The 60948-nt window shown below is 33.1% G+C and overlaps 3 protein-coding genes and 1 long non-coding RNA gene across 8 annotated transcripts; 2 read left to right on the top strand and 2 right to left on the bottom strand.

Annotated features, from left to right (window-relative positions):
• Positions 1-618: 618 nt before the first annotated feature.
• On the bottom strand, positions 619-6196 carry LOC125497578 (uncharacterized). Its single transcript, XR_007274546.2, has 3 exons — positions 6022-6196; positions 4493-4579; positions 619-694 (listed from the first exon to the last, which is right to left on the bottom strand). It is a non-coding gene; the product is annotated as an uncharacterized LOC125497578 (long non-coding RNA).
• Positions 4624-10749, top strand: LOC104892838 (serine/threonine-protein kinase SAPK3). Of its 2 annotated transcripts, XM_010678847.3 has the most exons (9): positions 4629-4972; positions 7501-7575; positions 7664-7765; positions 7918-7971; positions 8111-8203; positions 8299-8391; positions 9145-9249; positions 9759-9857; positions 10277-10749. In XM_010678847.3, exons 1-9 carry the CDS (start codon positions 4718-4720, stop codon positions 10559-10561), a joined length of 1161 nt encoding a protein of 386 aa, XP_010677149.2. In that variant the 5' UTR covers positions 4629-4717; the 3' UTR covers positions 10562-10749. The 2 variants fall into 2 exon arrangements, with proteins under 2 accessions (XP_048500842.1, XP_010677149.2); XM_048644885.2 differs by lacking the exon at positions 9759-9857 and having other exon boundaries at positions 4624-4972.
• A 166-nt stretch (positions 10750-10915) lies between these two features.
• Positions 10916-14959, bottom strand: LOC104892837 (PLASMODESMATA CALLOSE-BINDING PROTEIN 5). 2 transcript variants are annotated; one of them, XM_048644887.2, is made up of 3 exons: positions 14586-14959; positions 12803-13063; positions 10916-11048 (listed from the first exon to the last, which is right to left on the bottom strand). In XM_048644887.2, exons 1-3 carry the CDS (start codon positions 14647-14649, stop codon positions 11011-11013), a joined length of 363 nt encoding a protein of 120 aa, XP_048500844.1. In that variant the 5' UTR covers positions 14650-14959; the 3' UTR covers positions 10916-11010. The 2 variants fall into 2 exon arrangements, with proteins under 2 accessions (XP_048500844.1, XP_057250979.1); XM_057394996.1 differs by having other exon boundaries at positions 12917-13063.
• A 26578-nt stretch (positions 14960-41537) lies between these two features.
• On the top strand, positions 41538-49137 carry LOC104892834 (DNA repair endonuclease UVH1). Of its 3 annotated transcripts, none has more exons than XM_019249514.3 (9): positions 41538-42612; positions 42938-43158; positions 43391-43449; positions 43609-43773; positions 45064-45873; positions 46829-46939; positions 47055-47315; positions 47398-47471; positions 47551-47689. In XM_019249514.3, the coding sequence occupies exons 1-8, from the start codon at positions 41741-41743 to the stop codon at positions 47443-47445; spliced, it is 2547 nt and encodes an 848-aa protein (XP_019105059.2). In that variant the 5' UTR covers positions 41538-41740; the 3' UTR covers positions 47446-47471; positions 47551-47689. The 3 variants fall into 3 exon arrangements, 2 of the variants coding, with proteins under 2 accessions (XP_019105059.2, XP_010677146.2); XM_010678844.4 differs by lacking the exon at positions 47398-47471 and adding an exon at positions 48493-49137 and having other exon boundaries at positions 41539-42612; positions 47551-47774; XR_007274547.2 differs by having other exon boundaries at positions 47055-47471.
• The last annotated feature ends 11811 nt before the right edge of the window (positions 49138-60948 follow it).

Here is a 60948-nt window from a genome sequence, read left to right as displayed (position 1 = left end):
ACTGCCCCTTTAGTTATATTACAAATAAAATTCTTCTTAAATAAGTTCTTAGCACTTGAATCAAATTTTAACATCAAAAGTCTAGTAACGATAGTCACAATTTGGTACATAAACTAATTATAAATCTTAGATACTGTATCCATTAATTCCTAAGATTAACTATAGCTTAACTACTGCCATATTATAAATAATTTAATTAGAAACCTCATACCAAACAATTAGATACATATTCATTAGTTATAATGTTCAAAAATCATGTTTTGTGACAAACTAAACATGAATCTAGTGGGAAACTTCACATGCATTTGATTAGTCATCAAAAACAGCATTTATACAAATATATATTCATCATAAAACCACATGCACACAACAATTTCGTAGCCATAATCACACATAACCAATTTACAGAATTTTCTTAACCAAAATTTAGTGTTTTAGTGTAATGCTTGTGTACCTTGCTTGCTTGCTAGGTTTTTCACTTCTAAACCTCCTTGAAATCTTGATTCTCTACTGAACTTATTAGTACCTATATCCAAAATGACATATCATCAATAATCTTACAAGAATACTCTCAAAATTCGACCCAAAGAATCAATCTTTCAACCATACATTACTTACCTCACCTACCTTCTTCTTTCCTTGACTTTGATTAATCTCCTTGGACCTTTGGCTTGAAAACTTTTCTTCCCAAAACCTATTATCAATAGCTAGATATCAACTTGCATGTAATTTTTGAAGAGTTTTTATGTAGCAATTTAGGAGAGGAAGACGAAGAACCAAAGCTGGTTCCTAAACAGCATAACAGGCGGGTAAGAGGGAGAGGAAAGAAACTTCTGGGTTTCTCTGGTTCTCACTCTAAATGGAACGAAATCTTTACCCTAAGTTCCGCAATGTATTTAAGACACTCCCATGTAATTTTTTTACACTTTGGCGGAATTTACAAGGTCTAAAACTCTGGTTCCCATAAAGGTGTGTTCAGCATTTTCTGAACAGTCCCCATTTAATGTTTTACCTTGATTGACCCACTTAAGGCTAAGGTATTCACTTGAAAATTTAAACTTAGACTCCCAATAAGTCCATATTCATACCCAATTCCTTTCCTCCTCTTGGATCCATCTCTTTTATTTTATTTAAAAATCATTTCTTACTAACCCGTTATTCGTGAATTCTATAAATAATTTTTTAGCAAAGTATTCTTGTAATTAATAATATGAAACAAATCTTAACCCTATTACTTGCTATTGTGTGTTTTTTTTTTTTAACCTTAAGAATGTTTATTAATTCTAATATTCCACTTATTCAGGAAGGCTATTTCAGTTTCAATTTATAAAATGACGAATAATATGTCTAAAAGGACCCTATGACTAATATAATGAAGTTTTGAATTAAAGGTTAACAAAACTTTAACGTTTTGAATTTATAAAATACGAAATGGTTATAGTAAGACGTTGTCTACAAATAATCAATTACGACTTAGATGCTAAGTTGTTAAGTGGAAAGGGCGCCTACGACTTTTTATCAACCACCAAAGACGATAATATATATAAAACTCCTAAATACCTCCTAAAATAGAAAAGTGATGGAAAAGGATCAGTAAACCCAAAATTCAGAATAAAATATTAATAAGTCTTTTATCAATTCCTGAATTTATTATTAGATTAAAAAGGAAGAGATATTACAAGTGTTCCCCTAAGATCAAGGTTGTTAAGCAGGATTCCAGGTAACGTCTACTGCTAACACCCGCCTTCGCTTTCCAACTACGTTTTGTGATGCTTTTGTTTTTATATAATGTTTGTGCTATGTTTTATATGGTGTGTGGGATATAAAATGTGTGACTATGTAACGTCTACTGCTAACACCCGCACTCCCCTTCCAACTACGTTTTATGGTGCTTTTATATAATGTTTATGCTATGTTTTATATGGTGTGCGGGATACAAAATATTTATTAAATGATTTGATGACGTTGTGCAATGACTTTACTATGATTTATGAAAATCAATCAAAAGAAACGAAACATGATAAATGAAAGTGAAAGATGGTGAATGGCAGTACTATGTTCTCTAGGCCGTGCAAGTGTCATTCTGTTATCTAGCGGCAACGCCACCTTCTGATGGGGTACAACGTCCTCGGTGGCACCCGCATTATGGCATTATATGCCACCTTCTGATGGGGGACAATGTCCTCGGTGGCTTTGCCAGGCATTACATGCCACCTTCTGATGGGGGATGAATTTCCTCGGTGGATATGCCTTCTCTGTACTCGCCAAAGTAACCAAAGGAAGTTTTCTGATAATGAAATGTGATAATGGAGATAATATGAACGGAAATGACTTTTAAATCCCTGATTCGAAGTGTATGTTTACGAAATGATTTTTACTATATTCTCTTCTCCCTTTTTGCAAATAAAATGAATTGAAATGAATTTATGATGTCACTAGTGGAAAAATGAAGAAGGGCTGCGCTGAAAATGGCCTGTAGGGCTGCGCTTTTTGACAGCAGCCCTTTCAATAGCAGCCCTTCACTTTTCAAGTAGGGCTGCGCTAGTAAAGCGCAGCCCTTCACAACGAAGGGCTGCGCTTTTTACTAAAAAGCGCAGCCCTTCAAGCTTAGAAGGGATGCGCTTTTTAGGTAAAAGCGCAGCCCTTCTACAAGTGAAGGGCTGCGCTTTTACCTAAAAAGCGCAGCCCTTCTGACCAAAAAAAAAAAAAAATTGTTTTTTTTTTTGTTTTTTTTTTACTCCTAAATATATCTACCCATATTATTGATATTGTTTAAACAATACAGATTATAGTATGTCATATAAGCAAATACTGATTTGCATAATCCACAAAAAAAAACATTGAAATGGTAGCAAGCATAGATTTGCATAATCCAAAAAAAAAACATCAGAATTATAAACATCGAAATAAAACAGAAAAATACACCAAAGAAATGAATAAAACTAAAAAACAGAAATTAATATATAAAAAAAACTACATCAGAATTACACAAAAAAAAAAACCTAAATCTACATCAAAATTACGAAAAAAAAAACAGAAATTAATATATAATTAATTTCACAATATTAAAGAAAAAAATACACGAACGAATTGTAGATCTATGTTTGGTAGACGAACAAATATATAATTAATTTCACAATTACAAAAAAAAAAATACTTAAAGAAACGAACGAATTTGTACACAAGACGAACTCGCGACGGTGGTTGAGGGAGACGAACGACGGTGGTTGAGCGAACGACGAACTCGCGCTGAAATGGGCCTTATACGTCAAAGGGCGAGCACGGTGGTTGAGGGTTTGCACAGATATCGACGAACGAATTCGACGAACGGTGGTTGAATGAGTTCGACTTTGTGAGGGTTTGCACAGATATCGACGAACGAATTCGACGAACGGTGGTTGAATGAGTTCGACTTTGTGAGTGAAGGGAACTGAAGTTCATCTTTGTGTGAGAGAGAAAATGAATGAGAGGCGGCAGCGTGTGAATGAGGAGAGAGAATATGAGTGAAGGGTGAAGTTCATCTTTGTGAGAGAGAGAAAATGAATGAGAGGCAGCAGCGTGTGAATGAGGAGAGAGAGAATGAGGGAGGGAGAGAGAGAATGAGCGTGTGAATGAAACCCTAGCCCAACTCGCGCTTCTCTTTTGAAATAAAAAAAAAAGCCCATAAAGGGCTGCGCTTGTCTAAAAAACGCAGCCCTTCTTATAGAAGGGCTGCGTTTTTTAGACAAGCGCAGCCCTTCTTACTTTAAGAAGGGCTGCGCTTTTTTGAAAAGCGCAGCCCTACTAAGTGAAGGGCTGCGCTTTTCTTCAAAAGCGCAGCCCTTCTGTTATGTAGGGCTGCGTTTTTTAAGAAAAGCGCAGCCCTTCACTAGTAGGGCTGCGCTTAAAGAAAAAGCGCAGCCTTTCTTTCTTTTTCCCCTAGTGTGTTAGAGTAGTGCTGCGACGGTGGGGGAGGGGGGGGGGGGTAAGGGTTGGGCTGGGGTGGGGGCTGGGGTGGGGGAAGGGGTGGGTTAGGGTTTAGATTTTAGGGATTAGGGTTTAATTTAGAGTTAGTAATTGATGATGGCAAAATCGTAAATAAAGCAAACGACAACTTAACGTCCGTTAGAAAAAAGGGTATATGGTGCACAGTTTTGAAAACTCAGGGGTATATGGTGAATATCTGAAACATTGAGGGTATATGGTGAATTTCGCGATTTGTCGGGGGTATTTGGTGAAAAAACCGAAAAATATATATTCATGTGAGATCTTGTTAGATTCGTCTCAAAATCTACTTTCATAATATCAATTTTTTATATTTTTTATTAATACAAAATTGAAAATATTAGTCAAAATTACGTCTTAGAGATCATATAAAAAAGAAACAAACATTATATTATGAAATCATCCCCTATTGTTAAACAAATTCAAAATAAGATGATGAAAATGCCTCCATGTATTTACTGATTATAATAATTATGTGCAAAATTTAATTTGAGATACTAATACTTACACGTGGCACTCAATTAGGCAAGCTGTCAATGTCAAGCCGACACTTACAGCCCAAAATTCCACTGCATACTTGTCCTCCAAAATCCGCCTTAAACAAATAAAAAAAAGAAGGAATTGGAAATATACTTTTGTGAAGAATGACCATTGACCAAATGTTTTGAAACAATTATAACGAATAATAAGTAACAGTCTTTAACAATAAACGCATAATAAGCTAAGTTTTCATATGCAATTGCACTTACAAACTCAAACCTTTTCCTCTGTTTCATTTGTTATTTTAATCTCTTTCCTTCTTTCTTTTCACAAACAAAGAAGGGAAAACAAATTATTGAAAAATCTTGATAAAACTTTCATTGTAAAAATGGAAAGATATGAAGCAATAAAAGATATAGGTTCTGGGAATTTTGGTGTAGCAAAGTTGGTGATTGATAAGAAGACTAAGGAGCTTTTTGCTGTCAAATACATTGAAAGAGGAAAGAAGGTAATACTAACACCAGATGTTTATTTTCATTCTTTTTTTTGCTTTGCTTTAATTTTGTTATAGTTTTGCTTTTTAATCTGCTAGGTGTGAATAAGAATCTATAAGTTTTGTTTAAGAGAAGAAAATATAATTATTAGATGTTACGACACTTATTAGCTACCATCTTATATTATAATGGTTGAAATTCACTACTTTCAACATGATCATATTCATCATGCTGATCAGTTAATTAACTCATCGGAATGTTTTTACTGTAGATTTTTTTGTTCTAAAAAATTTGTTACTGATCAATTGATCATTTTGTTTTCTTTCTGGTGTTCTTAGTAATATTAGCAATTAACTCAAATTTGAATTACAAAAAGCCAATGCAAAGGCTAAGTTTTGTAATAATGCATAGTATTATTATTGTACAACCAAGACTATTATTTTGCTTATTGAGAAACTCCTACTTGGCTTAAAATTTAAATACTCAATTGGAGGGACGATTTAGGCCAATTTGTCGTTTTTTTTATCCATTAGATGGATGATTGAAAGATCTTGACTGGCAAATATTGATGTTTCACTAGAATGAATGTCAAATTTGTAAATGACTTGACAAAAGGTTAGGGTTCAATCATTATTTCTCTCTTTAGGCATGGCTAGGGATGAAAAAGTCCATATCGGAGACGGCAAAAAGAATCCTATGTCGGATTATTTTATGGTTATCTAACATATATTTCATCTGTTTCACAATACCTGTAAAAGTTCCGAATCCTATGTTGGATTGTTTTATGGTTATCTAACATATACTTCTTCTATTTCATAGTACTTGTAAAAGTTTGACATTCACGCTTGCAGTTGCCAATATACAACTTAGGCATAAATATCTCTAATTATCAATCAGTTAAAATTAGAAAAGATATACTTGAAAATACATGATGGGACTAATTTAACATTACTAATTTGTTAATAGATGAATAGCTCAAAAGTCAAATAGTTGCAAGTATTAAGAAACTGATGAAGTATAGAGGTATGATGGAGATTCCAAAAACAGGGCATATGTTGCTTACCGAATTTGCTCAAGGGGGATGTTAGATGGTTCACTCTTAATAATAATTTCACACATTTGCCTGGTATGGTTTGTATATCACCAAGTGTTCTAAAATATGTCCCCTCTTTTATAAGCAATCGTCACTATTAGAGATATTGATTAACTCGGAATAGTCAATTTTTTGGAAGTGTATCTCAAAAGGAATTTCATATACATGACTAATAATTAGTTAAACAGGTAAAAAAAAATGAGATGGTGATGGCCAGAAAGGGAGAAGAAAACATAACAGCAAAACTCCTAAAAACAAATAAGGATTTTTTACATGCTAACACATTACCAGTCCTATGCAACTGCTTTAGAGCATGTGCAATGGTTGGTGTCTCTCCAACTAGCTCTCCACACTCTCTCTCCTATTCTCTCTCTTCAAGCTACTCTCAAGAGCCATGTCTAAAAACACCCAACAACAATAAAACCCTTTAAAGAGCTCTCCATTCAACTTTTCATTATTTTGTGGTCCCCATGTCAATAAATGAACCTCATTTCATATTATGATCAAAGTTATATAAATTAAGTTATTCATGTAAATTAAATATAATTACAAATTAATCTTTTTCATAATTTAAGCAAAGTAGAATTTTTAAAAAACAATATAATTATGAGTGCTAATATTTAATTTTCATAAATTTGGCATGGAATGAAGAATTAACCTACAACATGAAAAACTAATTTTTAAATATCCGATATTAGGCTCATTTTATAGATAAAGGAAAATTATACTTGTTGGCATAATAATTATTACCATCTTTTTTTTAATTTTTATAGAAAAGATCATTAAATGGTTGCATGAAGAAAAAAGAATTGAAGTAATTACAATAAAAAGTGGGTCCCACACATTGGAGAGCCATCTCTCCATCAACCCAAATGGTATCTCCCCCAAGAGCCCTTTGGCAAAGTGTCTCCATGGAGAGACACCCAAGACACACCTAAGAGCCCCATTGTTGGGTAAGAGGTGGCTCTCCATTTTCTCTCTCCTTGGAGAGCTAGTTGGAGAGCTAGTTGGAGAGCCCCATTGTACATACTCTTATAAAGATACTAGTAAAGTGGGACTACATAAAGTTAATCAATGAAGTATTAGGGGACCTAGGGGTTATGGTTGACAGGGCCGTCTCGTACAATTTAGGGGCCTTGTGCTCAATTAAACTATGAGGCCCTAAAGGGTGAAAATTGTGCTCCTACCAATTTTTTTTAAGGTAACATACTTTACGGCATATTGGAAATTTTCATATAATTTTTCCTACCAATTTTTATCACTCTTGATGATGCCATCTCCTCTGGTCATGATTCCAGTTGACGATTCATGTTAGCTGACCCCAAATCACCTTGGGAATAAGGCTTAGTTGTTGTTGTTGTATCTATGTTACATGTATCTGCCGAGGCCAAAAAATTAGGACGCCGTATACACTTAATACTAGCATGCATTTAATCATTGTGGTTTCAGATTGATGAGAATGTGCAGAGGGAGATCATCAATCATAGATCATTAAGGCATCCAAACATCATCAGGTTCAAAGAGGTGAACTTCATACCTTTAATTGTGTCATGACTCTTACATGATTATATATTCTAATCGTTTTGCGTATCGATGGGAAAATTATTCATAGGTCTTTGTAACATCAACACATTTGGCCATTGTCATGGAGTATGCTGCTGGTGGCGAGCTCTTTAACAGAATATGCAATGCTGGTCGATTTAGTGAAGATGAGGTTGTTATCACCATTTACTAGTGAATTTCAATTATCTTGATTTCCTCCTTTATCTGCGGCAAATATAGACATGTTACTACACATTCTAATTTACATATACTAAAGACAAGTATTTATGAATCTCCCTTGTTGTACCCTTGTGTAAATAACAGGCCAGATTTTTCTTCCAGCAGCTCATTTCCGGAGTCAGTTACTGTCATTCCATGGTAAGCCAATTTCGATATCTTCCAGAACGCAGTTTATCTCTTAACAGGGTCGTTTATTTTTGGAGTTATGTTTTCCCTGGGATGATGGCTGATGCGGTGATGCCATATACATACCTGAGTTCTGTTTGTACCACTGCAGGAAATTTGTCACAGGGATCTTAAGCTGGAAAACACACTACTCGACGGTAGTCCAACACCTCGTCTTAAGATATGTGACTTTGGTTACTCCAAAGTATGTATTACAGGTTAATTTCCCAGTTAATCTTGAGGGTTAAGTCCCCTCTTTCTGGAGTCTAACTGCTAAAACTACCCTTCATTGCATCTCAGTCCGGGATACTGCATTCACAGCCTAAGTCAACAGTAGGTACGCCAGCATATATTGCACCCGAGGTTCTGTCACGAAAGGAATATGATGGAAAGGTACAACTTGCACATTTTTGACGACATCATTAGTTATATAATACTCCATTGATACCAACATTTTCGACTATTGTTTAATTCGGGATACTTTGTATATTTGGAATGTCTTCGTACAACAGTCTTGTATGACTTATAATCTCTTAAACCAATATAAAAAAAAAGGAAGGTTGAGCCGTAGCGATAACCAAAGTGGGAAAGAAAAGAGGGAGAAAAGCATACTTTCTTACAATAAAAAAATGTTTAAAGTGGTACTCTCTCCGTTTCGTTTAAATTTACTCACTTCATTTTGGGGAGAATCAAGGAAGAAGTACAAAAGTATGAGAGAGCAACTGAAAATGTGGAGAGAGAAACTAAAAAGTGAGAGAGAGATCTAAAAGAGTAGGTTAAAATATTATAAAGTGAATGACATGAGTGAAAAAAGTTACCAAAAATAAAAAAAGCAATAGCGTGTAGATTAAAAAAAAATGGAGTAAAAAGGAAAGTGTGTAGATTAAAAAGAAACGGATGGAGTATAAGTCATACGAAAATTATATGAGAAGAGACTCTAACTTAGCACATATTTGTCATTTCCAAGATAATCACCGTCTAACCATGATTCTTGCAAAGTTTACTTTTCCGAGCTAAACAATAATAGAGATTGTTTAAAGAAAAGTGTCAAAGTTGGGACTGTTGGTATTAATTGTAAAATCAAGTTGTCTTCGATAATTATAAAATTTGTTATCCACAATTTAATTGCTCTAATTAATGATGTAGATTGCTGATGTTTGGTCCTGCGGAGTGACATTGTATGTGATGCTGGTAGGAGGATATCCTTTTGAAGATCCTGAAGATCCTAAAAATTTCCGTAAGACAATTGCGGTGAGTTATTAATGTAATTAAAATCTCCCTACTTAGGCTATGTTTAGTTCACCTGAAATTTTCTGATCTGAACTTATCTGATCTGATCTGAACTTATTTTTTCTGATCTGATCTGATCTGATCTGATCTGATCTGAACTGATCTGATAACAAGATCTTATCTTTTAGATTTCTCTTAATATATAAGAAAAAATATAGTCATGTGGGGTCTTGTTTGATTCGTCTCAATGAGTACTTTATTAAAATTCAATTATTATAATTTTTACCAATGTGTAATGAAAGATATAGTGATTTTTAAATATAAGCATGATCTGAACTGATCTGATCTGAACTTATTTTTTCTGATCTGATCTGATCTGATCTGATTAGATCTGAAATAAGCAAAAATAAGGTGAACTGAACATAGTGTCATTGCTCCAGAAGGATTTTTCTTCTCTTTTTCTTTTTGAGAAGACAAGTAGTGGAGTCCAATGTAAACTGAATATGGCTAATTCTCTTAATCATGTACAGAGAATATTAAGCGTCCAGTTCTCAATCCCAGATTATGTACGCGTATCAGCCGATTGCAAACAGCTCCTTTCACGTATCTTTGTCGCAAACCCCTCCAAGGTAACGCCTTTTACGACAATCCGTAACTAGTACGGCCCTTTCGTTCCAAAATATAGTTCCTGTTTCTTTGAGCAGTCTCCAATACGTATCTTTGACCATTAATATCTTTAGTTATGTATTAATAAATATTATAATAAAAATTGATATCATAAAACTATATATTGAGACGAATTCAACAAGATCCACATAAGTATGTTATATATATATATATATCAATGAGAATATTTGGTCAAAAGTTTTAAAGTTGAACTATGAAAAATGAAATGAAATTTTTATAAGATGGCCTCATTCCGACAATAGACCAAAAGCACACAGAATGTTTGTTTGTGAAAAAGGTCCAATCTAGCATTTGAATATAAAACTTTCTACTTGAAAGCTAAATACACATATTTGTTGGGTGATTTTGGTATTCAATGAAGAGGATCACAATCCCAGAGATCAAAAAGCATCCATGGTTTCTGAAGAATTTCCCCAAGGATCTAATTGAAGGGGAGAAGACAAACTATGAAGGTAAAGATGGTGATCAACAAACGGTTCAAAGCGAGGAGGAGATAATGCAAATCATTGAAGAAGCTCGAACACCAGGGGCAGGGGAGGCAGCCAAAGCAGAACAAAGTGCCGGATCCGAATTGCTAGAAGATGATGAATTAGAGGCTGAACTGTTAGATCCTGATCTTAGTGGTGACTTTGCCTACACTGTTTAATCATCTTTACACCACCCTTTTTATTCTTGTTGTGAGATTTGTTGTAGGGTACAAACTCTTACATTACTTGTTTTTGATCAATATTTGTACAAAGTTTTATCAGTGCAAGTACTAGAACAGAAAGATACTTCAGCTAAAGGGTGCATCCTTAAACTTATTAACAACCTATTCAAACTTATCGATACTCATTCTATAATCTATACAAGTTATCAGAACTTACCATAACTTATCTTAATTTTTAATGTGAATAAAATGCACCCTTCTGTGATCCTTGAAACATAAATGGTTGCTATTGAGTGATACTACTAATAAGTGGAACCTAGAGTAACTTTTATCTGTTGGGGGACGACGGTGTAACTGCCAACTGTGCAACTTGGCACAATCGCATTACTGCGGCCAAACTTTGTATAAAATTCATCCATAATGAACTTCTAAACGATTGTTCATCACTAGTATGGCGTACATGTGAAATTGCAAGCTCCATGACCTGTAACATAAATTCCAACAGAGAGGAAATTAGTAACAAATTGTCACTATAAAATTCATCGGTAATTTGATCTAAACTTTCGCATTTTGTGTCAATCTACCATCTCAGTAATTCTCTACTTAATTTCTATCATCAAACTTTATATGTCTATGCCAATCTTATAGAAGTGAAGTGAATTTCAGACGAGACAACCATAATTTCATGAAAAAATTGATTTAAACAATCCCAACTATTAGCGTCCTGACAAAAACAGTCTCAACTATCGTTTTTTATTGTTCAGTCCCAACTTTAACCCCACCTTTACACTTGGTCCAAGTGGACTGGTGACTTGCTAAATCGGTAAAAAACGAATTAACCCTTATTTTTATTTTTATTTTACCAGTTTTTTTACCCCTCTTTCAGTCTTTCTCTTTCCTCCCTACTTCCTCCCTTCCCTTACCACCCCCACCACCATACAACCACCACCCTCAGCCCTCCGCCCCGCACATCCTTCTCTCAGTCCCCACCCCACAGTCCTAGAACGCCCCTACTATGTCCGCCCACCCTCTAACTCTCAACCCAATCCCCTGCACCCTCCCTATTTCTCTCTCGCCTTCATCTTTAAGGGTTTTCGAGAGGTGGCTTCAAAGGTGGCGAAGGTGTTTCGGGGGTGGGGGAGGTGTTCCGTGGGTGGGGGAGATGTTTTGGGGGTGATTTCGAGGGTGGGGGAGGTGTTTCGAGGGGAGGGGGAGGTATTTCGAAGTGACTTCGGGGGTGGTGGCAGCGGGACAAGGGAGTGGGTTTTAGGGTGGAGGAGGGGTGGCTGGAGCAGGGGAGGGGTTTGGGGACAGAACGGGTGGCTAGGGGTAAGGGAGCTGAAGGAATGAGAGATTTCGGGAAAGGGGTGGCTGGAGTAGGGGAGTGGTGGCAGGGGAGGGTTTCGGGTGCAGGGAGTTTTACAGGCGGGATGAGGGTTGGCTGGTCAGGGGATGATGGCGGGGGAGGATTGGTTGGGGAAAAGGGTGGGTAGCGGGGGCAGGAGGAGGGTTGGCGGGTGAGGGGTGAGGGGAGGTGGGGATGGGGTAGTGGGGTGGAAGGTGAGAGAGGTGGGTGGCAATTGAGAAGAGGAGGGAGCAGTGGAGGAAGGATGGAGGGAGGAAGAAGATAGCAAATAAAATAGGCAAATTACCTGCTACATCAGGTTTTTTTACCTGCTGGGACTAATGTTGTAAAACACCCTTCAAAGTTGGGACTGAATAATAAAAAACGATAGTTGGGACTGTTTTTGTCAGGACGCCCATAATTGGGACTGATTAAATCAATTTTTCCTAATTTCATAACAAGTTGTTGTAATATAAGATTTTGCCTAATCATTAAAGCATACACAATAGTTGATCCAAAAATTTAGATCATCAATTACTTTAATATTGTCTCTCTCTTCCACCTCACTTATGATCTATCATTAGTTTTTATGGGTTTTTTTACCCCCAATGGATAATCTACAATTTTGGCCTTTTTAACCATTGGACAACTCACCATGCATGGGGCCTACCATTTATTCTCTTGAATGAGCTTTGGCTATGATCCAACAATGATCAGGTCATTACAATGATCTGATCATCCTTCTCTCTCTCCTAATTCTTTATTATAGTTTTCTCCCTCTCTCCTCATAATCTAGCTTGTAGATCATCCAATGGACTTATTCTTAGTAACAAATTTTTGGTACGTCTATTAATTATATGGACTAATGAAAATTTAAATCATTAGCTACTTACTAGGATCTATATTAGATAAAGTAGCAACTTCACCATAATCACAAAGTCCACCAGACACTCTAGTCTTCTGAAAATAGTCATTGAAAGCATAGGAGGCCATGGCCTTGAGATCACCTTGCACATAACAAGGTCCATCTTGATTTATTGGGCCACAATTCGCTCCATTTTTACAGATCCAATCCAGTGATATTTTGATCCGGTCATTTGAAGCATCAGGCTTGGTAACACACCATGGTGGGCACTTCTTGGTTTGTTGTCCATCTAAGTACAAGGATGCAAATGTAAAATCTTCTAGTATAAATTAAAGGATAGTGCTTTTTTTTTTTTTTTTTTACATCAATTAAAGGAAAATATTAAACGTGGGCAGTTGGAAAGATTGTCATAAAATCCCAACTCAACATCATTTATGTAAATATGTCTCATGATATGATGACAATAATTAGTAAAATACCAATCCAAATTTCAGAATATTGTCCAAGATTCAAATCTTCATTCCAACAATATGTTGGGCATTCACTTCTGAACTGTTTCGCTTTATACCTAGCCTATGAACTGACATGTCCCGTAAGCTAATAGGCTAGCAGAAATTGTTCTTTGAACTATTTTTTTTTAACAATAATTACTCCTATCTGTTCAACAAAACCCAAAATATAAGACTTGCTCACCCAGATAGTTATGTCCCAAATCTTTTACAAAATAAAAAATATACTTGTAATTAAATAAGGTTTTGACGTTTGAGTCAAGTGACTTCATATACGATTACTAGTCTTACATGCATGTAACGTGAGTGAAAATATTATAAAAAATTAAATTAATTGTGTAAGAAGAATTGCTTTTACATTTAGTTTTCAATAAACTTTTGTTCTATTTAGATGTGGTATTTGTTTCCCTTTTTCTATTTTTGTTTTCCTTTTCTATTTTTTTCTTTTTTCTATTTTTTTTTTGTCTCCATACATTGCTATGTATAATAGAATAGAAGATTAAAATGAATTTCAATAAAGGTATATGACAACTTCATTTAATAGATTTATATTAGAAGGAATTAAAAAAGATATCACATAATAGTGTGTTTTATTAAATTAATACTAATTAATCTAAATTTATTTCTCTTATGAGAAAACTCATACTTTCTCCCTTTAATTTAGTTGTGATACTTTTAAAATTATAGACTTCTAGGCAAATTTTAGAGACGAGAGATATAAACAAAGAAAATAAAAGGGTCTTATATAATATGAAAGAAATAGAAAGAAGTTATTAAATTGAAACTTCCTAAAATAGAAAGTATCACAATTAAATTGAAATGGAAGAAGTATATAAAAACCTATGTTTAGCATATATCGAAAACTTAACTTATTTCAACTTCTCTCAGAAACAAATAAGTTAGATCAATGGAGTACCGAGTACTATCACAAAGCACATGATAAGAATTTCCTGATGAGAACATTGTTGGAGTCTTTTAGAAGAACATCAACAAGGACATTTGGTTCATAGACGGGAGATACCAAAACAGAAGTAGTTTGGTATCAAATCATAGTCGAGTTGGTACTAATATTTTCACTTTGGTACCAAAATTCTAACTTGGTACCAAACATCGATATACTTATCAAAATGCTATTGTTAGAGTTCTATGAGACGCCAATAACACCTCGAATTTTTCGATGTTAAACATGGTCTCAGGATTATCTTTGTGTTGCCATTTTTGCTATACAAAAAAACATAAGTACTAAAACTAACGATGAATTATATATGTACAGTACAACATCCCCCAAAAATAAAGACTCACCAGCTGACTGTAGGACCACAAGGAGGAGAGAGGAAAACACAACGATTGCTGAATAATGAGCCATGCTAGCTTTCTACTATTCTGGGTTCTCCACTTTCTTGCAACTATCTCCTTAGGATAGCTATATAAAGTTTTCTTAGTATAAGCTCTATTTATAGTAATAAATGAAGAGAGAAAATTAGACGCCTTAGAAGAAAAGCGGCTAATTTAGCCATTAATCATTTGATTTTATGCCTATTAAGAAACTAGACGCTAATTCTTTCTTTCTATATTTAACTTATCAAATTTTGCAAAGACTGAAGATTCAAGCGTATGAAGAGAACATATGGAGGAAGTTTAAGTATTGAAAATATTCAAAGAGAGTTAGCTATATCTATATCCCTTCAAATATAACTTCAAATAGAAGTTTAACACTCCTATATTTGAACACAGTTATTGTTGACACTTGCACTGTGTCATTGTGTAGATGCCATGTGCTTTGAACAGGTGTTAGTTCTTATTTCTCTATGATCTAATCACAAGATTATAATTTATCATACATCTACATTATATGTACACACTAAGACGATTTTTTGCTTATTTGTTCATTTGGAACTCTTCCTTTTGTATATGTTATTTGACTCATTTGGAGAATAGTCTTGAGTGATCATATACCATACTCAAAGTCACAATAGATTCAAATTTAGGTTAAAAGTTGGTAACAAAATTCACTAGTCTTCAGTAAATACTTTCCTTGATTTTCATAACTATATTACTCCCTAGCTTTTTCTACACATGCATCTGAGTACTCACTTATCTTAGTAGTTAAAGAAACGTTTGGCAATGGTTGTTAATGTCTTTTAGTTTATAATTTATTATGATTTGTGAGTAGTTATTTCTTTGGAAATGGTTTGAAGTCATTGATGAGTTCATGAACCCCTAAATTCAACATTAATTGGGTTTCGACTTGGAATAGTGTTGGTTAATTGATTTGGTTTTTTTATGAATGTTTGTGTGACTGGCCATCAAAGGAGCGTAATTTAGGTACCCTTAGTGAAGGATCGAGAGATGAAGTTAAGGGGTTGCCTCAACACGATTTAGGCTTGAAGGACCATGAGAACAGGGACTACCTAGCCTCGATGGACTTAGTTTCTTGTTTATATTCATCATGTTTATGGATATGCGTGGTTGAATACCTTAGTCATGAGAATAAGTTTTCGGTAAGATACTAGGTCGATCTAGCTAGCTAGAGAGTAGTCAGAGTACCAATGGATGAATAATTCTCCTCAATTGATCCCATTGTTGGTTCCCGTTGTAATTGCTTGGTTTATGAATGAGTTACTTGATGGATGCCCCTTCCTAATATTATTATTCTTATTGTCTTTTCATTTATAAATTTTCAAAAAAGAACATAGACTTGGCTTAGCTTATCATAAGTTGATACTTATTAGTGCTTACCTTAGTCCTTGTGGATTCGACCCTTTACTTGTCATATATTAGGTAATTTAGGTATATTTGGCGTGTTTATTATTACAACGAGTGCGTCAAGGTTGCATAGTAGGTTCGATATTGTGGATTAAGTGCTTAACCATGCATTGCCCGAGTAGCGGTGATTTGTGAGTAGTTAATCAATTGTCCATTTACGTGTGCATAGCAAATAGAATTCTTAATATTATTTTTAGATTTATCTTACATTCTTTGGCGTGTAGTTAATCAATTGTCCATTTACTTATTAGTGCTTACCTTAGTCCTTGTGGATTCGACCCTTTACTTGCCATATATTAGGTAGTTTAGGTATATTTGGCGTGTTTATAATTACAACGAGCGCGTCAAGGTTGCATAGTAGGTTCGATATTGTGGATAAATGCTTAATCATGCATTGCCCGAGTAGCGGTGATTTGTGAGTAGTTAACCAATTGTCCATTTACGTGTGTATAGCAAATAGAATTCTTAATATTATTTTTAGATTTATCTTACATTCTTTGATTTGATTTCGTGATCCAAAAGTTTGTAATGAATTTATGCACTAGCAAAAGAACATCGTTTGCTACTTGTCAAGTGCTCCACTTGACTAATCAACCCATGCATTATTTGTGGGAATTTTCATAAAAAAAATCACAAGTGTCCGGATTGATTAGTCATCAAAATGAGCATCATTAAAATGTTGTCTCATTGGTAAGATTTTTATATATTGTAGATAAGGTTGTGGGTTCAAATCATATTAATAATGAAATTTTTTTAAGATAAGAGATTTTGCATGAGAGATAAATAAATAGTCATATGACACACATACATGTCATGTCATAGATGATTTGAGAATTGGCACCATGTTGCAGATGACATGGTGCCATGTTAGCATTTGAGGGGTATATAAATAGCTTTTGCATGAGAGAAGAGTGTCATGTGGCGTAAATACATGTCATGTCATAGATGATTTGACTCCATCATTTCTTGGCTGACATAGCATGAGGGAACTGACACATGACGAATTGTAATTCTTGTACACGCTTTCTAATAATATACTTCCCCCCTTTTCTAGATACATGCGACATTTGCATAATTACCACTTTTCATCAATCAACCTTATCCTATATTCTCTCAAAAAACATTTGCATATTGACCACTCTTCATCAATCAACCGTATCCTATATTCTCCCACAAATGTATAAGAAAGATATAATCACGTATGGTCTTATTTAATTCGTCTAAACACATATTTTTCATAATGTTAATTTTTATAATTTCTACTTAATTATACATGATTAATGATATAAATAAACAAATTAAGGCATTGGATAGCATGTAGGCAGAAAATGTTGCATGCATGTATCTAAAAATAGAGGAAGTCTATAAATATAAATAAAGATATAAATATTATCTTTATTCTAAAATAAAAGGAGCAATTTAAATCATAAATATAGTCAACAAATGAATACTCGATTACATCCTTAAAAACACATCGAAAATTAAGGTTAGAGTTTGAAGAGAGAAAAAGAGGACTCGTGAGTTTTCTTGACACGAATACTGCGCATTCAACATAATCATCAAAATATTACTCATATGGAATATCAATTACAAAGATGATTTATATTGCATAATAGAGAGGATAGATACATTAGTATCCACTATTATCTTTTTTTCTTCAATTTCATGTAAAATGTACCTACTCTAAAGAGAATCTCATCTTTCCAAACCCTAACATCATAATCTGATGTTAAATAACATTTCACCAAGGTAAACACTTGAATTTGCAGTTGTCATGACCTGCCAAAAAAAAGTTGCATAAGTTTTCGATTAATAAATACATGCATGTATGTCTGTATATTGAGGAGGTGGAGCTCTTGAGGTAAGTAGTTCAGGTGGAGTTGTGGGATTACAACTCCTCTGCAGCTCTTGAGGTAAGTAGTTCAGGTGGAGCCTATTTATGTATCTAAAAAGGAAAAGACAGAGAAAAAAAAAAGTTTGTATATTCATGTAGTTGCATAGTGGAAGTGAGAGTAGTTTTGGTGACAAAAAAAATAGAGTTAACTACTGGAAAAGATCAAATCATATCACTTCTTTTACAAATACTCCCTGAGAAAAGCGCAAATAGGAATATGTACCCAAGTGTATAGGAATATTTACCATTTTTAGACTGTATGATTGTAAAAAATTTGTTGTTATTTGTTTCCTTAAATCTTGCAACTTCTTTTACCTTTAAAATAATATTTTTTTTTTGCAAAGATTTCTTTTTCAAATTTAAATTTAAAATGTATGTTATTTTAGTTTAAGCACATATGTTCATTTGCTATATGTTCTTTTTATTATAATACGTGTTCTTTTATAAATATAGATTTACATGTTCTTTAATTTTAAATCGTGTGTTCTTTTTAGGTAGAAAAGTTGTTAAAAAAAATCTGTATTCTTTTATATAAATGGTATGTTCTTTTTGGATGCACAATGAACATTGTACACTCCAGTGCATAATCCATGCTTTGTGAGAAAAGTTGAATAATACATTATACATAGAGGCTAGAGCCAGAGAGGCAAAAAGGTATATATTTACAAAAGTAAATCATCAGTTATTCTTAGATAGTTCACATATATTAATAGTATTATTTATACGTCATCTTACATGGAAATTTCCCTCTCCCTAAATAATTACATGGAAATTAAAATTTTAGACTGTTTTTGTTGGAATAAAAATACTAGAGTATTAGACTTATCCGAAAGGTGAACTATTTACAAAAAGAAAACTAGTAATTTACACCTTTTTGTTGAAAAAAAAAAATTATAAGTCACAAAATACTTCATAGAGTTTATCTATTTATATAAGGTCAATTTACTTGGACAATAAAAACTACACTTAGAGAAAATTGACTATATCAAAAAATCAACTATATATCAAACAAAATATTAATATATATATATATATATATATATAATATATATATATATATATATATATATCATACAAAAGTTGACTTTATCAAAAGAAAATCGACTATATCAAACGAAAACTGACTACACACATTATTAGAATAGGTAGTCTAATTTTGATATGAAATTAGATAAACCAAGTCTAAATTTTCCTTACATGCCCTATCCATCTCACTCTACCCCAACACTATCCTCATCTGACACTAACCTAGTCGTCCTTCTCTTCTATTTTCTTTGTTTTCCTTTGAATCTCGAACCTATACAAATAGTTTTAAAATATTTACCCGACGCGGTCTTACTAAATAGATTAATTAGTCGCTGAATGAATTAAACTAGTCACTAAATGAATTGAAGAATGTAATTACTGAATGGATAAAACTGATCACTAAATAAACTAAACTGGCCAATAATTAGATTAAACTAGCGGTGGTTTGTTCTCTTCGGAATGGTGGTATGTTCTCTTCTTAATAGTGGGCTTCTGCCATTGCCTACTTTATATCAAAAGTAACCGTCTCTTATAATTAAGACCAACTCAACTGACTATATCACACGATTTCCGGTGCATAATAAGTTATTGTGTACCCTGTCTATTTTTATTTTTTTTTGGCAAATCGAGTTTCTTTTCCTTATAATTTTTGTTTATATATAATTGAAAATATTAATTCCCAAAATATAATATTAATAGTCAAAGTTATATATCTATACATATATATTAAAAGGCGTGCGTAACAACGTCGATGCGCCATGTGGCACTCTCCTCCTGCCACTAGAATTTTGCCACGTGTCTGTTAACAAACAAAGTCAAGTGGTCATTATTTAAAAAATAAATATGCTGAAGTCTGGGCTAGAACCTCTAACCTTACGTAATTGTTTTCAAAGAATCACCGTCTCATCTAACATCTCTTAATGATCCATGTTTTCACAAAATTAAAAATATGTGTTGTAATTAATTAATGTTATTAAATATATCCTTGCATCCTTAAAATTAAATAAATTTGAAAATTCATTAAAATTAATTATGTATGCATGATACCATTTGAAGAGCAGTGTCGACCACTACAATACTACCCCTACCTAGGGAGTTTTAGTTCATGTAATCTATGTACAATAAAAAAATTTAGAAATTGCGTAGTATAGGATTTGATCCCGAGACCTCGAGTACATATACTACAATCTTAATCACTAGGCTAAGTTGTATTTATTGTTATTATCAATTTATCATAAAATATTATATTAATAAATGAATTTTTTTCTTACCCGGGGCATAGCCCGTACCTAATAACTAGTTGGAGATTAAATAAAGACCAAGTAAAAAATGTTTAGAAACGAAGGAAGCATCATTCTATCAATGTATAATTCCCCGGAAGAAAAATGTCTTACTTGGATCTTGAAAACTCATTATTTCAGCACCATCAAAATCACATTCAGCACCCCCAGCAAACCAATCACTGAAGACATATGAGGCCGTAGTTCTAAGATCATTAGGCACATAACATGGCTGCCCTGGTTGTACAAGATCACACGATTCAGGAATTGAACCACAACAAAAATCTAGCTTTTGTTGTATCAGTTCGTCTGATGCCTTCGGATTTGCAACACAATAAGCACATCTTCCATCTAATTTAGCACATATATATACTATATATCAATATTATCACACAAAATAATAAACAATAATCGTGAAAAAGTTTAATATGATTCTATTGGATTATAAAATAGCTGAAATTGATTATTTACCTGTTGTTTGCCCTGAACATATCACGAGGAAGGAGGTAAATAGAATGAGATATAGAGCCTTGCTCATTTTTTTATGGAGGTGTTGTTCCAGAAAGCTAGGTATAAGACTATAAGTCGAAGAAAGCTATATTACATGGTAGTTTTCTAATTACTGGGGTGTATATATAACAAAATTAAATCGAGTAAACAAAATGTTGGTAGGTGTGATTGTGTGAACTGAATATATAAAAACAATTATAATGATTCAAATTTGTATACTTCCATCACAATATTTATAGAAATATATCTCTACACATCTAGTCCTTCCATTTCAAAATACTAGAATTTTTTGCACGCGATGCGTGCTTGAATTTTTTTCGAAACAGAACCTCGATTTTCTTCGGCATAAGAGTCAAATTTTGAACATTAGACATATGAAGTATAATTGTTTTTAGTTGCAAAATTTGATTGGTTTAGTTTCTGTCACTTAAGTCTCTCACCATTATTTTTGCCTTTTTTTTCACTTTTTAAAGTTAAATTTTATGAACAAATAGAAATTTTATTGAATTTATTTATGATTTCTGATATTATAAGTTTTTAGTTGATTTTTGAATTAAGTACAATACTAACTTCTAAATTTTAAACACTATAAAAAAGTAAATAATTATTTTCCTTGTCTAACTTCTAAATTCTGATTTCACTACAAATACACCTCTATTTAAATCATGACCCACCATTAATTGTGAATGGTTCTTGAGAATAGTGATTTGTAAGTAAATTTTTGCAAATGTTTTTGTATGTATTGACGTTCTAGGTTATTAGTTTTAGTTTGTATGTTAATTTTAAGTTTTAATAAAGTTTCCCGATTATTTGAGTGATTTGCGTGATTTTTATAATGTGATTTTCTTAATTGTATGAGTGATTTGTAAAGTTTCTTCTTTTAAGTGATTTGTGAGTGAGTGTTGTAAATTAATTTTCGGTAGTTTTCTTTGAGTGCCAATTTTGATTTTGACATTCCTTTTGTAATTTAGAAAGGGAAGGGGGGCAAAATAGGCATTTCAAAAGAGGACATCATTGCTCCCCCCCTTCCCTTATATAATAGAGATAAGGCACACACAGTATTCGAAGTCGAACTTTGATCGTTAATTACTATCAATTTATGTTGATAAAAAAAATTAAAAACTAATGTTATTATAATATTTTTCAAGACGAATTCAACGGGTATAATTTTTATTTATCGTATTTGAGAGATATTTGTGGTCAAAGCAAATCTTCGTAAAGAGTAAATGACTTATATTTTGAAACAGAGGGAGTAATCATTAGTTAACTATGTGTATTTCTGTATAAATGTATAGTTCATGTAACGAATAGATGTTATGTGTAAAAAAGAAAAACAACTAAAGGTATACATTGGAGACTATAAGATAGATGATGTATCGGAGTATGTACATAGAAAAAACATTAGATTCTCTAACTTAATCCCATATCATTTCAAAAAATTACATGAAGCACAAGATGAATGGAGAAGTTAGTTCCAAATCGAAATTTCTTCAATTATCAATCATTAAATATTTAAAAAGTTAATAATTTGAAAACATATGTTCAGACGAATCTAATAATATCTCACGATTCACTTGACTATATGTTTTTCATTATGTATAAACTAGCCATTAATGCACGGAGGATTGTTAAATATCGCCCTGAAATTACTTAAAATCGCCCAAAATTTATTTTATAGACCATTTTACCCTTTCCTCTTTTCCACACCATCCACCACCTCCACCACCACCTACCCAAACAACAATGGCAGCAGCAGATCCACCAACAACAACATTTTAAAAGACAATAATTATTACCGTGCTCTGTAAGGTTAAAAATGGTGTCACCTCATTACTAAGATCAGTTTGAAAATTCCTCCTTATCAACAAAAGAATTTGTTTATGCAAATAGGTGACTTGATATTCATGGCTCAAAGATAACCATCCGAGGAAATTTATTGCTAGATTATAACAATGAATCACCCCCTAGATCATTTCGTAAAATTAAATTCATTAGACAAAAGACACAGCTTGTCTCTTGAGGAAGCTTTGGCTGACGGCATGAGGGTACACTACTACCACAGTCACCTAGCCTTTCTAAATCTTGCTATGAGGTGAATTGCTCTTAAATTTTGACTAGTTTCACTTATCAATTCTATCCCTTTTTGCTGCTTTAGTTTTTATATGTTTGAGAAAGACTTCACTTGGATGTAAATCTCCTCGGATAGCAGCCATTGTTGGGGGAGAGCAAGCAAACCAGTCGAAATTTTTTTATGCCATGGGCGATCGTCCGCGGTGGACGTTCCACCCATGGCCCGAACGTTTGGCCTAGACGTTCGGGCCATGGGTGGAACGTCCACCACGGACGATCGCCCCATAGCCCGAACGTCCAGGCCTGACGTTCGGACCATGGGTGGAACGTCCATCGCGGACGTTCGCCCATGGCATAAAAAAATTTCGACTTGTCTCGAGTGGTCGCTTCTTCGTTTATGGGTAAGGCTGCCATTGGTAAACTAGTTTAGCTTTGTCACCTGATGTCCGGATCGAGGATTTCTTTGATGCTCCCATTGGAATCAGACGGACTGACCCTCAGTTAGTTTCAATGTGGAAGATTTATGATATGGTAACGTTAAAGGGAGTCGACTTCAAGGTACCTAGACTTGAACCCCTCTGGGCGCAAGCTTGGTGGAGTCTCAGGTAATTCTTTATTGGTGCAGCCCTTTAAAGCAGCGGCGGTGGAGGCAGATTGTGGTGGTGGCAGCCTAGCAGGAGGTGAGTGGTGGTAGCTTGGCAGGAGGGGATGGTGGTGATTTTAAGGGAAAAGAAAGGTTATAAATGTAATTTTAACTTTTTTTTTGGGCGATTTTAAGTAATTGTGGGGCGATGTATAGATGTTCAGAATGCACGTGATGTGTGCCTCACTTTTTTTGAACAAAGGTAAAATTTGAACATTAGACATGTTTTTTGGGCTAGCTAATTTTGCTAATTAAGCCTATTTCTATTATATAAGGCAACACATGTGGGACACCAAAAAATAGAAAAAGAAAAAAAAAAAAGATAACTAACTGTTTCATTTGAATGGAAAAAGAGGGGGAAAGTAGGACATTTAAAATATCAGTTTTTTGAGAATATAAAATGTAAAATCAGTTTTTCTACCCAATTAATTTTATTTTCTACTTCATTTTTTATCACACGTTATCGCACGCATTGCGTGCATGTAAGACTAGTATCATTTAACCAAACCCATCTTTTATTATTTATTTTATTTATACTTTCTTTAAGATTTTTAAAATTAAACTGATGAGCGATAAAAGAATGTTATGCAGATTTATTTATTAAGTATTTCTTATATTTTAATCAACAAAGTACTTTTGTTTTAATTAAATCATTTTACTTTGTTGATTGATTGGATTTTCCTTTTTTGTTTACTACTCCCTTCGTTTCCTAAAGATCTTCCTTGTTACTGTTCTTACAAATACCAAGGAGGATCCATTTGTGTGGAGTGAGTAAAGTAAGAGAGAGAAAGGGGTTAAGATAAATAAACAAATAAAAAGGGGTTAAAGTAGGAGAGAAAAATGGAGTAAAATTGAATTAATAATGTAATGGTGGACCATATAATAGGGACATGAGAGAGTAAAAAGGGGAAAAATTCCAAATAAGGAATAAAGTAAAAGAGGGAAGATCTTTTGGAAACGCACTTAAACGGAAAGAGGAAAGATGTTTAGGAAACGGAGGGAGTACTTGATTGTGTATTGATTGATCAAATATTTGATTGATATAATTTTCTTTGTTAATTTTTTTATGCTATATTTGAGTTTGATTTTCTTTCATCTTTTTTGGTATGAGTAGTTAATTTACTAAGGGTTAATTAAGTAAATTTATTGAGGGACACCATAACTTCCCCATTCCCTTATATTATTCCCTCCGTTTTCTAAAGATCTTCCTTCTTTCCGCTTAAGTGCGTCTTCACAAGATCTTCCCTCTTTTACTTTATTCCTTATTTGGATTTTTTTCCCCTTTTTACCCTCTCATATCTCTATCATATGATACACCATTACATTACTAGCCTTTTGTGCACGCTATGCGTGCGATGATATTTTTAGGCCTAATACTAAGTAGTAAACAAACTGAAAATGCAAGTTAGTATTTAAGTTCACCTCCATTTTGCGAATAAGATTCTTCCATGTTCTTTTTATGTTGTTATTCATTTTTGTGATTTTGAATAGTTTTTTGTTTCTCAAGTCTTATATGCGCATGTTCTTTTATAATCAGTATGATGTTCTTTACTAAATATCGTCATGTTCTTTTTTTTTGGTTTTATTCATTTTTGTAATTTATAATACTTTTTGATATGGATTTCAATAATTTCTCTATGATCCCAAAATTGTAACTTAAAAGTATAATACAATTTCAATTTTTTTTCCTTGTCTAACTTTTAAATTCTGATTTCACATATTGATATTTAAGAAATTTCATCATTTTAATTTTTTTCTCCTTTTCTAAATGTTCAACTTTGAGTTTCAATTATATTTGAAAGAAATTTTAAGTTTTTCATCATACACAATCTGATTTCGCATGAAACGGTCATTTTTAATTTTCCTCCTTTTCTAAATTTGAACACTTTGAGTTTCAATTATAGGTGAAATAAAATTTCAAATTTTTCATACACAATTTGATTTCGCATGAAATGGTTTTCGCAAATTAATGTAATTTATTTTCTTCTGAAAATGGATTTTTGCAAAAGTTGTTCGCAAAAAGGTTTGCTATTGTTTTGTTTTTCATAATTTATTTCGGAACATGGATATTCTGCAAAAGTTTTGGACAAAAATTTTATATTGGAATTTTAAAAAAGAACTAAATTTGTAACTTTTTCATCAATGTCATAAATGAATCAAATTTCATACACATCTTGTTTTCTGATTTTATATGAAAATGAATCAAATTTAAGTCTAATTATATAAAAGCCCTTTTCAGCTAATTTCTATTATCTCCATTTTTTCAACTACATAACAGTCGACTAATGTGAAATAAGTTTGAAGATTAAAAAAATTATGTACCTATTTGAAAGTTCGCAAATCGCCGATGGACGAATGTATGACATCACTATCAAAATCTTATGTTTTTCTCAAATTTCAGTTTATAGGTAATTTTTGTGAGTATGTAATTGTGAATGGTTATTAAGAACAATGATTTGTAAGTAAATTTTGTGAATGTTTTTGTATCTATTGACGTCCTAGTATATTAGTTTTAGTTTGTAAGTTAATTTTTAGTTTTTGTAAAGTTTCCTGATCATTTGAGTGGTTTGCGTGATTTTTACAACGTGATTTTCTTAATTCTATGAGTGATTTGTAAAGTTTCCTCATATAAGTGATTTCTGAGTTATTGTTGAAAATTAATTTTCGGTGACTTTGTTTGACCTCCATTTTGGTATTGAGATTCCTTTTGTAATTTAGAAAGGGAAGGGGGGCAAAATAGTCAGTTTAAAAGAGGACACCGTTGCTCCTCCCTTCCCTTATGTAATAGAGATTAATTCAATTTTACTCCCTTTCTCTCTCCTACTTTAACTCCTTTTTTTGTTAATTTATCTTTACCCTTTTCTCTCTCCTACTTTACCCACCTCACACTCCACACAAATGAATCATCCTTGGTATATGTAAAAATAGTAACAAGAAAGATCTTTAGGAAGCGGAGGGAGTATAATAGAGATTATCAATGATAGTCAAGGTGAATGATCGATATGATTATACAGTGCCAAGTACTAAAAAACGTGTAGATATTTCAGAATAGATAAATATTTGCACATTCCAGGAAGAAGAATTTGAGAGAAGTTTGTTATTTCCAGTTCAGTTTAAACTAGATATGCAAGGATCATGTGATACTTCTTGGTAAATGAAAGTTTGGGCTGGTTAGTAATTTATTTTATAAAAAAAATAATTTGCCTATTTTAATAATTTGTAGATTTAGAAATAAGTGATATATATCTACATGTGAACAAACTACACAAAATATTAATGTAGAAAAGTGAAAATTCTACTTGTGCTCCCAGGAGCATGGTGTACATGGTGCATCTAGTAAATTTGTTCCATTTTTGATGAGTAAATGTTCTATTTCAACAAATGTTTATTTTAAGAATAATTTTCAGCGAAAAATATGTTCTATATTTCGTGAAAATTGTTCTAATTTCAATAAGTAAATGTTCTATTTCAATAAATGTTCTCTTTAAGAATATTTTTCAACAAAAATATATGTTCTATTTTCCATGAAAATTGTTCTATTTTCAATAAGCAAATGTTTGATTTCAATAAATGTTCGTTTTAAGATTATTTTTCAGCAGAAAATTATGCTCTATTTTTCATGAAAATTGTTCTATTTTCTATAACCAAATGTTCTATTTAAAAAATATTCGTTTACAGCTTATTTTTCAACAAAATTTTTTTCTATTTTTCGTAAATTCTATATTTTGATGAGAAAATGTTCTATGTAAGTAATTGAATTATGGTAATGTTCCACTTATACAGTAAAATGTTCATTTTCATAATTGAATTTTGGTAATGTTTTACTCGAACAGTTAATGTTCGTTTGAGTAGTGTGTGATAGGTTGGTTTGGTTTTAGGGTGTCTGTTTACTGTTGGGTTGGTATTGTTGTTGTGTCTGTTATTGCTATAAGTTGGAGTTGACTTTCTGATTTTGGTAATATAATCTTTACATTTTACCAAAAAAAAAATTTGTTCGTTTTTGTAAGTAAATTCCTGTAATGATCCATTTCAACAGTAAAATGTTTGTTTTCATTCTCATTATTATTCTATTTTGCCTAATGGGAGCAAAATCCACGAATTAGTAGAAATGAGGTGAACCGTGATGTAGGAAGATAATCCTAATCTTAATACTCAATATATTTCTTTCCTTATTTACAAATTTGCTTCTTGTTTTGGGTCCTCTTTCTTTTAAGCGAGGTACGATTGCAAGAATAAGTTTATCTTTTTCCTTTCCTTTTTCTTATAAGGAAAAAATTAATATTATAAATCTTAGTTTAATTTAGAAGCAATTTAATTATTAAGGAGACCCTATACAACGTATACATAAATAGGTCCTTTAAAACTTATAACAAAATTATTTTAATATTATAAAAAGAAAAAAATATTCAAATATAATAAAGAACTTTGAACACCAGCAATATAAACGTGTAGTACAAGAAGTCAATAACTACTAGTAGGGGGACCAAAATTTGTACCAAATCGGACCGAGGTTTCTAGTCCGGTCTCTGTCCGTCGAAAATCAGGATTCCGGGCTTTCGATACATTCCAAATCCGAAAATTTTTTATCTGAACCGGTGGACCGGATTTTCTGCTTTTTTTAGTAAAAAAAATAGTTTAAAGGTTAAAAAATTCAAAGTTATAAATTTTGAAAGGTAAAAACCTAATCTTTATCAACTTTAAAATTATTGTTGTTAGAATCAATTAATTATAATGTATCTATTTTATAATGTATACATTTAAATAAATAAAAAATTTAAAAATGCATATTGCAGTCCGACATGTCCAAAACCAGACCGGGCCGGAATTTTTCCGATCCGGTCCCGCCGATCCAAAAAAATGTCATATTCCCGTCCATTAGTCCAGCTGGTTTCGGTGCAATCTTAGACCGGTGCACACCCCTAACTACTAGTAGTATTTGGGGGCTCTATGTAGTCACCCACGTTTTTTAGCCCATAAACTAATCAAAGCGCGTCAAAACGGTTTATGATGTAATTTTCGCGGTCCAACCCAATCATTATTTTTATTACTATATTAAATCTAATTATTAAAATAGTAATATTAATTTACTTCTTAGATATTATTGTTATTATATATCATCATCAAGTATTAATATATTAATATAAAATAATTATTATTAATTATCATTATTAACATTAATTATTATTATTAATTTATGATTATTAATATTATTTATTTATAACTATCATTTAAAAATATCCAAAATACTATTATTATTATATTATTATTCATTATTACTACTTATCATTATAATTATTATTTAATATTCATATTATTATTATTTAAATATTATTTATATATTTATTACATTCAATTTAATTCAATTTAATTTAATTCAGTTCAATGATCAGTTCAGTTCAGTTCAGCTGCTTTATGCCGAAGAGAACATACCTTAAATTGAACTGAACTAAAAATAAGTTGGGGAGAACATGCCCTAACTGTTTTTCATATAGTACAATACATTGTGCTAAGGAACTAAGCAATCAATATGTTCTTGAGAGTGTCCCGCAACCAATCATATATAATATTAAAGCAAGAAAAAATTAGCCTACGTGGCAGCCTCATAGAAATTTTGCTCTCACAATTCACCCTACATTCATAGAGCAATGAAATACATGCCACGTGTCACATTCCATTAAAATGATTATGTTTGATTACTTTATTATCAGTTTCCCAAATTTCGAAAATCAGTCATTGAATGCTTTAGGAAACCTCCAATTTCCTTAAGTTGAAGATATATCCGTGATTTTGGGCTGTAAAAGTAAGATTCCTCACTGGAAGGAAATCTCCACTTAAGCAAATCTTCCAAGGTTTTTCCTTTCCTGTCAAATATTCCATTCAACTACTCTTTTTGAAGTTGAAAAATATTTGCAGGATGATTTTAGATTTGATACTGAAATTGTTTAAGAAAATTTAGTTGAATGACCGTATTATAAATCCGTGCAAGAATATATACACAATTCAAAGTCACGTGTCAATCCTATTAAAATGATTTCATTGATTTTTTTTAAAAATTCTTTAAGGAAATTTAGTTACACACAATTGAATGATTGTATTATAAATCCGTGCAAGTATATACACATGCATGCAAAGATGTTTTACTCTTTTTCTCTCTTTTTTTTCTTTGAGATACATGCCTGTGCTGAAGGATGTTACAATTTTTCTAGATCATTTTATGAGAAGTTTTTTTATCCAATAGTTACCGGTTTTATATCCACTAATTAGGAAATTGATTGTTTTATAATTGCTATAATTTAGGCAAAGAAAGGACTAATATCAACTCTATAACCATAAGTATTCACAAACATTATGTTAAACCCATTAAATATTACATACCCACAATTTCAAAACATCTCACCAAATTGAGAATCCTCAAATAGAGAAAATTATGATAAAAAAGGTGAATAATCAAAGGCCGGAGAGAAATCGAACCAAAAGCAAAATAAATGAGTCGGCCATGGACATGAGCAATCAGTAAGTTGAGAGCGAGTGAGTCAGCTCATTTTTGCTGTAATTCATCCAAAAATGAGTATCAATTCGATCAATTGGAGTAAGAAAAAAAAAGAGAGAGAAAAACTCCTACAAAACAACAATTCATACAACCTGCACAACAAAACAGCAGTAGCAACTGGGAACCAACCAACAGAGAGGAAAGAGAAAAACTCCAACCCCGAAACCGCCATTAGATGAGAGAGAAACGAAAACCCTAACAATTAAAATTTCGCCAATGAGAATAATTTGAAGTGACTAACAATTTTCTAACTTCTCTAGAAATGAGATAGATACAGGAAGAAGAGATGGAAGTATTCAAGTATTCTCTTTAATGGGGAGATCGAAGGATTTGGAGGAGAGCGAGAGAAAAAAGAAAAAATGGTTTATGCGGGGGTTTGAATTTGAGTGTGGTGTTTTTTTTTCTTTCTTCATTCCTTCCTCTGTTTACTCTTTTACCTTTTTCGCGGTGTTCCTATATGACATAATCATCCTATTATATATCATACTTTATGAAAGAATTATAAAACAACTCATGGGTGATGGGTTGAATGAAAAAATTGCAAATGTGAAGCAAGTAGTATATGATATATTGATAATATGTTAGCCAGCTAATGAATTTTTTTTTTCTTATTCACTATTGGTAATGAATATAATGAGATGCTACCCTGTGCAGGAGGAAATGCAAATGCAATAATAATAGTCACACCATGACTATGATCAGAGGTTACATATAACAAAAACAATAATAGCTCAATCTTTAGTCCCAAAGTGGTCTAAGGTGGGCTAATATGAATCATCATAACATATCATATCCATGACCAATACATACTAATTTATTTTTAAAAAAAAAACTGAGATAGGGCATGTTCTCTTTACCATAAAACAGTTGAACTGAATTGAACTGAACTGAATTAAATTATAACTAATAGTAATGATAACAATTTAGGAATTGAACTGAACTAAAATAAGCTGGGAGAACAGTCCCTTAAAGTGAGAGAAGTAAGACAAGAGACATATATGAAACAAGAAATTAAATTAGGAAAAAAGTGAAAACCAACATATAAGGGTCGGTTCACTTCAACTTATTTTGACAAAACTATGACGATATAAGTTCGAAAAAATTTAGATGATTAGGTGATCCAACGGGTTGCCAACCCTCTAATTATTGAAATTTCCTTGGCCAAGAGTACATTCAGACATTAATTTTATGATTGTTCTCTCTCCAATATTTATATATATATATATATATATATATATATATATATATATTACTATTATTATTATTTTATTGTATCTAAGAGGGTTAACCTTAGGATCACTCAAAATTTTTCCACGCTCTTACATTCAAATGAAACAAAAAATATAAATACATCCACTTATGAACTTATGCTTGATATTAATATCATTTTTAAAGAAAATGTACACTTTGAATTTGGCCCATTTTATATTAAAATTCTAAAATAAAGGATTAGCAGAGAGAGTGCAACATGGCCCATGTGCTTAAATTATAAATATAGCTTTCTTTAATGAGCTTCGAGACACTAATTGAGAAGGTGAATCAACAAAATGAGTTAATTATATATCAAGCTTATATATCAAAAGAGGGATTTATAAGTATTCAATTTTAGTTGGTCTATAAGACAGTAAAACTGTTGTTGAAAGATTAGAAGTTATCGAATTAGAAAAGTTGTTAATTTGCCTATGCACTTTGTTTTGACAGCTTCTTTTTTCTTTGATGTAAAAGATAATATTGAAATGGAAATCATATGGAGAACTTATATAACACACAGACATTATACAAGTATTGTGTATTTATATTTGTTTACTATACAAAATTATCATTTTCTAAATTATTCTTAATATTAAAATTGTGGTGGCTTAATATATTCTAAAATTGTTTTTAGGAAGAAACTAATGAGTAAGGATTATTTCAAGCGGAATAAGGTATTTAGGTAAAAAAGTAAAGTGGGAAACCCCGTATGATACTCATTACGTCAGATGGAACGGGGAATAAGGTATGATACAATATATCATCGAAATGATGGTAATTTCAGGTAGCAACATGGGAATAAGGTATTTATACCCCATATGGTACTTATTCCGTCAGTTGGAACAAAATTTTCTTATGATGTTTCAAAAAATACACACAATTTGGAATAAGGTATGATACAATATATCATCGAAATTGTGGTATTTCAGTTAGCAACGGGGAATAAGGTATTTATACCCCATATGGTACTTATTCCGTCAGTTGGAACAAAATTTCTTATGATGTTTCAAAAAAGACAGTTTTTTCGACCATGTGTTAAAAGTCAAGGACAATCCCTATCACATGGTAGCTTTGTATCTCCCGAGACCAGTTCTTAGTCATGGCTAATTTTATGTAGCCATTTCTCAGTCACGAGTAAAAATTGCCTAATAGTACTAATTTATGAGAAAGAACATGGGAAGTCTAACACTTTAAGGCCATTTCGAGTAAAAAATGAAGACTGTAATGTGGAGAGGGTTTCTAAGACAATTGACCCCTAAGTGGTTACTAGGATAAGACCAAGTTCGTGCAAATTTTCTCCCTTTTTGAAGCAGTTGAGATCATTAATTTACCTTTGTCATCTCAACATAAGGTGTTGTTGGCTTTGCTTATGACTATGTTATACAACCTCCGTTCTTTTTCTACTGCAACAATTGAGTTTTCACGTTTGCTAATACACTATTTTAACTATTAATATCTTTAATTACTTTTTAGTAAAATTATACAAAATTGATATTCTGAAGTATATATCGAGACGAATCTAACAAGACCCCACATAATATTTTTCCTGACATAAAAATCATAATATATAGTGAAAGGTTATGATGGTGAATGGATAGTGTAAAAATCTCATTTTGCAATATTATAGAAATAGAACGGAGGAAGTAACTTCTTAATAAATTTCGTTTTGCACTAAAAAGAAGTCTTCCAAAACATATCAGTATCATGTATATGTTAAACAATTTTAATTAATATAAAGGTGTATATCTCTTAAACACAGAGTTTTTTTTTATCAAGTTAACGTAAGAATCGTTTACACGTTTTCATTGTAGCTGATATATAAACATTTTATTATACTAAATAGTTCCCGTGCATTGTGCACGGGCCTAAAACCTAGTATGATAGCAGACTTTTAAGGGGAAGACTTTTAGCGTTTTTTTTTTTTTTGATAAATTATAAATAAGACTTTTAGAGTTGATATCCACAGATCCACCCTCTCGAATTGTAGCCACGTTTTTTGGGTACAAAGTTGAACCCACAGTTCACCTATCTTTTTTTGGGTACAAAGTTGGACCCATGGTTTACCTATCTGAGGATATCTGATGGGGGATTCTCTCGAGATGTCTCAATTTGTCGATTGGTGCACACGGGTATACCTGGAGGAATGTGCGCACGGGTCAAAACACAGGTCAACAAAATATAAAACGCAACTTCATTAAACCTACAACGCATGGAGTGAACATATTTTGATCTCCAATGAACACTGAAAAATATAAAACCTATTTTTATAATACATTACTTTCATTTTTCCTTTTTAGAGACTTTCTCTCTCTTCTTCTCAAATCCTCCTACATCTCTCTAACTTCTCTCTAACCTCATCAAACTCTTAAGATTCTTCAATTTCTTGCATAATTTTCGTACATGAAGATGAACACAGCGAGTTGCAAAGTGAAATTGAGAATACAAGGTACTAGATCTATGCATTTCATAAGAAAATAGAACATCTTTTTTTACATTTTGCACTTATGTTTCGTAATTTTTTCCCTCTTTTCCGATGAAGATCTTGATGGTTGTTTGTGAAAAAATAAAATCAACCTTGCAATTAATGTCTCAATGAACGAAGGAGCGAGCCTAGTGAATGGAAAGGATGAACGAGTTCGACATCATGTTAAAAGACGACAAAACCAATTAATGTTCCTTGTACTATAAATATACTAGCTTTTTATACACGCGATGCGTGCGATGACATTTTTAGGCCTAAATATTACTAAGTAGTAAACAAAAAGAAAATACAAGTTAGTATTTTAAGTTCACCTCCATTTTGTGAATAAGATTCTTTGAAATACAATCAATAGTACTCCTTCTACATTTTGTTATTTCTTTTGCAGTCATTAACTCTTTGCATTTAAGTAGCATTACAGTATTACTCCCTTATCTCTATTGAACAAAAAAAATTGAGTCCATATTATTTGTTACGTTGAATTTCCAATGCAACAATATTATAATTTGGCTAATTTATACTTTGATCTACACTTGTATTTGAAACCCATATATATTATAATTTGGCTAATTTATACTTTGATCTACACTTGTATTTGAAACCCATATATATTATAATTTGGCTAATTTATACTCCCTCCGTCCTCTATTAGTTTACCCCTTTCTTTTGCACAAAGTTTTAGGAGGAATAGTATTGTGGGGCATATAAAAAGAGAGAAAAGATTATTTATACTTAAAGTTGAATATATGTGTGATGAAAAGTTTGTGGTCCCATTCCAAAAATAACAAAAAAAAGAAAGGGGTAAACTAATAAGGGACACCTTTAAAAGGAATAGGGGTAAACTAATAGAGGACGGAGGGACTACTTTGATCCACACTTGTATTTGAAACACAAAATTTCGAGTGACGTGTTGTAGCCTATAGGCACATCCTTCTAGAATTTTAACAAAAAATATTTCACTACCTTTTCCACTACTTGGCAACATCAGTATAATTCCACTACTTTTGCTACTTATTTTCTCTCTCCTCTCACTACAAATCTACAAACCATATTTTCAAGGAATCTAGTTCATCAAACTATACACTATACAATAAGAAAATCAGCCTTTTCAAGTATTAAGCAAAGCAGTAGATCTAATTCATCAAAAATCCATCAACCGTATCAACCACTTTTGAAGGAAGCAAACCAACTTCTGTTTTTTCTTGGGTCGATTTTATAACAAAGAAAGGTAATCTCTTAAATCAACTTCAGTTTTTTCTTGGGTCGATTATCTATCATCCCAAAATTTGAATCCGAGAAGTATGAATCAATTTCAGTTTTTTTTCCCTTACCTAACATCTAAATTATGATTTCACAAACTTATATTTAAAATTTTCATCAGTCTCATATTTAAAATTATATTAGAGATAAAATTGTAAATTTTCATACACAATTTGATATTGGAATTTTTTAAAAAACAAAAATCGTTTCTTTTATCTTGTTTTCTAATTTAACATGAAAATGAATTAAATTTAAATTGTATGAAAGCCCTTTTTTTCCATTTCAAAATTTTACAGTTGTCTTGGTGCTTAATTTCACTATTTGTTTTCGCAAAATAATGTAATTTTTTTTTCTGAAAAATGGTTTTAGCAAATTAATTTAATATTTTTCTGAAAATTGATTTTTGCAAAAATCGTTCGCGAAAAATTTGATTTTGGTTTTTTTTTTCAAAATTTATTTATTTTTTTTTTTGCAAAATTTATGAGCAGAATTTTTAATATTGGAATTTTAAAAAAAAAAAAGCAAAATTTGTTACTTTTATCTTGTTCTCTCATTTCATGTGAAAATAAAGGTTAAATAAAGTCGTTTTTAACTAATTGCTATCATCTCCCTTTTTTCTGTTAGTCGCTACATAACAATTGCTATTGTTTTTTCAACTAATTTGAAATAACTTGGAAGATTAAAAGAATTATGTACCTTTTTGGAAGTTTGCAAATCGTCGATGGACAAATGTGTGATATCCCCGTCGAAATTTTATGTTTTTTTTACAGATTTTTATGCATAGCGTGTATAGGTAAAAAATAATTTGTAAGTGAAATTTGTGAGTTCTTGAGAACAATGATTTGTAAGTGATTTTTGTGAATGATTTTTTTATGTATTTACGCCCTACTATATTAGCTTTTTTTTTTACAGTACTATATTAGTTTTTGTTTGTAAGTTAATTTTTAGTTTTTTGTAAAGTTTAGTGATTTGCGGGATTTCTTGAACATGATTTAGAAAGGGATTTGTAAAGTTTCCTAACATAAGTGATTTGGGAGTGATGTTGAAATTTAATTTTTGGTAGCTTTGTTTGAATCCCCATTTTGGTATTGATAATATTTTTGTAATTAGTAAAGGAAAGAGGGGGGAGGGTAAAATAGTCGGTTCAAAAAAGGACACCATAGGTCCCCCCTTCCCTTATGTAATAGAGATATGTTTGTTTTTATTATTATAATGTACTTATTGAATTCGTGTTGGTCATATACTTATTATGTTTATTCATATCTTTATTATGTGTTTGTTCAGATGTTAGGTGTATTTCTTCATATGTTCATTGTGTGTTTAACACATATTAATTGCATGAATAACATGAATTATGACATATGTTCATTGTCCTATTAGCATATATTCGCTGAAACACATGTTGGCCAGATGTTCATTATATGTTTGTAATATATTCAATAAAATGATATGATTTGATGATGGCTTAATTATCATATATGTGTCTACAAAAGTGTGCTATTTGTTCAAATGTTCCTTGTATGATTATATGATGTTTATTGTACTATTTGCAAGTACAATGTGCACATTTTGGGGACAAATGTTAATTGTATTACTAATATGTATTCATTAAAATCATTTTAGTCACATGGTCGTTATATTAAGTCATATATATTTATTGTGTGTCCGAGAGCATATTCATTGTATTATTAAAATATTTTCATTGTGTTTTTGAAAGACTATGTTCATTGTATTATAAACTACTTGAAGAATTTTATTTTAACTACTACTCTTTTCTTTCTTGTATCAGTTCAGTTCGACTAGTTTAAACATCTAATGATACTTTACGATGTAAAAATCTCATAAATCAAATAAATCGAAAAAGGGAGGAAGATCAAACAAAAGAATATATACTTAAAGAACTCAATAGTGTTTATTTAGCAATAAATGTTCTTTTGTAAGACCTTGGTGTTCATACGAGATATATTGTATTACATATTGTGGTTATATTTCTACATTTGGGTAGATACTACATTTTAAATTTACAATATTTTGTAATTAATTATTTTTCGATAATTATATAATTATTCATTTGGGTCATTCGTTATAAATAATATGTCATTCATTGCAAAATCATATTTTTACATTACAAAGAATAATAATGACAATATAGATATCCACCAGAGTGACATACAAGTAATTTGAAAGAACATTTCGAAGAATTTTGATGAAATAACTAACAATTGAAATCAACGGTAGGTTGAATGAAGAGAGAAATGAACAACAGCAAATTTGAAACATACTTTGAAATTTGAAAATTAGCGGCACTTTTGAATTTTGAAAATTAGTAAACATAATGAATTTTTGAATAAGTCGGAAATGTTCAATCCAAAATTGTAATTGTTCATTCAACAGAAATAATGTGTTTATTACACTAATTTTTTCATAAATGTTCATTACGAAATTGCATATGTTCAATCAACAATAGCATATGTTCATTATACTACAATGTTCATTAGAATAAACTGCAAGTTTATTGGTTTCAAATGCACATGGGGTGAAAAAGTTGAGGAATAAGAAATTTGAGGTAGGTCAATCCAAAATTGCAAATGTTCATTGGAATAACAAAACGGTATCGTTATGTACCGTGCACGTAGAGAAGGTGCAACTAGGGGAGTGCATCGGTCCACGACCAGTGGACCAGAATTTGGTATTTTTTCGGACCAGGACAAGATTTTATTTTTTTAAAAAAATAAGCTTTTTATTTTTTTAAAAAAAATAAGCTTTTTATTTTATTTAAATATATATTTATAAACTAAATACATTGAAAATTAATAATTTTAATAACAATAATTCTAAAGTAACAAATATTAAATTTTTAACTTTTTACCTTTTTAAACTTTTTTTAACTTATAAACTCTTTTTTACTAAAATAATAGAAACTCCGGTCCAACCGGCGCGGTCCACAATTTCCAGGTTTGGACCGGACTGAAAACCCGAAAATAATTTTTTTTGTGGAGCGAGGACTGGACCGAAATCTCCGGTCCGATTCAAATTTGGTTCTCGGGTCTAGAGCTGTCAAAAAATGACCTGATTTGATAACCCGACCTGAACCCGCAATGACCTGTAGCTGACTTGCACCTGAAATTTTGGCAAAACAAGTCACCTGTAACCTGACCTGTACCGACCTGATAATAACTGATACCTACTCTTGACCAGATACTATATGACCTGAACCTGAACTGATACCCACCCATAAAAAACAGATAACTAAAATGATTTGGCCTAATAACGATGGAACCCGATTCGACAGCTGACCTGTTTAGGACATGAAACTGATTAACTCGACGTAACTTGTGATTAACCCGATCTGTTGTGACCCGGTACATTATTTTACCTGGCTTGTTGCTACATGTTACCCGATTTTACCCGACTTGTTGATTGTTGATAACTCGACTTGTCATTGACTTCACCATATAGTAACATAACTAACACTATTGTAGAAAGGCATATAACTAGATGAACTATCTAAGCATTGATTTTCAGTGAAATCTTAAATAATGATACAAATTTGAAGCAGTACCACACAAAATTCATAACTTGTACTGTGCTCGAAGCGACTCGAAGCGACTCGAAGTGACCTAGAAACAAAGTATGGTACAACTCGATAACTACCATCCTGAAACTGACCCAAACCACTATTATCCTGACCTAATAAGTATCCGACCCACGCATGACCTGAACTTGAAAGCACCCGCTACAAACCTGGAATAAACTCGATTCGACACCACATGATCACGAAAGATGACTTGTCCCGAAATTGATCGTGACAAACCTGGCTGAACCTGAAAAAAAGAAATGAACCGAGACAAACCTGACTGAATTGTGACCGTTCCCGACCCACACCCAACCTGATTGATTTAATGACCTAACAGGACATGACCGAACATGACCTGGAACCTAAGATGACCTAACTTGAACCCAGCTCGAGTAACTGAATAGACATCTCTATTCCGGTCAAGATTCCGATCCGATCTTGATCTTTGCACAACCCTAGGTGCAACCATGTGCACCTTCGAATTTGCGGGGATGATTGGATCCCTGGTCGAGGCCATGGAAGGCAACGTGGCTCCATTGAGCCACATACTACCTAAGATAGAATACTTTTCTAGTGTTACCTTAATATAAAACTTTATCGCAAGTTATCTATTAACAACAAATATATATCATCCATACTCTTAGTTGAGCTTTCTCAAACCTTAAATAGTTTCGTTGTAAAAGAAGGGCCAAAGTTAAAGACATATTAACGTATATATCTTACCCTTCCTCCATTATTTAAAATCACTTGTTTGAACATATTCAACTCTAATTGGACGTGACCAGTTTTGAAACTTTCTTTTAAGAGGTAGAAAACACTAATCAGTCTTAATCTCTTAATTGTCATTCCACCCTATCTTAGTCTAAACCATAACCTCCTTCCACCCTATCTTAGTCTAAACCATATCCACTAAAACCATTGCCTAGCCAGTAGCCACAACCTTGACCGACCACCTCCTTCTCACCGAAATCTATATCCTCTTTCTCTCCCTCTGGTTTACTCAGCCACCACCCTCACTCCCCTTCAGTGAAAAATATATAGAAAATAAAAAGAAAAAGGAAGGGAAGGAGATGGAGGTGACGACGGTGGTGGTTGTGGGTTGTGTAAGGAAAGGAGGAAGATAACGAAAAAGAAGACAAAGGGTAAAGATGGTTTTGAGGGTGGTTCATGTAGTGGTTGTGGGGCAGTGGAGAACTGGTCTGGAGGGGAAGGAGGAGGTGATAGAATAAGAAAAGAAATAAAATAAAATAGAAGAGAAAGAGAGAAAAATAATTTAAAAATCAATAAATTGCCCCACGTGGCAAGTAGACCTCTATTATAAGTTAACAATTAGTCATTTTTCACTAGGAATCAATATAGGAAAAACTACTCACAAACTTAGAATAGATTATTTAAAATTTAATCAAAATTTGAGATTAATCTAAAAGGATGTCCCAAACTTAAAATTTATGTTGACAATTTTCCCTAAAATATAACGAATCATCTCTATTATATAAGGGAAGGGGGGAGCAATGGTGTCCTCTTTTGAAATGCCTATTTTGCCCCCCTTTCTTTTCTAAACTACAAAAGGAATGTCAAAATTAAAATCAGCACTAAAAGAAAACTACCGAAAATTAATTTACAACACTCACTCACAAATCACTTAAAAGAAGAAACTTTACAAATCACTCATATAATTGAGAAAATCGCGTTATAAATATCACGCAAATCACTCAAGTAACCAGAAAACTTTATTAAAACTTAAAATTAACATACAAACTAAAACTAATAACCTAGAACGCACGTCAATACATACAAAAACGTTTACAAAAATTTACTTACAAATCACTATTCTCAAGAACCATTCACTATTACATACTCAAAAAAGTTACCTATAAACACAAATCTGAGAAAAACATAAGATTTTGATGGCGATATCACACATTCATCCTTCGACAATTTGCGAACTTCCAAAAAGGTACATAATTATTTTAACCTTCAAAATTATTTAACATTAGTTGAAATATACAATAGCAACTTAGTCGACTGTTATGTAGCTAAAAAAATGAAAATGATAGCAATGAGTTCAAAAGGGCTTTTATACAATGAGACTTAAATTTAATTTATTTTCATATAAAATAAATTTAGTTTTTTACAAAAAAAAAAATGGCAATATTAAAATTTTTGCCCAAAATTTTTGCAAAAAATCCATGTTCAGATCTAAATTTTGAAAAACAAAACAATATCACATGTTCAGATCTAAATTTGAAAAACAAAACAATATCAAACTTTTTACGAAAAACTTTTGCAAAAATCCATTTTCAGAAAAAAAGCTACATTAATTTGCGAAAAGTAACGATTTTTGTTTTTCTAAAAAAAATTCCAATATCAAATTGTGTATGAAAAATTTAAAATTTCATTTCAAATATAATTGAAACTCAAAGTGTTAAAATTTAGAAAAGGACAACATTTAAAATGATGAAAATTTTAAATATCAATGTGTGAAAACATAATTAAGAAGTTAGACAAGGAAAAAAAATTGAATTTAGATTATACTTTTCGGATACAATTTTGGGATCATGGATCATATTTTACCCTTGCTAATGCCTAAAAAAGGTAAAATTTGTGTTTTTAAAAAAATGAGGCACGCATCGCGTTCGTAAATTGCTAGTACATGCATAATAGAGGTACTTGTGAAATTTGCAAAATTTTACCTTGAAAGGTTAGTTTTGAGTTTTTTGGGATATATCAAGGTAATAAAGTATTTTGTGGGGATATACAGGGTAATAAGACATTTTGTGGGTATGTACCTTTTTTTTTGTGGGAATATAACAACCTTAATTTAAGTTTTGTTAAAAGGTACGGAAAACACTATTTTTGGCGAAAAAGTCAAATTTCCGGCCTTTGACTTGATACGAACGTTCGCTATTTGGACCGTGCTAAAAGTTGGCTATTTAACGACGCCCGACGTACTCAAACAGATAATTGATTTGAGCTTCAACAGAATCCATCATCTTCTCTCTTCCCGCCATCTTCATTCACTCAACTTATCACTTTTGAATATCTGAAAACTCCTTAAATCTCCATTTTTTGTCGAACATAGAGGAAACTCTATCAAATTAAAGAACTTGAAACCCTAATTTCTCGACAAAGATAAAACAAGAACAAACAAATGGTACAATTTCACGAGCATATAATCTCAGACCTTTTAGAAGACGAAAATGGCGGCTTAGTTATCCTCTCTTCGGGACTTTCTCTCTCTAAACTCATCGCAACTCTCCTCTCTCTTCACTCCTCCGATCAAGGTACTCTCTTAATCCTCTCCGCTAATCCTTCTCAACGCAAATCGATTTTACTTTCAAACCCTAACCCTAACCCTAACCCTAATTTCAATGGCGGACCTATTGAAATCAATACGGAGCTACCATCGCACCAGCGTCACGCACTTTACTCTTCCGGTGGCGTCTATTTCATCACTTCTCGCATTCTCATTGTTGATCTTCTCACCTCCAAAATCCCCACCTCTAAAATTGCCGGCATTCTTATTCTCAATGCGCATTCTCTGACTGAAACATCGACCGAGGCGTTTATCGTTCGAATATTGAGATCATTGAATAGAAATGCCTATATACGGGCGTTTTCGGATAAGCCTTGCGCAATGGTCTCTGGATTTGCGAAAGCAGAGAGGATTATGAAGTGTTTGTTTGTTAGGAAGCTGCATTTGTGGCCTAGGTTTCAGGTTTACGTTTCGCAGGAGCTTGAGAGGAATCCTTCTGAGGTGGTGGATTTTAGAGTTCCGATGAATGTGGCGATGAAGGGGATTCAGAAGGCCATAATTGAGGTTATGGATGCTTGTTTGAAGGAAATGAGGAAGACTAATAAGGTTGATGTTGAGGATTTGACAGTTGAGAATGGATTGTTTAAGTCTTTTGATGAGATTATTAGGAGACAATTGGACCCAATTTGGCATAACTTGGGGAAGAAGACCAAACAACTTGTTTCGGACTTGAAGACCTTGAGGAAATTGTTGGATTATCTTGTTAGGTACTCCCTCTAAACCAATATATAAGTCATTTTAGCAAATTGATATGAGAATCATAATGATATTATAAAATGAGCTAATTGTGTTATTCCAATATTACAAAGTGACAGTTATTGTTGCTTATGTAGTGTAGAAATTAGAATGATGCATATATGGTATCAAAAGAAATTTGGTGTAAAGACTGATATTTTGGATGGAAGGAATATTGTAGCTTCTGAATTCTTCAGATATTGGGTGATACATTACTGCCTGTTTGACCAGATCCTTGTTAGTATTAGTTGCTGTTCTGTTCAATGACATATGAGAATGACTCGTATATGTTGGTAGGTATGATGCAGTGACTTATTTGAAGTATTTGGATTCACTGAGGGCTTCGGAGAGCTTTAGGTCAGTTTGGATTTTTGCAGAATCAAGTTATAAGATATTCGAGTACGCAAAGAAGCGGGTTTATCTTTTCACGAGATCAGAGGCAGGGACGTCAAGTGGGCAAAACGAAAATGTGACAGGAAAGAAGAGGAAGTTGAAGGAGAGTAGCAATGAGAAACAAGGTGAGTGCTTTTTTTTTTTTTTGGCTGATTTTGCATAAGCCACATGGAAGTTGATTGATGCTTGCTAGATGTTTCATATTTGATTCTTTGTAATAGTTTGTAGTAACATAACCGTCAGGTTGAATGAAAGACACGATTTAACCGCTGGACGGCTGGAGGCGTTGAATTGACACCCTGTAGTTCTAATGCCATTTGTTTGTTTCTAATGAGCATGCTTTGCCTTCGGCTTCAGGTGGAGGAGTTTTTCTTCAAGAGATTTTGGAGGAACCACCAAAGTGGAAGGTGTTACTTGTGAGTGAGTGAGTTTGTTTCTGTCTATAGTCTCTGTTTTGATTTTAGAATTTTTTTATGTATATGATCTCATTTATAGGTGACACATGGAACTCTATGTAGCTGATTCTTGTTTCAGTTGCTTTAATCTAATTTACGAGACCAATAATGTTTTTCCAGGATATTTTAGAGGAGATTGAAGTAGAGAGAACGAAACAAGCATCATCAATTGATGAACTTGTGGGTGCAAATGAAGATGATAACAATGGTATTGTTTTAGTTGCATGCAAGGATGAACACTCATGCATCCAGCTCGAGGATTGCATTAGAAATGGCCCAAAGAAGGTATAGTTTCATTTTTCCTATTTCTATTGCCTGTTACGAGGTGCTGCCATTGACATCTTTGTCCTTATGTAATCTAGCTCTGTGCTACGCCTTTCAGGTTGACGTGATTGTTTTGTGGATTAGATGTTTGGCCTCATATTTTCAAATTCTTGGCAAGTTGTGGCCCTCAAAAGTGGCTCGTCGGACTGTCTTTGTGATTTTCCAGTCTGGCAAAAGCTGATGTGAATCTAGTTTCCTAAATTCAGATCTTAAGTGTATTTAACCAAAGCTATGATTAAGTGATAAAAACAGTAGAAACTTAACAAGGATAATTATCTCACAAGTCATGGTTTTGAGAAGAAAGACATAAGTCATCTAGGAAACAAAAGAAATACAACTTTCTTAAGGGTATCTGTGCTATAAACATTATGGTGAACCAAGCTAAAATTTGATTTTCTAATATATGTCGGGTTCATCCGTTCATAGACCTGTTGCTAGTGATGCGTTTTTCTGAGATGCCAATTGTCAGATCAGATATTGGATCTGTTGATTCTGCTACCTCATGCTAATCCACCTAATTGTCTGTCTACCTCCCTGTTCCTCCCATTTCCTTCTTCCCTCTTTGTCTCTACCCCTCTTCTTGGCTGCACAAGAGCTCTGGGATCTGGCAGAGTTAGTGCTGTGCTTGGTATCTGGAAAACATAGTAACTGCGATCTAAACATGTGTTGAGGGCCTGAGGCTAGTTTCTCTTAATTTGGTTTTGGAGAATCTAGATACCTGTTTTTAGGTGACAACTGGATAGAAATGTAATGAATCCCAACCCTCCTCAGATGCTGACTTACACCCCTTGCAAGAAGAAGGGCAGGGCATCAGAACTACAAGGCTAGCAAGGGGAAATCAGTCAAGTAAGTGAAGGTAATAATTAGTGGTTGTTAAGGTCAGGTAGTGGCTGCTGTAATCAGAAAGTTTGTTAGAAAAAGGGTATTTTAGGCTAGAGAGAGAATCTGATACTTTGTATATAAGGGAAGGGTGAGTAGAAAGAAGACAGAAAATTACTTGATCTTTTGCAGTTTGTATTGGGAGAGATTGAGCCTCTCGACAGCTCAAGGCTACTTTATCAACCTTTATTCTGATATCTCTTCTCTATAATTATTCTTGCTTGTGCGTGAGTGACTGAGCAGGAACATTACAATAAACCATGGACATAAAGAGTTTTTGGTTTCTAATTTACCGATGTTTGTTTACAGTATCTCTGTATCAGTGTTACTCTTGTTCTAAGAGGTGACATATTCGCATAATTTCCTGAACAGGTGATGCGAGAAGAATGGGAGAAGTATCTGCTCAGCAAAGTAGAATTAAAAGGTTATCAAGGACGGCGTAAAGGTGCTAAGAAGAAAGCTAAGGAGCCTAAAGGTTTTGGCATACTTGACGGTGTTGCAAAAAATACTAAAGAAGATGCAGGATCTAGCAGCATAAACAAGCAGGAAAATGATGCCCTGCTGGCTGCTGCATCGGCAATAAGAAATTTGTCCAAGAATAAGGTCGTTGAAGGCCAACCTGATGTCGACAATGAAGAAAATGCACGAGGAAGAAGAAAGGGGAAAAGCAAGAAAACCTCACAGGAAAAACAGAACTTGGAAAAGCATAATAAGACTCAATATAATTCTAAAACAAGTGATAAATCTCAAGTAGCTAGTCCTGATACCGGAGGTGTGAGAAATGGTAATGCAGGTACTGAAGATGGTTTTCATGAGGGCATGCAGAGAACTCTACATGCTGGAAATGGATTTCTCAGGAGGCATACTGAAGATGTTATTACTGATGCTATGACTAACCGGGGGACACTACCTCCAGTACATTTTCATGCCCTAGAAAGTGATCTGGCTATACTTGACATTTTGAAGCCATCCGTAATCATCATGTACCATCCTGATATCGCCTTTGTCCGAGAAGTGGAGGTCTACAATGCTGAGAATCCATCCAAGAAACTGAAAGTTTACTTTCTTTTCTACGAAGATTCGACTGAGGTACAGAAGTTTGAGGCCAGCATACGCCGTGAAAATGGAGCGTTCGAGTCTTTGATTAGGCAAAAATCAATGATGATGATTCCAGTTAACCTAGTATGTACTATTTTATCGTTGGCAACATAGGCGTGAATAGAATTTACTGTTATTAGTGGGTTGTTGAGATTGAGTTTACGGTTTTGCGTTTTTGCATATATCTGCTTCCAACTCATATTTATCTACATATGCACATGATTGTGTGTATCTATTAATCATGCCATCAACCCCCCCCCCCCCCCCCCCCCCAAACCACACACACATGCACACAAATTAATAATTTGTCATTAACGCCAATCCAATTCCTAAAATGAGAAAGTGCCTGTTTGTACTTGTCTTGTCTGTACTAGAATTGTCTTCTGAATTTTACCAATGCTATGTCTTGTGGTCCCTTTTAAGTAGGTTTTTGTTGATGAGTATACAAGCTAGAAGGATATTTGCTAGCTGTCAACATAACACGGGAAAGGGTTGCTGATGCACACAAATTTATTCATCATGATCATATTCACTGTCTTCACCATTCTTTTGTTATCTTTTGTTGTCGTTTTCTTTCTTCTTTTAGCTGAGAATAGTTCTATCTTGTATTTTGGCAGCATATACTAACAGCCTAACAGGATATAACCTCATCTTGACTTCATTGTTGGCTTGGTGCTGCAAGTTCATACTACATTCTCGTTTGATTCGGTTGGAATGGGAACTCTAGCCTTTGTTTGTTTGCCTGAACTTGATGTTCATATTTTCTTGTGGAATGACATAGTATGCTGTTGGTATAAGAGAACTCGTTTGATTCAGTTGGTTTGGGAACTCTAGCCTTTGTTTGTTTGCCTGAAATTGATGTTCATATTTTCTTGTGGAATATAGTATGCTGTTGGTATGAGAGAACTGTCAAGTAGGGAAGCTTTTCTGTATGATGTGAGATTTGATGTTAACATGAAATGTGCTGCAGACCCCTTTTTTTTTTTCTGATTACTGTAATTGAACACTTATTCTGTGTCTTGCGCTTTGCTTTTGTCAGGATGATCATCTTCTGGGTGTAAATTCTCCCATTGAGCCACAGTCATCAGTGGCTCAAAATTCATTAACCAGAAAAGCTGGTGGAAGAAAGGAGGCTGATAAAGAAATGCAGGCATGTGATATAGTAGTATTACTCTTTGGGTTCTACGAGTTGATGTAATTTTATGTGTGGAAGAGAACCTTTCAATCTTTTTGGCTTTAATTATATTCTTTAAAACGAATGTTAGGTCATAGTGGACATGAGAGAGTTCATGAGCAGCCTCCCAAATGTTCTCCACCAGAAGGGCATGCGCATTATACCAGTGACCTTGGAAGTTGGTGACTACATCCTCTCCCCGTCGATATGTGTAGAAAGGAAAAGCATACAGGATCTTTTTGGAAGTTTCGCGTCTGGACGGCTCTATCACCAAGTTGAGACCATGGTGCGATATTACAGAATACCTGTCCTCTTGATTGAGTTTTCACAGGACAAAAGCTTCTCTTTTCTGGTCAGCACTTCTAACTACTGTAGAAAAATTGTTTTGCTATTTAGTATACTTCAAGTTTGGGTCTTGGGTTCTGAAATTGTAGGAGCTGGATCCATATGTTTTTAAGCAACGATCATATCTAGAAGAATAGTCTCGGTCTACAATTTCACATCCCAGGTCCGTATTATTGGAGACATCGATCAACAAAATTGCTGTCATTTTAATCTAACTCGGGTGTTGATTGTTGAATTCTCAGTCAGCAAGTGATATTGGTGATGATGTCACACCATATAGCATCATCTCAAAGCTCACATTGCTAGCTATGCACTTCCCTCGTTTGCGTATAGTCTGGTCTCGCAGTTTGCATGCAACCGCTGAAATATTTGCTTCTTTAAAAGCAAATCAGGATGAACCTGATGAGGCCAAGGCAACAAGAGTTGGTGTTCCGTCGGAAGAGGGAATTGTGGAGAATGATGTGAGGTGAGATTTATGTTCCTCGTACAAATATTCATCCAACGGGACATGCTTGGATTTGGAAATGAATTTAAGGGGGTAATAGTAGAAAATATAAAGAGAATGAAGGTGGATGGGGGTGGTGATAGATGGGATGACGGCATGACGCAATGTTTGTGTAAAGAAAAATATTTGCCCTCATTTTATGGGTAATAGTTACCCATCATCCTATGGGGTGATACAGTATACCCCATTGCATTATCTATTCCATCATTCCTACCACCACTTAAATTCATCTTCATCTTGTCTTCATTACCCCTTAGGCCCTTACTGTATTACACTCAAATCCAAGCATGCTCTTGATAGATTCTTGTATCCAGCCTTTGCTGTTTTTATGCTGCAATGAAGAGGAATTTACCATAAGAGTAGTTAAAGAGAGAACATATCCACACAGAAAGCATGCGTTGTTATGTCAATAGAGAATAATTAATTTTGATGAAAGGGTGAAAAGATTTGATAACACGAATGCAAGACAATAAATTGCAAACTGGAAATCCAATTCCTGATGAAGGATAGTTTTGGAAAGAAGATGATGATTGGCTGAAGTGGGGTTTGTTGTAAGAACAATATTTGTGTTGTTCAATGAATCATTAGCATCCAAACTTATGCAATGTAGTTTGTTGCAAGGATCAGTTTCAGCTAATTGATATGCTTGAGTTCATAGTCTTTATTTTCTCAATGACAGGGCTGAAAACTATAACACATCTGCTGTCGAGTTCTTGAGACGTCTGCCAGGTGTCTCTGATTCAAACTACAGGGCTATAATGGATGGATGCAACAGCTTAGCTGATTTGGCTGTTCTCCCAGTTGAGAAGCTGGCCGATCTGATGGGAGGACAGAAAGCTGCTCACACCCTTCGGGAATTTCTCGATGCCAAATACCCAACTATGATGTGACGCTTCATTATTGAGTTGCGAATTGTGACGCTTCATTGACAAAAAGTTTTAGTGAATGGGAGGTATTGAAGTTGAGGTGAGGATAGACAAATAAGACAACTCCTTTCTCTATATGGGAGGATAATATAGGTAGTGCTGTTTTAGTGATGGAAGCGTGGTAATTTATACATCTTCATCCCTAAAATTTTAATGCACCCGACCCCAATTTAATGGGATAGTCTCCTGAAGTTGCTGTGTTATCCTACGCACTTTTATGTGATTATCACTGCATTCGTCCTTACGTTTTACAGTATTTTATCTTTTATAGTTGCTGTTGTATATGGTCTATGCAAAAGCCAAATTCGTCTTTTTATTTTTCCCAAATATCTGTATCAAAGATATTGGATACAATTCTCGTTCTCGAGGTATCAATTAAAATGTATTATTATTTCCAATATCATTTGTCAGTATGTTTTCACAATTATGCATCAAGCAATGATAAGAGTACTTTTTAGCTAAAGCTACTTAATGTTGATGTTCAAAGACCAATTATGAAGTCAGCGACTAATGGCCAACGGGAAAGGCTATGGAAAGTCTCACTTACTATTCGTTTATTAGTTGTAACACTTTTTCTACTATTTATAAATTAAGCTCAATCAAAATCTTAGTACGAAATACGGGCTTACTATTGCTTTTTGTTTCCATTCTTTTTTGAAATTAAAAAATAGGAATTAGGGAAACCAGAATATAAACATTAGTAAATATATGGTATGACTAATTTAGTTGGTACAATTGTTTTTGGTACTAGAAACTAGAAAGTGTGCAAAATGTACCTCTGGTAGTACTAAAGTGTTTTACTTAATTATTACCGTTAGTTATGCAAGTCCAATAGTCCAACACGGTTAGTAGGTCTTTGAGATATGATATAGGTTTCGGGAGTGTTAGAGGAAATATTGTAGACGAATAGAAAAGCTTTTCTTTGCCGGTGGAGTAAAACACTCCCCCGCGGGGGAGAAACTTGCGTGGCTACGACCACGGGATGGAACATGTGCCTGAGGGATTTGGTCATTTCCTTTCTCATTTCGTCTTGTTTTTCTTCTAAACTTGTTATGTTAGGATTCTTTATAGGTTATTTATTTCCTTATAGATTAATAATTGTATTAGCAAAATAGATAATTATTAGTTTCCTAAGTCTAGTTAGATTAGATCTTGTTAGATGCTAATTCTACTAGAGATAGGATTTCATACTTTATATAAAAGGGGATTGGAACCATTATTTGGTATGCTTATCAAATACGGGGAGAGATTATAGATACTCTTAGGTTTTTAGTTAGAGTTCTTGATAGAGATTGTAATTCACGGGATTTAGGAGTTTGGAGTTTTGCTAATATTCGTTTAAGGATTAGTGAAATGGTTTGTGGTTTCTCCTCTACTTGTGAAGGAAGAGGTTTCCACATCAAATTTGCGTTTGTCATTGCTTTAATTTTCGCTTTTTAGATTTGTTTATATTGTTTACTTGCTACTACGCTTCCGCGTAATTCCTAACAAGTACTAGAAAGTGCAATAATAATATATTGGGTAGCACCTAAAGAAGTTACCATTGGTACCAATTTATTGATATTTATTAAATCAAAATTTTTTTATTTTTATTATTTTTTTAACATTGACAAAATTTTCATTAATTAAAAAAAGAAATTACAACCTAATGATAATATGACCAAACATAAAACCGAAATCAAATAGACATTAAAGTGAGTTTTATTTGCTCTTACATACTCTATGAAGGAAAAAACCTATTACTAGTCGAGTCCAAATGAAACTTGTCTACAGCGGTGGTTGGTGGGGTTGGGTTATACGTCTTGGTGAAAAAGGAATGACATAATTAATGAGAGAGAATCGTTGAGATATTAAACCCAGGCGATCTTCATATCCGATGTCTACAAGATTATAAATGTGAAGGTCCTGGAATATAATGGAAACGTCTTACTGGGATTATATTGATTGAACTAACAAATAAGTCATCTCCTTTGGTTACTTCTTACCCTTCTGCGAGGGTATCCAGACTTTAGTCTCGCGAGACTGAAACTAATAACGCGTGTAGGTCGAAACTTGCTCCAAATCAAATTGGAGGACCTCCCACAAGATGCATTTTTGAAGTAATTCATCCAACTTACAAATTCGAAGATTCAACCTTGCAGTCCCTATACTAGAAGATCGAAAAACTCCTCTCACCTTGCCTAACATTTAAACCCTAAAGCTGCATATACCAAACCATGGCCAACTCAAGGAGTAATGGTTATATTGACCAGATTTCCCAGATCTTCCCTTGTCATAGGAAACCAAGAACCTTCAAATGCTCACCTATCACAACTAACTATCACCCAAGCAAAACCATACACAAAATGACAAGGATAATTGGATTTGGATAAACCTAAACTAATTAAGGCTAAAACAGAGAATATAAACTAAAGAACTGACCACACGATTCATAACAGAACACCTTTGACCACGTTTCACTTAACAATCGAAAGACAAATAAAAACCTAACACTACTTCTTACTCTGCCTCTCGAGACGACACCTGCTTCACTTGCTGCCAGGCGACACCACTTGCTTCCAGAGTTTGTCTAGGCAACCAACCGTTTGAGTCTCTTAGGAGACTCAAACAGGGGCAATTTGGTCATTTTAAGCCTTGGAAATTTCACGCGTGTGTTGTTTAGTACCAATGCTAGGTTAGATTGGTACCATTGTCCGAAAATTTTGATACCAAAGTAAGGTTGCTTGGTACCAATCCTGATAACAATGTGATACCAATACCAGGTTATAATGGTACCAATGTGTAACTTTTTGAGTGTTTGAGTCTTTTTTGGACTCAAACAGTTGGTTACCAAGGCTTTCTCCTTGCTTCCATGCGACAACGATACTTGCTCCTAGGCGACGTAACACCTACTTCATCATGCGAAAACAGTTGATGGGACCATCATAAGCTAAACCATAAATCTCAAGTTGCGGTTATCTTCTTATAATATGCGTAAATAATCCCTCTAGATTCTTCAAAGTGATGAATTAGGCGTTTTTTATAAAAAGTTAAAGAGGATGGTCTTTTAATTGTATTTTTTTTTACCTTCCCTACCGAAAAAAGTTGAGGTTGTCTTTTTATAATTCATTATTTTTTTTGGTTGCACCATTTGCCTGTTTACATTCTTTGAAACGTTTCTTTAACAATTAATAACTTTAATAAGAGTTTGATATCTTGAATTTTCGCATTCTGACGAATCTAATAAAATCTCATTTGACTATATTTTTTTAATATATAACAGTGAGAAAATATAGTCAAAATTAATTGACAAATAGTGCTCGAATGTCAAGTAGTGCAACTAAGAGAAAAATAGAGAAGAATTAGTCATCAACTAGTATAATACCAATGCTTTGCCTCTCTTTTGGGGCTCTGCCCCTCTATTTTCAACAAAAAAAAAGTAGTACAGTACTACCCGTGCGATACATGGTTTAATAATCGTAATACTAATTATGTAGAAAGATTTAAGTAAATAGTTGACTCATTTTAAGTAACAATAAATCATCATTATTATTACTACACTTAAAAAAATCCTAGCCTCCCCTCTCTTTTTCTCTCTCAAACCCTAGCCTCCCCTATCCATTCTTCATCAATTAGGGGCTGCTATGGATGTTTTCATCCATGGTAAGCCCCTTTTCCCCTTTTGTTTCCAGTTTTTAATTCATTTTTTTGTTTTGTTCAATAAATTAGTCTCTCTATATGAGATTTTCTCAAACCCTGTTATGGGGTTTTTAGTTTCTGTTTTGGAAATATCCTTCTCCCCTATGGGAGTTGTGAGTATGGTTCTTTTGTTTTTAGGTATGAGAAATTATTCTCATTGGTTGAAGTTTGAGACTCAACATGAAGGTATTGGAATCTCGGATGCGGTCAACCTGACTCGATCAAGAATGTTCTTCCCAAACTATATCAGAACGATAGACTTCCTCATCAATAGCTGCTTGATTCAGCAAATACAAGAGGGTTGTGCTGTATTGTTCGATCTGGTTCATTGTAGTTTATTCGAAGACGAATTTGATTTAGTTTTGTTTGATTGTATCTTTTTTTACTTTAATACCTATTGTAGATGCCGTTTGGCTTTCAATTAATGAAATTTCTCTTTCAAAAAAAAAAAAAGTAACAATAAATCATTACGTTGTTATGTGACCACAAATAATAATATTAAATAGAAAAATCTGAAATAATTGAACACTTGTTGATACACATAGTTTAAAGTAATAAGTTGTAATGTAGTTATCAAACGTTATTCTATTAAAAAGAACATGTGGTAGGAGTTGGTGGAGTATTCTTCTATTGATAGATTTATAATATTGGGCATTTTTAATTGATAGAAAAAGAATGTGGGCGAAAAGGATCTAAGAAAAAGAATAAGTATAATAATTGTGAGACCATGTCAAAATTAAAGTGTTCAAACTAGAGGTGGCCACGGACCGTGCCGGGACGGCCCACGTGCCAAGCCCGCGTGCCTCGTGCCACAACGTGCCGTGCCAAAACGGGCCAAGAAATGCTCGTGTCGTGTCGGGCTCGTGCCAAGTTGTAAAATCTAAGGCCCATGCACGACCCGACCCACGTGTCGTGCCGTGCCATCGTGCCTTATACAAATTTTAATTTATATTATGAAATTTTAACCAAAATAAGCGTGCCAACTTGTGGGCCAACCCGTCGTGCTCGTGCCGGGTTCGTGCCAAACTTTTAGAATGTTGTTAATGCATGGCCCACGGCCCACCACTCGTGCCGGCGTGCCGTGCCGTGCTCATAGCGGGCTCGTGCTGGGCCGGGCTCAAATCGTGCCGTGCCGTGCCGGCCCTCGTGCCGGCCCGGCCCATGGCCAGCTCTAGTTCAAACTATTCTGCGACGGAGGGCGTGACCATTAATTAGTCATTCAACCATAACAATACCCGATACAAAATTTAAAGAATGAGGTTCTGAATAATATTTTACGCTTTTGCATTTTTCCTATTTTATCATAATTTTCCTAAAAGCGGGATTAAGTCTAGAGATGGAGTCAAATTTATTATTAGTATCCATATCGAACGTTCAAGATTAAGAAAATAGGATGTAATTTTTTTTAATAAGGTAAGGAGAAACCTTGACAAGTTGGGATTAAAAAGGGGATCATAACTTGTCAAGGGTGAGAATCGATCCCAGGTACTCCTGAAATCGGAAAGGAAGCACTAACCTGTAATCCCCCGTAAATTTATGGAATTTATAAATATATTGTAATATTTATATAATTATATTTAAACATAATTTAGTTTGAAATGAATTATTATTTAAAGAAGGTTGACCATTTTGAAAGTCAAAGAAATTATTTTAAGGATTTAAGAAAGATAAAATATTTTGTTAAGGCATGATTTGAAAAATATTTGAAATACTTATTGGATTTGGAAAAGAAGTTTAAATGAACTTGAGGAATCCAAATTCTAAGTGGATAAGGAAAATGATTTCTATTGATGTTAGGAGTTCTACATCATCAATCCCATTCATCATAAAACTATATTCAAACCCAATTTCCTTTTTCTAGGCCCAAAAGGAAAAATCTACTTACAAATACCTTAAACCCAATTATTTTACCATACAAAATTTTCTCTCTCCTCCCTTGCACACCTGGCTCCCATATTCTTTCTCTTCCCTTTCACGTTTTTTTATCCTCTTCCAATTTTCTTTCTTCTTTTTCGAGAAACACTTTCTTTTTTGCTAAGAAACGTCACCACACCACCACAATCAAAACCATCACAGCAGCAGACCCATTGCCGGTGCCCCTTGTCTCCTTTGTTCCTTTGATTTGTTGGTTTAATTCTGAATTTTCTTCCTCCTCAAGTTTTGATTAAAGATTATGTTTTTATGTTTTGTTTTAGTACTAATTATGATTAATAACTTTAATTTACTGTTTTAATGATGAATTTATAATTATATAAATTATGCATTGAAAGAATAAAATTTCAGATTTGATTATTTTATTTAGATTGAGCTTTTTAATTATCAAAGCATGAATTTTTATGGTGTTAGAGATTGGAAAATCATAGTAGCATGTTATAAACTATGAAATTGATTTAATTTATGAATTTAAGCATGTTTAAAGAGAGTTTTAATATTTTAAAAGTTGCTGGAATTTTAGAAAGGTTGTTATTAATGGAGTTTTATGGATTTTAATGACTAGTATAGTAATAATATGCTAGGGAAAATAAGTAATTGAAGTTTTAATGGTAAAAACAACTTTTAAATATTTTTAAAGAGGATTTAAAGTATTTTAAAGTTGCTGGAATTTATTTGGAGTATTGGCTTTAAATTATATTGGTTGTTTTAGACGGAGATTATTCAGTAGGCGATTTTTAAGGTGATTAAAGGTGGCCTACCGATTTGTTTACACAAGGTACGTACATACCTATGTGTTATGTGATGTAGTATCATGATTCAGGAAGGAAAAGTTGTAGTATCATGTATATTTTAAAATTTAAAATTTTCATTGGAAAAATTTAAAATTTATTCAGGCTATACCATCCACTTATGTACTATGTTTCATAAAAATATTCCTATTTTCATTTTTCATGTTTACCAATGCACGTTTTGTATGATTAATATCTTTAATTACATATTAATAAAAATTTTAAAATAATGATATTCTTAATTTACTCATTAAGACGATTCAAACAAGATTCCAATTGATTATATTTTTTCTCTTACATTGGAAAAAATTTACAAGATTATCGTTACTTATGAATAGTGCCACATTTGCAAATGGGAAGATCTTAGAAGCTATGAATGAGGGAGTGGCCAGGTAATACACACTAACACATGATAAGAGGTTTTTAATGTGTCGTTAAGGCACCAAAAATCGATTTTCAAATAATATTTACAAAACCTAACAAGCAATTACTAAGAACGTAGTATAGACAAGTCAAGGGTCAATCCACAGGGAAAATGAGATTAATCGAAGTCTATCAAGTTTAAATTACCTAATTGAGGGTTTTTTTGGGGGTTTTGAATGATTTGGTAACAACTACAACTAGCTGCTATCAAAGGACTAGCAAATTAAATAACAAGAGAAGAAAATATCAATAGGGAAGACACTAGAGTTAAGGTTACTAGTATGGATCAAAGCGGGACAACGATCATTAATGCAATTGTGATTCAAAGGGTAATGATTATATAGGGTTTAGTTTTCCTATAAAATACCTGAGTCCTTTCTCGAATGGTCCTCAAAAATAATAATTTAATCAATCCACTAAATCCTCTCTCGAATGGTCTTTAGTCAATTGATTAAGAGATTCAATGAATTCAAAAAAAACCCTAAATGAAGATCCCTTAATTTCTACCCAATATCTTGGCCTAGAAATTAAGTTGATTCATGGGGATGAAAAAATAGTTCAAAATTCGATGAAGAACATTTGAAATCAAAATACCCAAGCATAAATGTGATCAATATATATCCTAAGGCCTCTAAACACCAAGATCAATACATAATCATCTTTAGATAATCACAATCACATTAACAATACATTTAAACCCTAATTCATACTTTCACCTTACCCTGAGATAGGAGACTACTCACTAATCATGAATTCTAAGCATAAAAACATGAAATCTATAACTAATCTATGGCTAAACATGATTAAGGGGTAATAATTCTAATTAAAATAAGCAATTAAGAAAGTACAATATATGAGATCCAATGAAAATGAAGAATAACGATGAATAGAGAGAATAAAACTGAAAACTTTGAAACTAATTGAATAAAAAGTACCTTCGATGTGTAGAAATCACAAACTTTAATCTAGAATCTCAATTTTTTTAACAAAACTAAGGTGTTTATCTCTCTAATATCAACCCTAATAATACTCTCTAGTCTAAGGAATAAAACATCCGTAAAAAAAAAATCCTTACTGTTTTCATTAGGCACAGAGCCTGACAAATTCTGACGGAACATAAATGGTGCGGGCGCACCAAACACATTGACCTCGAAGTCCAACACTCTGTCAAAAGGTGCGGGCGCACCAACTGTTCTGCACTGGTCAGACAGTCCAATTTAAAACGAGCGTAACTCTTTCATTTTGAATCCAAATCAAGCTTATGACCATTCATTGGAAAGCTATTGAAACAAGCCTTCACCTCCAACTGGAATTGCCTTCATAAAATTTGTGGTTTGAAAGTTATATCCATTTGAAATTTCCTTTACAAGATTATTGTGCAATATACTCATTTGTGCTAGCGGACATGTGACATGGTGTGATCGCACCATTTATCAACGTTTGCTATATTTTCATTGCTTTCTTTGCCAACTCTATAACTCGTAGCCATCTTAGGTAGTTCCACCTATATTAAGAACATGACAAAACAGGGTGAAAGCAAATGTAATAGAAATACGATAAAAAATGACTGAAAATCTATTAAAATGTCACTATGATCAAGAATGATCAAGTGAATGAAATATAAGGGAAAAGGGAGAAGAAAGAGGGAAGAAAAGGGAGAAATAGGGTCAAAATAAGCTAAAAAGAGTTTGCAAAATGCGTTAGAAATGCACTTATCAACATCCAACCACCCACAAATAACCACCTTTAGTACCTTACTCGTGCATACACCTTGTAAACGTAACCGATCCGAATAGTCATGACTTGACTCGCATCCGATCCGACATAACTTGTACTCCAATGGAGCCGTAACCGTCAATTGAAAATATCATTACTAGAATCTAACCCGGCCCAACCCATATACTTAAACAAAATAAATGACATGCTTTTATAAAACATAAATATCACTTAGTAATACTTTCTTTAAGTTAATTAGTTTGCCATATATATATAATACTAAATATTTACTTAATTGTAGAATATATCATCACAAAATATTTCTGTAATAAGGATAACAATCTCAGGGATATCTTTGTAAGTAGTATTTAATAAAAGTTAGTTTTCCACATATAATTTTCACATCGATTACTTAAGCGTAGAATATATCAGTAATAAAATTTTCACAATTTTTTTTAAAGTATTACATCAATCTCATGGACATCTTTGTAAGTTAGTTTGTCATTTAAAAAGTCCAATATTTAGGTGCAAGAAAATATAACATAGGACACGTGTCAGCCAAGAACATAGTGTCTTATCTTATAGCAGTGGCGGATCCAGGAATTGGACCACGTGGGTTCAGACTAATTTTAGTATAAATTTCAAATTTAATTTTTTTATTTGGAATTGCAATTTTTAAAAGAAAAGGAAAAAAAACGTTTAACAGTTATACTTAGCGAAGCTTTCATTCTTGATTACATCATTACAAAAAAAATATGATACTTAATTTCTTGTAGTAATGAAAGACTATCAATTTTTTAACAAACTATAAAGTTATACAAACTATGAATCGAGTATCAACTATTAAGACTTTTTTCATTGAATTAACTTATCAATTAAGTGTTATATACTTAAATGTATAACAAAATATGAAACTTTAACAACTAGCTAGCATAAACATGACGTAGACAAAAAAATAATGTGAATTAACCGAATTCATTAGCTTTTATAATATTTGTACTTGGTGGGAAGGGGGATTTATAGATAAAAAAAGAGCTTAAAAAATAAAGGAAAGATTAAAAAAAGAAAATAAAAGACCAAGGATATAATACAGTAAGCAAAAAGAGGATAAAATAAAAAGAAAAAAAGACCAAGGATATAATGACGTAGACAAAAAGATAATGTGAATTTACCAAATTCATTAGCTTTTACAATATTTGTACTTGGTGGGAGGGGGAGATTTATAGATGAGAAAGAGAGCTTAAAAAATAAAGGGAGGATTTAAAAAAAAGGAAAGAAGAAAAAAAAGACAAAGAATATATATAATGTAGTAAGCCTATATTAAGAACATGACAAAACAGGGTGAAAGCAAATGTAATAGAAATACGATAAAAAATGACTGAAAATCTATTAAAATGTCACTATGATCAAGAATGATCAAGTGAATGAAATATAAGGGAAAAGGGAGAAGAAAGAGGGAAGAAAAGGGAGAAATAGGGTCAAAATAAGCTAAAAAGAGTTTGCAAAATGCGTTAGAAATGCACTTATCAACATCCAACCACCCACAAATAACCACCTTTAGTACCTTACTCGTGCATACACCTTGTAAACGTAACCGATCCGAATAGTCATGACTTGACTCGCATCCGATCCGACATAACTTGTACTCCAATGGAGCCGTAACCGTCAATTGAAAATATCATTACTAGAATCTAACCCGGCCCAACCCATATACTTAAACAAAATAAATGACATGCTTTTATAAAACATAAATATCACTTAGTAATACTTTCTTTAAGTTAATTAGTTTGCCATATATATATAATACTAAATATTTACTTAATTGTAGAATATATCATCACAAAATATTTCTGTAATAAGGATAACAATCTCAGGGATATCTTTGTAAGTAGTATTTAATAAAAGTTAGTTTTCCACATATAATTTTCACATCGATTACTTAAGCGTAGAATATATCAGTAATAAAATTTTCACAATTTTTTTTAAAGTATTACATCAATCTCATGGACATCTTTGTAAGTTAGTTTGTCATTTAAAAAGTCCAATATTTAGGTGCAAGAAAATATAACATAGGACACGTGTCAGCCAAGAACATAGTGTCTTATCTTATAGCGTGGCGGATCCAGGAATTGGACCACGTGGGTTCAGACTAATTTTAGTATAAATTTCAAATTTAATTTTTTTATTGGAATTGCAATTTTTAAAAGAAAAGGAAAAAAAACGTTTAACAGTTATACTTAGCGAAGCTTTCATTCTTGATTACATCATTACAAAAAAAATATGATACTTAATTTCTTGTAGTAATGAAAGACTATCAATTTTTTAACAAACTATAAAGTTATACAAACTATGAATCGAGTATCAACTATTAAGACTTTTTTCATTGAATTAACTTATCAATTAAGTGTTATATACTTAAATGTATAACAAAATATGAAACTTTAACAACTAGCTAGCATAAACATGACGTAGACAAAAAAATAATGTGAATTAACCGAATTCATTAGCTTTTATAATATTTGTACTTGGTGGGAAGGGGGATTTATAGATAAAAAAAAGAGCTTAAAAAATAAAGGAAAGATTAAAAAAAGAAAATAAAAGACCAAGGATATAATGCAGTAAGCCAAAAAAGAGGATAAAATAAAAAGAAAAAAAAGACCAAGGATATAATGACGTAGACAAAAAGATAATGTGAATTTACCAAATTCATTAGCTTTTACAATATTTGTACTTGGTGGGAGGGGGAGATTTATAGATGAGAAAGAGAGCTTAAAAAATAAAGGGAGGATTTAAAAAAAAGGAAAGAAGAAAAAAAAGACAAAGAATATATATAATGTAGTAAGCCTAATGGCAGGATAAAAAGGAAAGACAAACCCCACATTACCAAGATTCGAACCTGAAGCCATACAATATGCTGTACAGTAGCACTACCGCTGAGCTACCATAACTTTCAATAACATAATTCGCTATGTCTACTATATATTATATCGGTTTTTTGCCCAGTTTCCTTCTTTTTGTCCCGGATCCACGTGGGTTCAGTTGAACCCACTGAACCCACGCTAGATCCGCCCCTGTCTTATAGTCTAGTACATAATTATTCTAGTATTAGGACCCTGGCAAATGCCAATGCTCTTCAAGAAAGAGAAGGTAGAGTTTTTAAATATACACACCCCATCTGATTCTTCGAAATTGTATCAACTTCTTTGCAACTTTGTCAAATAGGACAAATATTGCGCTAGCTATTTCATCTTTCACTACAACTTTTACTTTGTATATGTTCACTGGATTTCAAAGCTTAGAGTACCAGATAGAACGTTGCGTATTGGAGTGACCGACAGTGCTAGATGTCATCAGTTATGTGGTATAGGACAGGAAAGTCATGAGCATTTATTCTTTCAGTGTGATTATGCTCAGAACGGTTAGCCTTGATTTCTTAGTGGCTAGATGTTCATAGCAGTCAGAATCAATTTCAAGTAATTATTAGATTTTTGCTAAGAAGCATGAGATCATGCTTTTAGCAGAAGATCATTTATGTGAAAATATGCCTTGAATATGTTATAATCGGGTTATCTACAAAATGGCGACTCGCGGTAAGCGTCTCGACTCTCGCCTAAATGCCGTGAGCTGACTGCAACTCGCGTCAGGCACCACAAATCGCACCTGGCGCGT

The sequence above is a fragment of the Beta vulgaris genome, chromosome 5, assembly GCF_026745355.1.
Source record: "Beta vulgaris subsp. vulgaris cultivar EL10 chromosome 5, EL10.2, whole genome shotgun sequence".
In the NCBI taxonomy this organism is placed as follows: Eukaryota; Viridiplantae; Streptophyta; class Magnoliopsida; order Caryophyllales; family Amaranthaceae; genus Beta; species Beta vulgaris.
This window is presented reverse-complemented; position numbering and strand designations above follow the sequence as displayed.

Excerpts from the sequence above, each read along its gene's own strand:
- LOC104892838 (XM_010678847.3), top strand. The coding sequence starts at position 4,718 with ATGCAATTGCACTTACAAACTCAAACCTTTTCCTCTGTTTCATTTGTT. Across the intron at positions 9,250-9,758 it reads ATTTCCGTAAGACAATTGCG|AGAATATTAAGCGTCCAGTT; the intron begins GTGAGTTATTAA and ends AATCATGTACAG. Across the intron at positions 9,858-10,276 it reads TTGTCGCAAACCCCTCCAAG|AGGATCACAATCCCAGAGAT; the intron begins GTAACGCCTTTT and ends TATTCAATGAAG.
- LOC104892837 (XM_048644887.2), bottom strand. The coding sequence starts at position 14,649 with ATGGCTCATTATTCAGCAATCGTTGTGTTTTCCTCTCTCCTCCTTGTG. Across the intron at positions 13,064-14,585 it reads TGTGGTCCTACAGTCAGCTG|ATGGACAACAAACCAAGAAG; the intron begins GTGAGTCTTTAT and ends CCTTGTACTTAG. Across the intron at positions 11,049-12,802 it reads TTTATCTAATATAGATCCTA|GTCATGGAGCTTGCAATTTC; the intron begins GTAAGTAGCTAA and ends TTTATGTTACAG.
- LOC104892834 (XM_010678844.4), top strand. The coding sequence starts at position 41,741 with ATGGTACAATTTCACGAGCATATAATCTCAGACCTTTTAGAAGACGAA. Across the intron at positions 43,774-45,063 it reads TTAGAAATGGCCCAAAGAAG|GTGATGCGAGAAGAATGGGA; the intron begins GTATAGTTTCAT and ends TTTCCTGAACAG. Across the intron at positions 47,775-48,492 it reads ATTGTGGAGAATGATGTGAG|GGCTGAAAACTATAACACAT; the intron begins GTGAGATTTATG and ends TCTCAATGACAG.